This window comes from Conger conger, chromosome 9 (genome assembly GCF_963514075.1).
Source record: "Conger conger chromosome 9, fConCon1.1, whole genome shotgun sequence".
Lineage (NCBI taxonomy): Eukaryota > Metazoa > Chordata > Actinopteri > Anguilliformes > Congridae > Conger > Conger conger.
The window spans coordinates 27,170,838-27,242,926 of NC_083768.1; the positions used below are offsets into that span (position 1 = coordinate 27,170,838).

General features: G+C 40.1%; 1 protein-coding gene across 4 annotated transcripts; it reads right to left on the minus strand.

The window, feature by feature from the left end:
• Positions 1 to 25,636: 25,636 nt before the first annotated feature.
• Positions 25,637 to 59,124, minus strand: pcmtd1 (protein-L-isoaspartate (D-aspartate) O-methyltransferase domain containing 1). Of its 4 annotated transcripts, none has more exons than XM_061254752.1 (6): positions 59,030 to 59,124; positions 41,055 to 41,486; positions 34,587 to 34,689; positions 34,042 to 34,213; positions 32,944 to 33,067; positions 25,637 to 31,483 (listed from the first exon to the last, which is right to left on the minus strand). In XM_061254752.1, exons 2-6 carry the CDS (start codon positions 41,359 to 41,361, stop codon positions 31,110 to 31,112), a joined length of 1,080 nt encoding a protein of 359 aa, XP_061110736.1. In that variant the 5' UTR covers positions 41,362 to 41,486; positions 59,030 to 59,124; the 3' UTR covers positions 25,637 to 31,109. The 4 variants fall into 4 exon arrangements, with proteins under 4 accessions (XP_061110736.1, XP_061110734.1, XP_061110735.1 ...); XM_061254750.1 differs by having other exon boundaries at positions 41,055 to 41,410; positions 58,896 to 59,079; XM_061254751.1 differs by having other exon boundaries at positions 58,896 to 59,079.
• Between the last annotated feature and the right edge of the window lie 12,965 nt (positions 59,125 to 72,089).

A 72,089-nucleotide genomic window follows, 5' to 3' on the forward strand; every position in this document is an offset into this window, starting at 1 on the left:
AGACTCATATATCCGTTGCAAACCTTTTTATATTGATAACTTCTGAGGAACAGGAGTTACCTACAGTATTCACTTAGGCAGATGAGTGATGCCACTACTGGACAAACAGTATGTTATATTCCCAGTACATAACAATTATACCCATATCACACTGGTATTTGCAACTGTGAGCTTGTGGTGTATAAAAATTGCTGTAGCTTTTAATTAAACAATTACAGCATAGCCTATTGATTTGGAAGGTTGCAAAAATCTGAATTACATGTGAATTCTGAGAAATGTGTTTTCCACATCTGATCTAGCCCAAGCCCCGTGCCATTACTGAGTGTCTATGTAGGCCAGTGGTCTCCAAGGGAACTCAATGGTCCATGCTCTGCCCACACAATTCCTAGATGTGAAGTCAAGCAGCAAATCATAATGCCTAGAGAGTCTTAAAAACAGCATAGGCCCAGCTGATAATGACAACTATAGCCACAGTTCAAGAGATTGCAGATGAACATATGTTTCCGACATTCCTTTTCAATCTCCAGTCTCAGTGATCATGTAATTGTGTCAGAGGACTGCATAGCTGGTGCAGCCAGACTGCAGATATCCAATTGAGCAATGGAGCAGGTCATGTGCATTAACACAGGAACAACACCCACGCCACCCCCACCCCCCTCCTCCTCGTCACCTTGGGAAATGATGTGGCCAATTAACTTCATAACCAGCATTCCCACCCCCAAAGTCTGCTAAACAACATACTGACATTAAACAACAATTTAAACTTAAAAGCTGTGGAGAATTATGTGAATAACTTCCTCAAACTGATCAAACTCATCCGGGTTCACTTAAATCTGGTAATCCATTGTTGGAAATTATTATTTGTTCTAGATACATTTCAGTGTGGAACAGTGAGCGGCCCTTGTTGATGTTGATGTAGGCCTGTCGAGAATCAAATGAAGTGAAGATAAGGTGCAAACTCACAAGCTTACTGAGATGGATGAACAAAAATAAACACTGTCGCTCACTGGGGGGTGTTTTGCAAAGCTGGATTAATTAAATCAGGGATCACTTAAAATTATTCCCCTCGAAATATCTCAGCTCACATTGCCTGGTTATCCCTGTTTGACAGCACCTACTTAATGATTAAAAGGATCAAGCTAACTCCATCCAAGCTTGCCAAATGAAGCTAAGCGCATGTACATAGCAAGATTTGAAATATGCCTTGGTGCTATAGTCACCAACTGCGGAAAAAGATAGTCCAGAAGGAAGGATGGAACATTTTCAGGCTCCACAAGCAGCAAATGCTCATCAAATGATACGAGGAGCTATATAAACGCATAATAAATTGAAAAATAATAGTTGCAGCTGCTAACGCTGCAGAGGTAGTGTAGCAGAAAATGGCTGACTCTGAGAAGGCGTAAGCGTCAACTCCACAGCAATGCAATGTAACGGTGCGCGCACAATAATTTACTGTCTCTTATGTAATAATGATCAACTACTCAGAATTATTCCACACCCTTACCTACTCATACATTACGCTTGACAGAAGAAAAGTGGAAAAGATATAAAATTCAATGTGCGCACTTTAAGTCGAATGATAAATTATTGGCAAGGGTTCAGCATTTGTAATTGCTGGTGGATGGCTATCCCACAGCCTAGGGCAGTAGCTTGTAGAGGCAGTGTAATCCACTGAACTCAAAGTGACATTCAGCAGGCCAGAGGAATGTGGGTCACGGGCGTGTAAAACTGAAATGTGAATGGTTTTTTAAGTGATGAGAACTGTTTTAAAATCATTCCAACATGGTATAGGCGGGGATCTAGGGTTATGTATTGCCATTTTAGAAGAAAAGCATTACAGTTTGCTACTAGTTGGCATGCAGTATGTTGCACTTGCTTGGACATTCGCAATGTGTGACCACATTTTACTGCTATTGGCTACCAATGAAGATGGACATTCACAGCAAATCATTGTAGAAAATCTCATTTTGGGGGACAAGCCACACTGCTGCCCTAAATCACCTGCATGGCATTTAGCTGGAATCCATCAGAGGGGACGCAAAGCTGGCAGGGCATCAAGGTGAAGTGTAGCAACATGCATTATGGTCATGGTTTTTGAAAATGGCAAAGGCTGTAAAGTTTTGCTAAATGAATGCCATATTGATCTCCGCAGACAAGGAGGAGACCAATTTCAGGGATGCAGAGGAGCCGGCTCGTTCTCCACAGATGGAAACGGTTCTAAGAAGTGGCTCAACCTCTACAGGCTGTGATTTTCACTTTAACATAAGTTTTCACTGAGTCTACACTTTAAAATCAGCAAGTAATTTCGACTAACCAAAAAAATAATAGAAAAAAGGTAATGTAAGCTCACCATTTTAAATACAGATAATGAATAAAGTAACAACAATAACCAGCAATTTGTTTGTTTTTTGTTTCTGTGGTCTGCATCCACCGAATGGATACAGATATTTTAACACATCTGAAATAGGATGGTGGCTAAATTTTTATGTGAACATTGATTGGTTGTGAAAAGAACTGGATGTGTGGCTTGCTGATATTAAGTTATTAAACATGATTATGGTTTTGGTTTGATGATTATCTGAGGCTTTTATCTCCACAGTAGGACAGACGTGTGAGCCAGTGATGTATTCATTTAGCATGCTGCGTGGTCACTGCTGATATACTATAGTGTTCTTACTGTTGCGCATCAATAATCCCCCCTGTGAAATGGTGAATAACTGATTATATCATTTTCCAGTGTTTTCTATGCCTTAAAGATTAATGATATGAATTACAAATGTAATTCATACATTTGTACCAAAGAAAATATAACTGCAGATAGTGGCTCAATAGTAATGCGTTACTCTTTCAGGTGGAGAGCCAAAGATGGCTGTGTGGCAGGTGGACCTGAAGCTATAGCTATCTCCTTGAAGAGGAGGCACCCAGGACTGCTGCCAGTCACATGCATACGCACACACACACACACTCACACACACACACATTTTACATAATGTGACACAACCTCTAATATAATCAATATAATGAGTCCATATTTTGACTGGAATATATACCTGCTTTCCACACTATGACAGATCCAAATATTTTCAACAATTTGCATGAAAAAAACATGCTATATTTGTGTTCAAAGATGTCCACAAAGTAAAGTGTAAATAACACCATGAAAGAAAGAAAAGGAGTGAATTTGATTCAATTAGAATATCGCTCTTCTCTTTTTCAATGGACATTAGTTACAGTTTATTGGGTGGTGGTCTAAGAAAATCTCAATATTGCTGATGTTCCATTTTTTTGACCTAAATGTTGCCAGGAACAAACAGTCTATTAATGTGACCAGAATAATGAGCCATTGAGGCATTGCAGTGGCAACTTAAATATATATGCACGCATGTGTCATATATTCAAAAACAACACAGGTCTTTGTTCTTTATTGTAATGAGCAGGATTCCACTGTTGCCACAATATGCGTCATATGAATACCTAAGTCACATACTCACCCGGGCTAGTTTGACTCTACTGTGTTATGGTGATGAAGGGCAGATGACCTGCCAGATTCAAAGTACAATAATGTCAGCTCAAGCTTGTTCCAATTCACTAGCACCCTGACCTTGACGTCCTCAGTATTATCATACATAATTATATTCCAATATCCATCTTTGACTGGGATGTGCCCTACTGTTCATGTCACCCAGTTTTAATGGAAGAGTGAGATGACTGTCAATATGCACAGTAAACTTACTGTACCATGACTTCTCTTTGTAAATGTGAAACAAACTTTTTCCCATTCTATTTTATTCTACATATTTTGCCAGTTACTTTATCAGGATGTATGTACAATTCAATGTACTTTTATTTGTAATTATTGAACTGCAACTTTAATGAATTAACCAGCTTTCTGATTGTTTATTATGTTGACTGATTAAACATTAACTGATTAAAAATTAAATACGATCTCCTATTGCCTACACAAAGCCAGAACTGAAAAGCTCTGCTAATCTTAGATTCAGGAAGCCTGGGGCTACCTTTATTCTGTTTTTATGGGGGCTTACAGCAGTGGCATAACTGCTGAATGACATTAAAACTCTTAATAGCACAATAATCATATTTCTAATGCGTTTTTCATATTATTTTTTGTTATTACTATTTTTAATATTTTCCTACTGAAATCAAAGCTTATGGGAAGCAAATTATTGTATTAATTTTCCCCACCCTCAAGATCTGGCAACCCTCACCCATTTTAGCGTTCTACTTCAAGGCTTTATAACTCAAGAGATGAGCATCCAGAGACTTGAAAAATAGCTTAAACGAAGCAAGATACTTGTACCATTTGCACTACCATTTTTACATTTACATTTACATTTTACATTTTAGTCATTTGGCAGACGCTTTTAATCCAAAGCGACTTACAAGTGCATAGGTTCTACCATAAGTCAGAGCATCACATCCAGAAACTAGTTTACTGTTCTAAACATAGTTGTCATCAGAAGTGCATTTTTTTTTTTTTTTTGGGGGGGGGGGGGGGGGTTAGACAAGGATAGGGATATCAGAAGGAGGGGCAGGGGAAATCAGGAGGGAGGACTAAGGTAGAGTTTGAAAAGGTGGGTTTTGAGTTTGCGTCGAAATAGGGGGAGGTATTCTGCTGTTCTCACAGTGGTAGGCAAGTCATTCCACCACTGAGGAACCAGAACGGAAAACAGGCGTGAACGTGCAGCTCGACCGCCAGGTGCACGTAGAGAGGGAACCGTAAGACGACCAGAGCTGGCAGACCAAAGTGGTCTAGCTGGGGAGTAGGGAGTGATCAGGGATTGTATGTAAGGTGGGGCAGTCCCCTTAGCAGCCTGAAATGCCAACACTAGGGCCTTGAAACGGATGCGTGCGGCAATAGGAAGCCAGTGGAGGCCAATGAGAAGCGGGGTGACATGAGCCGACCTGGGCTGACTGGTGATCAGGCGGGCTGCAGCATTCTGGACCAGCTGGAGGGGCTTGATGGCACATGCTGGGAGACCGGCTAGGAGGGACTATTAACCCCTTAAGTATCACCCCTTTTCTTGACAACCTTAAATTAAGTGGTTACTATTTTTGAACCCTTTTGACTACAGGTATTGTCCTAGCCTATAATAATGTCTCTTCTGAAAGGTACACAAGTAATGTCTGACTCGATGATCTAGGGGAAAGCAGTGGTGCTTAGGAAACCCGTATTTTTAACCTTTTCCCTGTTTTGCTTAGTAATGAATTTGGAAGAAAAACTTTGATGCTTCCTTTCATTGTGTGGTGGAGCACTGAATGTCTGAGTCAAGCAGTCACGTGACACAGGCGTCATGGAACTAGGAACTAGAGTCCTTTTGTGTGAAGGGGTTAAGCCGGTTTTCTCCTAACTAGTCAAGCTCTAAAATCTTTTATGATTGATGAAGCCACTTTTTTCAGGACGTGGAATGTCGGATTTCACTGGTCAGAAAGATTAATTTGAGCACAGCTGGGTACATTTCAAGCGATCCATCTTTGATTCAAGTTTATTGATCCAGGATGAGCTGTCATGATACAGGTATTAATAATCCTCCATTTTTGTTTTACCAGTTTTTTCCTTGGTGATTAAAAGAATCTACTTGACACATGCTACAAATGACCTGATATTCAAATACTTAAAACCATTTGGCCTCCCAAGTATTAATAAAATGGGTTACATTAACGCTGGGCCAATGGGCGATAAACACATTTGCTTTGTAGGGGAAAAGCAGCTCATCTAAATGCAGCTAGCTAAATGTAGGGTTTCACTCTCTACGAAAACCTGAGTGCCAATTATGTGGGGATATGCTCCTACATGGTATGTGTAGAGTTGCGAGGATTGACAATTAAGATGTTTCCTTAATAATCCATACGTATGGTGCCAATTACGTGAGATAAATGGTTATAACATCCGTCTACAAATAGTGGCGTTAGGTAAAACATCAGTCTCAAAGTATTTTATAATAACCATAAATTGTCTACTTCAATCCATAATTAAATTAATAATTAAAATGATGCATGTATAGTTAGTTAACCTTAACTAAATCAAATACTACCCATTCGGTTGATACCAAACTAATATAAATGATTCAGCTTAGGTGAAGGCATTTTCGAGTTCTTTTAATTAGCAGAGGCTGATTTCATTCAACACAGGAGTAATATTAATACAAACAACCTTGGAAGTTTATTATACACAAAGTACCGAACTGGGCAAGGCACAATTCACTACAGTGTAAAACAAACTATGTGTGAGTGTGAATGCGTGTGTGTGTGTATGTGTATGCGTGTTAGCATTGGGCGCGCGTGCGCGCAGCCATGTGGGGGGGTTGTATGTTCTCCTGAACATGCATCGTGGACACGTGTTTCAAGGGGAACAAATAAACTAAGATGGAGGGAGGTTTGAATCTAGCTGGAGCTAGTGGGGAAACTGTGGCGCATGGAGTTGCCAAACAGATCAAGGGTAACCTTAAGGTTATCAGTGTGTGTCGAGATCAATAATGCCATGTTATGAGCGGTTAGTAATTAAAATAGACCACATGCAAGATCCTATCTATGCATAATGTATATTAAATCTAACGCAGCGCGGCGGATGGCTTGGAGCCAATCAAAATAAAATGCGTACAGTAACCATACAATACATGGAGCTTTGAAACAGTTACGTACATTCAATTACAGGAGTTATGGTAGCGTTTAAGCTAGCTATAGTATATGCCCGGAGTTACAAATTAACTTGAGTCCTTCAGTTTGATTTCCTCGTCCGATACGTTCTGGTTTCCAGGGCGAAATCTGGAGGAGTTGGGATACGAAAAAAGGGGAACGCGCTTGCCCTTCTTCGTTTCAAAACACGCAGCGTTGTCCTTATCGCAAGTCGCTTGCCTCCTGGGACTTACAGGGGTTGCTGTTCAGGCTGACTCCATGGAACACCGGCACTCGTGTACGCTCCGGACCTGTTCGCGGTTACCCGTGGCGGGTTGCTAGGATAGGCCTGTGCAAGCGTGCGTTGCTCGGTCTTGCGGCCTTCCCAGTGCTACATGCGAGACGCTGGTCCAGGGAAGGTTTCTTCCGAAGAGAGCGTTTGAGGACTCGTGTTCACAGAGGAGTGTTTTAGGAGAAATGCTTAAGTGAGTGAATTTGAGGAAGAAAGAAAATGGGGTATGCTTCACCTTTTTGCAATTGGAACGCCAACTACACCCATCCTTACCAAATTACACTAACAGGAAGTGGTAGCCAAGTGACTGTCCTACATCACGGGAGTTGGAGTTCTGTGGAATGCAGGGACTTGTGTTCCTACGTAGTCCTATTGTCCCTACATAAATAACAAGATGTTTGATGAAGCTCTCAAACCAGACATTGATATGATTGGTTAAAATTTAAAAATTTTACTTACTTTTTGAGCATAAGCCACAGTTATAGGCAATGGATTTTGATGTGTGTTCTGCTGTAAAGTCTCAGCCTCTTAGCAGAGGCAACCAAGGTTCCTCCAGAATATTGTGGAATTCATTATTCAATTGATATATTAATGCCTTAAATAATACCCCTGTAACACTGGCTACAAAACATCCCCAAATCATATCTCTTCTGCTGCCAAACATAGTGATGGCCAAAAAGTTCAAGTTTGGTCTCATCTGACCATAGCACTCTCCTCCAGTCCTCATCCAAATGACGTTTGCCAAACTCCAGATGTTTGTTTTTTTGTTCATTGCGCTCAGTAAGGGCTTTTTTCATGCAGCTCTTCCAAAGAGTTTGTTGCAATGGAGGTGCCATGGTATGGTTGTTTTTGAGACTTGGTAACCCCAAGATGCAAACAATGTCACCAATTCTTGAGCTCTGATCCTTGGGTTCTTTATTGTCTCCCTCAACATCTTCTCCACTGTCCGTGGGGACAATGTGCACTTGGATCCTCTTCCTGGCAAGTTTGCTACCATTTCATATCTTTCATATTTTTTTATTAATGACCTTAGCGTTTATATTTTAACCATTCTCTTGTACCCATTACCACAGTTGTGACTCACTTACTTACTCACAAATCACTTAAACCATAAACCAACAGTCACATTGTACACAGAAACAGCGATTGAAGTGATGAAGACACCAACATTTGAACTGACTATAAATACATACACATCAAAAATGCACAAATTTAATTGCATGTGTGATTACACTGACGTAGTGACCACAGTGATTTAAGTGATGATGACACCACCAGTGACACGGCCACACAAAGACCCAGTTACCTCGCCCGGAAAAGGGAAACCGGGGCCCCCTGCTGGAGCCAGACCCGGGAGGGGAGCGGGTGTGGGGATACTCACAAGCCACCGGCTGAGCGCCACTGTGTTGGAGTTCCACCCGGGGAACGAGAGGGTCGCCTCTCTGTGACTACGTGTCGCTGGGGGGAAGGCTCTGACTGTCATTTGTGCTTATGCACCAAATGGCAGTTCAGAGTATCCGGCCTTCTTGGAGTCACTGGGCGGCATCCTGGAAAGGGTGCCACCCGGAGACTCCATAGTTCTGCTGGGCGACTTCACCGCTCACGTGGGCAATGACGGAGAAACCTGGAGGGGGGTGATTGGGAGGAACGGCCTGCCTGATCTGAACCCAAGTGGTGTTTTGTTATTGGACTTCTGTGCTGGTCATGGATTGTCGATAACAAACACCATGTTCGAGCATAGGGTAGCTCATAAGTGTACTTGGTACCAGAGCACCTTAGGCCAAAGATCGATGATCGACTTTGTGGTCGTATCATCAGACCTGCGGCCGTATGTCTTGGACACTCGGGTGAAGAGAGGAGCAGAGCTGTCAACTGATCACCACCTGGTGGTGAGTTGGATCAAGTGGCCGGGGAGGCTGCCTGACAGACCCGGTGAACCCAAACGTGTAGTGAGGGTGAACTGGGAACGTCTGGCGGAGGCCCCTGTTCGCGAGGTCTTCAACTCCCACCTCCGGAAGAACTTCTCACGCATCCCGGGGGAAGCTGGGGACATGGAGTCCGAGTGGGCCATGTTCAAAGCCTCCATTGCAGAGGCGGCAAGCAGGAGCTGTGGCCAGAAGGTCATCGGTGCCTGTCGGGGCGGCAACCCAAGAACCCGCTGGTGGACACCAGCGGTGAGGGAGGCCGTCAAGCTGAAGAAGGAGGCCTTTCGGGCTTGGCTGGCCCGGGGGTCCCCTGAAGCAGCAGACAGGTACCGGGTGGCCAGAAGGGCTGCAGCTTCGGCAGTCGCTGAAGCAAAAACCCGGGTATGGGAGGAGTTCGGGGAGGCTATGGAGAAGGACTTTCGGTTGGCCTCGAGGAAGTTCTGGCAAACCATCCGACGACTCAGAAAGGGAAAGCAGGGCCTGTCTCCGGCTGTTTTCAGCAGGGGAGGAGAACTGCTGACCCGGACTGGGGATATTGTCGGGCGGTGGAAAGAGCACTTCGAGGAGCTCCTGAACCCGAACAACACGTCCTCTGTGGAAGAGGCAGAGCCTGAAGACTCGGGGGAATCTGCACCTATATCCCTGGCGGAAGTTGCTGAGGTAGTCAAAAAGCTCCTCAGTGGCAAGTCGCCGGGTGTAGATGAGATTCGCCCTGAGATGCTGAAGGCTCTGGACATTGTTGGGCTGTCTTGGCTGACACGCCTCTTCAGTGTTGCGTGGAGGTCGGGGACATTACCTGTAGAGTGGCAGACCGGGGTGGTGGTCCCCATTTTCAAGAAGGGGGACCAGAGGGTGTGCTCCAATTACCGGGGTATCACACTCCTCAGCCTCCCTGGGAAAGCTTACTCTAGGGTACTGGAAAGGAGGCTCCGACCGACGGTCGAACCTTCGGATGTGGCTTCCGTCCTGGCCGTGGAACAGTGGACCAGCTCTTTACCATGGCAGGGTTGCTGGCGGGGTCATGGGAGTTTGCCCATCCAGTCCACATGTGCTTTGTGGACTTGGAGAAGGCTTTCGACCGTGTCCCCCGGGGAACCCTGTGGGGTGTACTGCGGGAGTATGGGGTACCGGGGCCGTTGTTACGAGCCATCAGGTCCCTGTATAACCAAAGTGAGAGCTGTGTCCGCATTCTCGGCACAAAGTCAAGCACGTTTCCGGTGGGTGTTGGACTCCGCCAAGATTGCCCCTTGTCACCGGTCCTGTTTGTGGTATTCATGGACAGGATCTCAAGGCGCAGCCGAGGTGAGGAGAGTGTCCGGTTTGGTGACCTCAGAATCGCATCTCTGCTTTTTGTGGATGATGTGGTTCTGCTGGCTTCATCGGACCGTGACCTTCAGCACGCACTGGAGCGGTTTGCAGCCGAGTGTGAAGCGGCCGGGATGAGAGTCAGCACCTCCAAGTTCGAGGCCATGGTTCTCTGCCGGAAAACGGTGGATTGCTCCCTCCGGGTTGGGAACGAGTCTTTGCCCCAAGTGAAGGAGTTCAAGTATCTCGGGGTCTTGTTCACGAGTGAGGGTAGAAGGGAGCGTGAGATCGACAGGCGGATCGGTGCAGCGTCAGCAGTAATGCGGGCGTTGCACCGGACCGTTGTGGTGAAGAAGGAGCTGAGCCGGAAGGCGAAGCTCTCGATTTACTGGTCGATCTACGTCCCAACCCTCACCTATGGTCACAAGCTTTGGGTAGTGACCGAAAGAACGAGATCGCGTATACAAGCGGCCGAAATGAGCTTCCTCCGTAGGGTGGCCGGGCTCAGCCTTAGAGATAGGGTGAGGAGCTCGGACATCCGGAGGGAGCTCGGAGTAGAGCCACTGCTCCTTCGCGTGGAAAGGAGCCGATTGAGGTGGTTTGGGCATCTGATCAGGATGCCTCCCGGGCGCCTCCCGTTGGAGGTTTTCCGGGCTCGTCCAACTGGGCGGAGACCCCGAGGGAGACCCAGAGCCCGCTGGAGAGATTATATATCTCTCCTGGCCAGGGAACGCCTCGGGATCCCCCAGGAGGAGCTAGAATGCGTTGCTGGGGAGAGGGGCGCCTGGAATACCCGGCTTTGCCTACTGCCCCCGCGACCCGACTCCGGATAAGCGGGTGATGATGGATGGATGGATGGATGGACACCACCAGTTGAACTGACAATAAATACATACACATCAAGAAGGCACTAATTTAATTGCATGTGTGATTATACTGACTTAGTGACCACAGTAATATGAAAGAAAGCCATTGAATGGTTACATTGAAATAGTGAATGCAAAACACAAATTAACATGTACTGTCTAATTACAGCGCAACTGTTATTTGTCAGCAACTGATTTGTTTGATTATAATAGTAGCGAAGATAAATACACTTAAAAAAATGAATTGAAAGCAGATGAATGTTTTTCTAAGAGAGGTTCAGTTGTTATGCAGAGTGACCCTGGCCCTGGAGAGCTGTGGGGTCTGCTAATTTCCCTTGCAGCTCAATAATTATTGGCGCAATTAAAGCAGTTGCTTGCATAGTTAGCTCACCTGGTTATTTACTTCTCAATTGGTTGCTGACTTCAGGGTGAAAACAAAAACCAACAGGCCCTTTGGCTCTCCAGGACCATGGTGTCAGAGCCTACAACATAGTTACCCAAACCAAAAAAAGATGCAGCACGCCTAGGCATATCATTACTTTATGCCGCTTTTTATCTCTTCACCAGAAATTCATTTTATTTTTATGAACTTTTTTGTAGTGCCCTATCTGCAGCCGAGTGTGAAGCGGCCGGGATGAGAGTCAGCACCTCCAAGTTCGAGGCCATGGTTCTCTGCCGGAAAACGGTGGATTGCTCCCTCCGGGTTGGGAACGAGTCTTTGCCCCAAGTGAAGGAGTTCAAGTATCTCGGGGTCTTGTTCACGAGTGAGGGTAGAAGGGAGCGTGAGATCGACAGGCGGATCGGTGCAGCGTCAGCAGTAATGCGGGCGTTGCACCGGACCGTTGTGGTGAAGAAGGAGCTGAGCCGGAAGGCGAAGCTCTCGATTTACTGGTCGATCTACGTCCCAACCCTCACCTATGGTCACAAGCTTTGGGTAGTGACCGAAAGAACGAGATCGCGTATACAAGCGGCCGAAATGAGCTTCCTCCGTAGGGTGGCCGGGCTCAGCCTTAGAGATAGGGTGAGGAGCTCGGACATCCGGAGGGAGCTCGGAGTAGAGCCACTGCTCCTTCGCGTGGAAAGGAGCCGATTGAGGTGGTTTGGGCATCTGATCAGGATGCCTCCCGGGCGCCTCCCGTTGGAGGTTTTCCGGGCTCGTCCAACTGGGCGGAGACCCCGAGGGAGACCCAGAGCCCGCTGGAGAGATTATATATCTCTCCTGGCCAGGGAACGCCTCGGGATCCCCCAGGAGGAGCTAGAATGCGTTGCTGGGGAGAGGGGCGCCTGGAATACCCGGCTTTGCCTACTGCCCCCGCGACCCGACTCCGGATAAGCGGGTGATGATGGATGGATGGATGGATGGACACCACCAGTTGAACTGACAATAAATACATACACATCAAGAAGGCACTAATTTAATTGCATGTGTGATTATACTGACTTAGTGACCACAGTAATATGAAAGAAAGCCATTGAATGGTTACATTGAAATAGTGAATGCAAAACACAAATTAACATGTACTGTCTAATTACAGCGCAACTGTTATTTGTCAGCAACTGATTTGTTTGATTATAATAGTAGCGAAGATAAATACACTTAAAAAAATGAATTGAAAGCAGATGAATGTTTTTCTAAGAGAGGTTCAGTTGTTATGCAGAGTGACCCTGGCCCTGGAGAGCTGTGGGGTCTGCTAATTTCCCTTGCAGCTCAATAATTATTGGCGCAATTAAAGCAGTTGCTTGCATAGTTAGCTCACCTGGTTATTTACTTCTCAATTGGTTGCTGACTTCAGGGTGAAAACAAAAACCAACAGGCCCTTTGGCTCTCCAGGACCATGGTGTCAGAGCCTACAACATAGTTACCCAAACCAAAAAAAGATGCAGCACGCCTAGGCATATCATTACTTTATGCCGCTTTTTATCTCTTCACCAGAAATTCATTTTATTTTTATGAACTTTTTTGTAGTGCCCTATCTGTGTTGCTGCCTGGATGATTTATACCTTTCAAGATATAACATAATAAACTGAAGATACTGGAGTGTGTGAGGAAAACAACCAAACAATTTATTATGCATAAAAGGGCAGGATCTGCCAGAGGTTTCTTTCCCCATATTTCCTTTTATATATTTTGTATGAGCTTAGGCAGACTACCAAGACCCAGAGGAGGGTTTCAGTGCCATAGTGCCCGCACTGCCTTCATCCCTGCAGCAAAGTGTCGCTTTATCCTTTTATCAGGTACCCTGCAGTTCTCTGAATCAACCACCCACTGCTAGGGCACAGTGTTGTGATTGACTGGAGTTTACTCTTCTGCCAGGTTAAACCCCAGCAGAGTAAACCTCTTGGGGTTCCTGGGACTGTGTCAGAGATCTGAAGCTGCACGCTGTCTGCAGTTCATCCCCCAATTCCTTACTTACAGCGGTCTCCCCTGCGCCATTATTCTGCAGTTGCCCACAAGTCTCACAACATTCTGACCGCCCTGTACATCTGTGATGTGCTGCGCTTGTGCCAGGTCGCTGGCCAACTCCCATCCTTCCGTCACTCAATACGGACGTTCCTTTTTGAAAAAGGACTGAAAATCCCCCTCCCCATCACCATAGAGATGATCTCTCTTTTTTTTTTTGTTCTATTGTGGGCTGCATGTTGTGGGTGTTCTGTGTGTTGCTAGTGTCAGCAATTGCTTAACAGCCAAGACTGAAGCCCCTTGTTTGTCAGAATTTCAGCTGGGGATATACTTCCCCCAATAGGTAGATTTTTGGTACTGCAGAATTCATAAATGTTTGCGAATGCACCGGAGAACTGTGAGCAAAAGCTTAGCATCAATCAATGGATTTTCAGTGCATAACAGAAATTATTGTATTTATTCGTTCTGTCTTCAATCCCTTACTCACATACCTCAGAGCGAACTCGTCAAATTAGTTACTTCTTCCAAATCATCCACGTCTCCTTGAGCCTATACTCACAAAGTTATTAAAGGAGCATTTTTTGTCAACCAATTATTCACATAATAAATTCTTCACAGTCATCAGGTTATGTCCCTACACCCCTAAGATGGCAGAAATCAAACCATTACTCAAGAATCCAAATTTGGATCACACTGTCCCCGCCAATTATAGACCAATCCTCCCTTTTTAAAGATCCTTAAGAAATGCGTAGCTCATCGGCTTTCTTCTTTCCTACAGGCCAACAAGATATACGAGAAGTTTCAGTCTGGGGTCAGAAAGCACCATAGCACTGAAACAGCCCTCACCTTTGTATTGAACGATTTGTTTCTCTCCCTGGATTGTGGCTGTGTCTCTATACTTGTCCTACTTGATCAATGTGCTGCCTTTACCATAGACCACTCCTCTGTAGGCTGGAAAAAGAGTTGGCATAACTTGGCAAGCTTTCTTTCTGACAGATCTCAATTTGTTTGGGTGAACAGTCCTCTGAGCATTCCAGGGTACACTTTAAAGTACCTCAGGGATCAGTTTTGGGTTGCTTCCTCTCGGGAACATCATAGGCAGACATGGTGTTCAATACCATTGCTATGCAGATGATACACAACTTCATATATCTTTTAAGCCAGGTGAAGCTTTCCAGCTAGCCAAATCTTAAAGATGTTAAAGCTTGGATTACCCAAAATGTTCTTTTATTAAATTCAGATAAGACTGATATACTGATAATAGGTCCCAAATCACTTAGAGATACATTCCTGCAGTTTTCTTTGAAATTAGATGGTTTCTCTGTTTCTGCCAAAACAGTTAAAAACCTTGGTGTAACAATTGATTCAGAATTGTCTTTCCAGGCCCATATTAATAATATCACCATTTCCAAATTAAGGAAGATGTCGTCCCTCCAGAATGCTGAACAGATGGTGCATGCATTTGTTACCTCGCAGTTGGATTATTGTATTGTTTTACTGTCTGGTTGCACGAACTCAGCTCTGAGACGTATACAACTTGTACAGAATGCAGCCGCTAGGGTTCTCACTAGGACTAAGAAATGTGAGTCCTTCCTCAAACTCTTGGACCATTGGACCACTGCAACTGGACCCCTGCCCTGAGGTTCATCCCCCTCCTCTCTGAACTACATACTCTACATCCATCCATGTGGACTTACTAAATTAACTGCTAGCTCAATTCCTGAACTGTGACCATTTTCACCTATAGGCCAGATGGGCATCCCCTATAGCCGGGTTCCTCACCTTGAGATTTCTTCCCATCTAGGAGTTTTTTCTCACCACTGTTTGAGGGTTTTTCTCCTTCTAGGGAGTAGTTTGCCTCATATGCTATTTTGGGGCTGATATTTCCCATGTTTCTTCCCTTCTGTAAAGCATCTTTGTGACCGAAAGGTGCTATACAAATAATAACAGCCCACTTAATTGTTAAATTATCATGAAGGAGCTGAAATGTGCAGGTCATTCCAACTATTCCTTGGGAACTAGCGTTTCCTGTGGGGAGACTGGTATTATTATGGGTCAAAGGTTTCCAATATTCCTGGCAATAAACATTTACCATTATTAATTTCCACCCAGAGAAACATGTTCTGGTTTTCCTATAATTTGCCCCTGTGGCCAAAATATATTTTCATTATGACTGAAAGTTTTAATAAAGTATTATTTTATGCTGAACTTTGAATTTGATTTCTATCTAAAATCAACCTACAATAAACTACCAAAATTATAAATGGGAATTAATGGCTTCATAGAAATTAATTTAATTTAGGACTCTGAGCTTCTGCGCAGCAAATACTCTGCAGCAAATACTATGGGGATGAATGTACACATAATAAAATTGCCGTATAAAATAAGAAACAAACCCCAATTAATTTCACTCTTTTATCTTCAAGTAAAAATAACACAAAATATCATGTAATTGCACTCATATATAGACATATATAGACAGAATACCACTTACTGATCCTCTGATATTTTTGGAACTCCAAAGCGAGTGTAATAATCCCCCTCTGGTCTGATATTGGAACACACTGATTTATTTTGTGATCAAGAGAATACCTGGCTCTTTTTACAAGTGTGTTCTTGTTGGAGATCACAAATTCAGCTCTGCCAGTGAGAGCTATTATAGTTTAGAATGCATCCCTTGGGCTGAAACATGCTGCCTGCCCCCTCCACTATGATCAAATAAGATTTCAACATCCACTTAGGTGCTTCCATAATTTCCGCTTTGAACTGCTTAGAGTGGCAGTTTGTTAATGAAGGCTGAATACATATAGTTTGGAAGGGCGTGAAATTCCCATATGCACGTCTGATCTCTCCAGCTAATCTGAAGGAAAATTAATTGATGTAAACTGCCGACAAACCTTCCCTTATTGTTGTGTCTGTTTTTTTTTCTCCCATTCCCCAGCTCTTTTTCTCTACCCACCTACAAACCTCCCAGCCACATCTGAGAGTATGACATTGATAATACATCTTGTTTATCTAGGATTCAAACCTTCTGAAACAAAAGGTCCACAGTGACTGAGATGGCTAGAATTTGAAGTCAAGCCAAGCCAAAGATGTCCACTCGGCCTGCTGCGTGTTCTCACTTTTAGCATTTACTGTATGACTCTTTTTCTGTCAATTAAATGTTTTACTAATTGGACAAATTTACCAGTTATTAATGATACTAATTGCATATAATCTGCTTCTCAAGGAGTTTTCACATCACAGAACGCAGGACATCTCATCTTTCAGAGAACCCTTCAATGGTGACCAAGTCTTTGAATAAATACTAATTAGAAACAAAAAAATGCACTTTCTGCATAGAAAGCAGCCATTGTAAGCATTCTCAAATGCAGAACATGATGACATTAGGAATGAGTACTGTGTACCTTCAGTTTATCAAAACTCCAATTACCTTGTGAAAGGCATACCAATTCATCAAAGAAACACAATTAGGTTGGCAGAATGTCTATCCACGTTGAACAATATTCAGTGATTGAGATTAGCTTTTTTGTTCTGACGTGCATTTTACCAGGCCTATTATTTTTGTCTGCAGTGTCTTGAAAATAAATTTCACACAAATATTGATCTCAGAGAGAACACATTCACAGTTTCAGTTCCCCGCTCGTGGCAACCTTTTCAACCGCGACAGACGTCTCGGTGAACAGTCAGACGGAGCAGACACCTCTGGCTCGGGCAACTGCAATCACATGCGCACAGTCTCACAGGGAACAGGAAACAGGTGTACCACCCACTCACTAATTACCCATCATTACCTCGCTCTTCATCTACCCCCCACCACTCTGCTGTGACAACCATGACAATACCTGCTAAAATGAAGCATTAACATTGCTCACAAAAGTTTAATCATGAGACAATGCTAATGGATGTTGGGCCACATCATGATGTGGGCAGGATAGTTCATTCTGCCTAATATATGCAGGTTAGTTCATGCTATTGTACATGCATGCTGGTACATGCGTGGTTAATGCTGAGATGTGTGCATGCTGATGTATGCTATAATGAATGCAGACTCAGTCACACTAAAATGGATGCATGTTGGTTCATGTTATTGTGTATGCCTTCTGGATCACTCTACTTTGCATGTACTGTATGAGATATGGAAAGATGTAGCTGATTTTTGTTTTTTTCTTAATGTGTAGAAATTCTCAGCTGCGGTCTTGCCAATTATATACAATTCTGGATGTGTTATTTAGCTGACGCTTTTATCCAAAGAGTCTTAGAGTTGATTAGACTAAGCAAGGGACAATCCCCCCTGGAGCAACCCTGAAGGGCCTTGTCGTGGCTAGACCGGGGGTTGAACTACCGACTTTCTGGGTCCCCTGTACCTTAGCCGCTTAGGCTACAGGCTGCCCAGATTCTGCCCTGCTGAGCATACACAGGTCTTTGGAGGTCTTTCCTACTACAAAATCACGAAACCTTCAGTGTTGGAAGTTGAAAACAAACAGTCAGGCCAATAAACGGATTTTTGTGTGCACTTGTCCATTTGTCAAGAACATAGTGAAGGATGTTACATTTGCACAATGTCACGTTCCTCCTCTGCTCCGTAGTCTAATTCCTGTGCTCTTTGCACCACTGTACTGAGGTCATAAACTCAGTATTTTAGTCATATATTTTTAATCGAAGCAAATCTTTCCATTTTCACTTCATAGCACGCCAGATTGATGCATTTCATTGTTCAAATTGTCAACATTTTCTTTGTCTGCGTACAGCCCAGCTTGCAAACATGCTTTGAGAGGCATAGTGGGTAGTTTGTGCACTGCAACCTGACTATGAAATCCTGCTCCATAGAATTCTCAAAGGACTATTAAGCTCTCTCTTTGCACCTAGATTGAAATTTCTAGTCAATTTACATAGATGTTCTTATCTCTTTGGCCTTGCATTTCTAATTAATGCACAGAGATCACAATCCGTGAGTATATTTGATGTTTTTCCCTTGTTTTTACCATGCCGACAACACTTCAGACACCAGTCCTCATCCCAGCAGCAATTTGAGCTCTTTTCATCAGCAGAAATCCTGCCAAACATGCCCCAACAATTGCCCCTTCAATTGTTCAAAGTCACTGAGGTCCAAAACTAAATGATGCAGTATATGTTGAAAAACTACCTGGATGATTGTTGGAGACAGTCTTGCAGGTTCGACCGGTCTACTGCTGAGACGGGTTTGTCTGCTGTGAAACAGCGAAGCATATGTGTGTCCTTCAGCTGAGCGCTGATGCTGAACTGCAGGGGTATTCTGGCAGAGGAACCCCAGCAGTTAGAGAAAAGGACTTTTTTTGCACTTTTTTTTTACTGAAGCCAACTTTGAGTTAGGGATAAATTAGGCTCATTATAAAGGCATGTCCAAAAGCCTAAAAGTCCACTTTCCTGAAATAGGGTCTTTGTTTTATGATACGAGGCAGGATGTAAAAAAAAAAATCACGCCATGCTGAAAATCAGGGCTGCCCAACACCATTCCCAGAGATCTACCATCCTGTAGGTTTCCACTCCGGGACACCTCATTCAACACAACTCAAAGCACACCTCATTCAACAGCTAGCGGCCTTGCTGAGCTGCTAAATAGTAGAATCAGGTGTGCCAAATTGGGATTGAAATGAAAACCTATGATGGTAGGTCCTAGGAAGAGGGTTGGGCAGCCCCAAAATATAAAAATGCAATTCTGCAATGATGCCATGGGTAAAACAAAACAGGATATGAAGCCATAATGGATTTTAACATGCAAGGCAGTTTGTGAACCCTTCTTTCCAAGCTTGCTTTTTTAGGAACATGGGGAAATAGAGGACAGTGTGTGTAGCTTCTTCCAGAAAAGTAGTCAGATTCTGAAAAAGCATAATGTGTGTGGGTGGCACATATTTTTAGATATTCTGTGCAAAAGGTGCAATACTTGGTTGGAAGCTGAGAGGCACAGAGCACGGATGCACATGCAGGTGTCAGAGTGATTTAGGTTGCCAGCAATTGTCTGAAATTTTCTGTAATACAGTTGTGAGCAGACTGAGAATTCCTGTGGACTTGATCCTGGGGATTCAAGTCTGGATTGTGCATCATTCCGGCAAAAATGCTTTTGATTTTCAGACATGCAAATTAGGATTGGGCCAATATTCAGTAATAATTGATCTTTTTGCACTGCAAGCAACATTACGGGATAAAACCACTATTAATATAGTACAAGTGATAAAGGCTTTAGGGATAGACAGGGACAAGATGGAGGAGGACTATGGTTTGGCAGTTCTGGTTTGACAGTATAGGCTACCTTAAACCATGAGGTAACGAGACAATCTGTCTACCATGCTGAGAAATGGTGACAGAAAATTGAGGTAACAATTCAAACGCCCATGCTCCCTTGTTAGTTAATACCATTAGAATTGTATTATAGCTATTCTAGACAAGCAAAACTATGTTAGTGTTTAAAATAATTCAGTAACATAGACTGTGAAACAAAGGCCCTATTCCATTCCACTATATACTGCAAATTCATTCTGTTGCCCCACATTTGGTCTGTTTGAATGTGGTCTTTTCCTATTAACACTAGGGTCTACAAGACCCTTCAATTATCTCTGGCCTCATAATATTCTGTGTGAATATTAATAACAAACATGATTATGTTGTGTGCTGTGACTGATGCAGAGCAATACAGTTGCAATGTTGTAGCCAAAACATGATGCAGTTCCTCAGTGCAATGAAGAGATTGTGATCATAGGCACATCAAGTTTAGTAAGGTGCTAGGCAGAAAAGTGCATGCATGAAAGAAGGAAGCCCCTACATTGATATACTCCTTGCACACCTTTAATACAGACTGTTTGTGTGTGTAAGGAACATACCTTTAATACAGACTGTCTGTGTGTGTAAGTAACACACCTTTAATACAGACAGTGTGTGTAAGGAACACACATTTAATACAGACTCTCTGTATGTGTAAAGAACACACCTTTAAGATAGACAGTGCGTGTAAGGAACACTCCTTTAATACAGACTGTCTGTGTGTGTAAGGAACACTCCTTTAATACAGACTGTCTGTGTGTGTAAGGAACACTCCTTTAATACAGACTGTCTGTGTGTGTAAGGAACACTCCTTTAATACAGACTGTCTGTGTGTGTAAGGAACACTCCTTTAATACAGACTGTCTGTGTGTGTAAGGAACACTCCTTTAATACAGACTGTCTGTGTGTGTAAGGAACACTCCTTTAATACAGACTGTCTGTGTGTGTAAGGAGCCTATCAGTGTGCAGCGTTCCTTCCTTTAAATATAATGTAAGTTAATTTCAGGATTAATAGAAATGAAAGCACTTTGTATTCATAGCCCCCCCATTTCAGAGAGCCACGATATGTGGGATTAATGTTATGTAAATGAAAGTATTCATATTTAGTACTTTGTTGCATATCCATTGCATCCATCATTGCTGTGAGCCATTGACATCAGCAGGTGCTGAGTATCTTCTCTGGCCTGCACTGTTGCCATCTTCAGCCCCTGCTTGTTTTGGAGTTGCCTTAATTTTTCTTTTCAGCATATGCAACGGTTCAAGTTCAGTGGGATTCAGATGAGGTGAATGACTTGGCCAGTCAAGAAGTTTCCCGTTTTTGCCTTTGAAAACCACCTTTGTTGCTTTCATAGTATGTTTGGGGTTATTGCTCTTCACTGATTTGGAGGCACTTGCTTGAATTTGAGAAGATAAGATGCTTCTGTACACATCAAAATTCATTCTGCCGCTGCTATAAGCAGTTACGTCATCAGTTAAGACAAGTTAAGACAACCTCACGCTCACGACTACTGTCTGTTCTGGCTCCACGGTGGTGGAACAAACTCCCCGTTGAGGTCAGAACTGTAGAATATCTCCCCACCTTCAAGCACAAACTGAAGACGCACCTCTTCAAGCAGCACCTCTCCCCATCCCTCCCTACCTCCCTGTGAACCTTAATTGTTGTCTCTGACTTGCTTTGTGTATCGGTATTTTTAGTTGGCTAGGTAAGCAGTATTTGGATAGTTAAGTTTGGTCACTTTTGCTTTGTTGTTTGTTTGTTTATTTGTTTGTTTAAAAAAAAAAAAAAGATAGGCCCTGGTCCTTATCTTTGTTGTATGGGTAGCAATTGAAATTGTACTTCCCTCTAGGGTCTTTCAGCGCACTTATCCCTGGTTATGGGTATACACTTTGTTGTAAGTCGCTCTGGATAAGAGCGTCTGCCAAATGTCAATATGGAGCATAGAGTTTGTATTTAAGTTGGAGGGAGGTCAGTAAAAAAACAATTGTGCTGATATAAACTAAAATTTATATAAAAAAATAAGAAATCATGTAGAGATAAAATCCTCTGAAAAAGGTCCTGCTGTGCTATCATTCGCTCTCACCCCTATAAACTGTTGACACCGTGGCTTGTTTTTCTGTTTTTCATTTTCAGGCCTGTGACGGCCCTTTGAAGTTCAGTCCCAGATGAAGTGCTGTTGTCCAGCGGTGACTGAAGCAGAGGCCCAGGCCTTCTGTTAGGGGCGTGCGGAGGGAAAGCTGCAGAGAGAAACACACAGACTCAGCGATCCCTGCCAGTATGTGTCCGCACAGACTCTGCTGCAGCACTGGAGCAGTGTTAATGATGGCTCTCTCAGGTCGTGTTTAACACACAGTGTTGCACAGGGCCCCATTATACCGAAAGCTATATGACATTATCGCCAACAAATCCACACCTAAGATTACTCATGAGGTATGAACACTGACCTTTTTTTAAAATGTTATTTTCATCTCTGCTCTCGAACCTTCTGTAAAATATACTTCGGAATAATTTCAGTCTCCTGAAGCTCCAGTGGGCACCTGTTGAGTGTAGCAGATTGATGACTGTGTGTAAATTAATAACCAAATTGATGAACCAAAATAATTTTTCATGCAAATTTAATTTTCTATAAAAAAGGTATGATTAATTTAAATGAATTATTCTGTATGCACACTCTTGTTTTTATTGTCATGTTTGAAGGTTTAGTCATTTGTAATGGCAGACATGTTTAATGCCTTGCAAGCAGCGGAATTTCCCCTCGGATTTTGTACAATTAACTTTCATAGCCACATGCTTTAGAAATTCCCATTTGTACATCTTTCTCTTAGCTGAATACAGTAGTGTCATTTGTCAACAAGACAGTATTCAAGTGTCGCTTGCAGTCAAAGGCTTTAACTCTAGTGCCCTCTTGTGGTAATGTTTATTTATCCTAGTATCTTAAAAAGAGATGTTTCGCCTGCAGAAAGCAGTTACGCAGATTCACAATACTCACAAAAATACATAGTAGATTTAAATGAATTATTTGAACATTTTTATGTACAGCAATTTCCCTTTTAAATGCAATATCAAGCATTTGTTGCCACTCGAGGTATCAGACCACAGCACAGTATCTAGATATGGAGTCTTAGTGATAAGTGGAAATTAGTCACACCATGTGTCATATATTTCTACGATAATGATTTCGGTATTGTGAAGAGAGCACTAATTATGGATTTCTTTGACAGCACTGCAGTCATGAGTCATTCTATAATGACAGTCCAGAGAAAATTTCCCATTTCTGATATTGTCGCATGGATGAATTCACACTATGGATTCAGTTTCTCGATTTTCAGCACAAAAGCTAAAAAAAGGCAGTCCCTAATAATTAAAATAGAAAATAGTATGTATTGAGGAAATAATATGAACTTCAAAAAGAGTGAATAAGTATATAATCATATTGCCAGATCTCAACTCTTCTAAGATCTGATGAGATTGTTTACCAATATAACTGGAATAATATATTCACCTCAAAGTCTGCAGATACTGCAGAAAAGAAGCATGGTATATCAATACAATACCTCTTTTAGTTATTTAAATAAATTATTAATGTTGCAGTCTGAAAAAGCACACAATCTAGAATTAGTGACAACACAAGTGCATTACTGTATATTCATTTATTTTTTATAGTGAAAAATGTTCCCCAGTTGTCATTCGCAGAAGTATGAAACTTTTGTTTTTGACCTCTGTAAATCCAAGAAATACATGTGTATGAAATTGTCTATAAACTTCAAACAATGCAAAGTCGTCAACATTCTCAACACAAATAAACATCCAACTACAATTTAATACTCCGAATAGTTACACATATTGCAAATTGCTTATTGTACCTACCATATGAATGACCAAAAGACAACAGTGCATGACAGAACTTAAAGGATATCTGTACAAAAAAAGAAAAAGGGAGCCATAGAGTCAAACCAAGGAGAGAAAAACCCTGCAAAACAAAATTAAAATATTACCTATATGCTATGGCTCAAATATCAGCGCCAAGGGAAACCTTTCAGAGAAAATGATTCTGCTGCTGCTGTTTGGTAACGCTTTACATTCAGATTACCCTTCATAAAGCTAACGTAATGCCTTCATGAGAACAACAAAACAGCCGCACAAAGCATTCACAATGCCTTATAACACACTTGAAAAACTTGTTTAGCGCCATTAAGGTGAAGACTGCCATTTTAACAGGCTCAAAGAGCACATTTAAGCATGCACTGTGCAAAAATTAGACATCATCACTTATGTGCATACACTGAACATCATCGCTTATGTCCCATATTATGAAGGGGCAACCCTCATGGTCGAGCATACATATTAATAACCACTCCATATGAGCAAATTCAAAGCAACATTTTTATATCATTAAACATACTTTTTTAGGTTATGTTGATTACTGTTGATTAAGAGTCAAGTCAAATGTTGGACTTGGTCATGTTGGGAAATGCCCCCCCCCCCCCCTCCCATTTTATTTTAATAGTCAATGTTTTCTTAACCATACTATAAACTAGCATGTATATGAAGGGTTTCATTGTATGTAATGTAAAATGACATCAATTTCATCCCTCTTTTGATAGGTTCTTGAAGAGCAAAAGTTTGGGGAAAGGAAACAGAAAATAAATGTACTGAAACAAAAAAACAATCCTACTGTAGCTCGCAAACTAGGAAAGTGAAAGCAACATATTACCAGCCTCTCTCATCCACACCAAGGTCCCCACAAAAAGCATTCCATCATTATCTATAAATATAGCTATAGATCAAGGCCTCATTATTTGGAATGGATTATGAAATTTTATTCTTTTAGAATTTTCCATTGTCACTTTAGCTTTATGCCAGGACAGTAAATAAAATCACGCAGTGTTCCAATATCAAAACATAATGAGATCATCGTGGGCAAGGAGGACATCTACCACATCACACTGGACGTTCAAATGTGTGATATGGATGCATTACTCTGTAATACGTGCTAGTCAATGTAAGTGTAAAACAGGGAGAAAAATAAATCTAAAGAAAATGCTGCATTGCACATTAATAGTGCATTCTTTAGATGCATTTCTTATTTGGTTTGCTTCAACATTTTATTACTATAATTATGCTTATATATGAGTCACGTTGGTCAGTTGGTCGGCTGCCAAATGCACTGAAAGACTACTGGAAAGCTAGCCATATTGTCAGTTCACACAAATGAAGACATTATGCAATAACTAGCTATACCATTACCTACATTTGATTATCATTTTGGGGCTAGTCAACACCTGGTCAAAAGCTGAAAGCCATTTAGGCCTTAGGAGGTGAGAAGGCTGCTGGCACAGCTATCTGTTCAATACTACATTCACCATAATGCACAGCAGGGGTGGATGCATGGGTATGGGATTTAGGGATTAGGATACCAACACAAAGAGTTTACACAGCCCATCCCTATGGCCTTCAGAGGAAGGCAGATATACTAATAAACTTCTGAGAGAGCACACAAGATCTACAGCCGGGGCTATGTGCAAGTGGCTGAGTAAATCTTCTGGGATAGTTTGCAGCTTCTTCAATATTTATTCAATGAGCTACTTACAGCTAATGAGTTATTATGCCTGTTTGTTTGGCCCTGGAAGAACGGTGCAGATCTGTTACTATTTGAGGTCTGTTGAGTGCTAAATCCAAGAAAAGCTCTGAATGAACCACTGCTTAAAATTCCAGGGTCATTAGTTCATTAAAACACACTTATTGCCCGTTGATTGTTCACAAATGCCTTGGTTTAGCAATAGAAAACCATAAGGTGTATGGCAGTCCTATGAAATAATGAAATGGCGGAATCCTAGCATATTTACACGTGAATACAATGATTGGATGTGTGTTCTCCACACATAGGAAATACCTACATATGCAAACATTGTGCAAATGTTATCGTGGAGGGGAAAAATGTTTATTCAAACAAATATAAATCCCTAATCATAAAAAAATGTGGTGAGATGAGAAAACCAGCAAAATATAGCACAGAGCTATTTGTAAAAATAAAGCTTCCTGCTTGTGGCCGGATACACATAAACATAACAGAACTTTTTTGTGATGTACATACTGCGGGGGTGTTAACATATCTTCAAGCACACTAAAATGGCAAAAGTAAAGCCGCAAGGACTAAATTATTAATGTCTCATGAAGGTGTTACGTAGCAATTGACCTATAGCACACCATGATATCCTATAGCAAACCATAGTATCAGCTGTATATAGCAGTTATCTCCTTTTTATGTGTGTATGAAGGCAGTATTTATGTATATTTCGTTTCAACTTGGGCTTCCATAGTCAAAATTGAGAGGACATTATTAACTTCTCCTGCCTGAATCTTTCAACTAAAACTCCTCCAGACATGTTTTAGAATTCCTAAAATACCATAATAAATATCAAACTGACAGCCAATAGCACTGTTAAATTTGGACGCTAAATTTTGAAATTCAAATAACTGGTCAATCCTGATTCATTTAAGGCCATGTGAGAAGTAGGCATTTTAAATGTGGAGGAATTTGAAGAATGGAGGATGAGAGGAAAAAAACGACTTTATTAAATCTAAAGCCCCTGAATACTTATTCACTACATTGGTGACCTGCACACAACAAAAAGAACGTATCAAAAACAACAGAAAGCAGTAGTTGGAAGCAATTCTTAGGGGACAAAGCAAGCATAACATTAGCAAGTATTACAATCCAGTGAAACAGTATTTTACTGAGAGAAAAGACCCATGTTCTAATGTCAGCTTCCTCCAAGCAATTTTCATAGCAGTTACAACCAACCTCAATAAACTGTATGTTCATTTGTTTTTCACAGCATTTAATTTGGTAATTCAGAGCGCTGCACCACAAAGGTAACTGCAGTTGGAGAATCCAATAATGAATCAAAATATTTCCAATGCAGAATGCCTTATAGAATATGGTCACCATATTATGTAGCTTTTGATTTCATTTTAATTGGCTTTATTCATGAGCAGGACATTTACATATCAATATCAATATCAGCAGCCCATGATCTCACCATTAACCCATATTCTCTCCAGTCATAAACAATTGAAAACCAAATTTTACTGAAGTTACACATTTATAAATATAGCAACCTTCAAAACCTGTGGTGTTGTTTCATGTAATTCTCAGTGAACTTCTGGGCATTTCATGCATAATAAAAAAATGTATCTGAGAATGTGACCATTTAATGATTAGAAAACTTGGATAAAAGGGGACCGGTGCACAAATGTGTTATTATTCATGAAGGAACGTTGTCCAAATGTCACTCCTAAAACCAAAGGTTAACTTTGAATCACATTTTCACTCCTCCAAATCTAGGGCTGGGATCAATTCATTGCCATAAATTGTGTTCAGTAGAAAATATATACACGTATGGATATGAAAGCATGTTCTGATGGCGTTTGATTTACTTGAAAAGCCATCTCTATGAATCGAGGACCTAGAAAATGGTTCCAATATCCCATGCATATAAACAGCTGGCTACTAAGCAAAAGGCAGATGCACATAACTTTTTTTTATTTTCTTTTTTTTTTGGGTGTCTCAACTCAAGTGAAAAGCATTATTGATCAATGATAAAAAAGGTTTTTTGTCAGATATTGCTGATACATTTGAGCCAATAAACCTATTGTTTGTTACAATATGCAACATACATTTTTCACCATGGGCCTCATTTATCAACCAATTGTAATTCATTTGGCCTTCATTTCAAAATCCTAAACGCATATCCTCATAAGCAGTAGGCGATCGTATACTTCCTGATGATTCTTCTGCGATGTAATCAGCCTTCAGGTCTTTTTGGCATTGACCACATTCATTGAGAGCCTTTTGCTAGACCTATTACAACTACAGCTGACGTTACTATAAATACACAATCCGTAGCTCTGCTTAAGTATTAAGGAGAACGGGTTTAATTCAGATTTCTTGCCCCTTGACAGCATTTTAATATTCTTCACTATATGCCACTATAAGAAGTGCAGATGTGCCTGGATAAGCAGGGTGTGCAGGAACATGTTCGGTTAAAGGGAAGGGCTCGGTAGCAATTATGCCTGTCAGGAAGGGTGATGTCACTACGAGCAGTGTCACAGGAGGACAGTCTGTCTCTGCAAAACACGGCCTGAGGAAACGTCACAGTGCTGGGAGACAAGGTTTTGGTTCCTATATCAAGTAAACTCTTTCTTCCCCTTCCAAATCACCCACTTGCCACAGTAAATTTGCTAGACTGTACGTGATTGTGCTCCTTCCACTAAAGAGAACGTAATGTAGTTTAGGGGTTGCGATGTAGGTCGAACCAGGATATTACACTTTTCAGAGGTGAAGTAGTTGTTAGGTGACATGTCCCTCAAAAAGAAAAACCCTGGTCACAAATGGCTGCAGCTGTCCACAGGTTTGACACAATGTTGAATGTTGAGATAAATTAAAAAAAGATTAAAGTCTACAGTGGTCTGCCCTGCAGTCGAGAAATTTAATAAGTGAAGGAATCTCTGCTCATAAAAATAACTTGCTCTACGGGCGGGTCTGGGGCTCTGTCAGTGTGTTATTCTCCTTGACAATGGCCCTGATCACCCCATCCTATAAAGGAGGTTTTTTCCTAATGGTTCATTTCCTGAATGCTGAGGCCAACTGCAGATTGTTGCACGCAGTAAGATTAGCTAGTTAAAGCTCACGCTGCAAAATAGCACACTTTCATGTGTACAGCAATATACTCTACACAAGCAGCCACATAAACAGCCTCCTTTATAAACAGCCAATAGTCATTTAACTGGTGTTAATGTCAATGTGCTGTAATGTCTCACGCACAGGTATTTAGACGGTGTGGTTATAAATACTTGAGATTTTAACACTTGTGCGCTTTATGATTCAAATTTGGTGGTACAACCATTTGATAAATAAGGCCCAATATATGCTGTTTTGAGCTTTATTGCTTTTCCTTTGCTTTCGAGAAATAACACAACGTGTGGACGTGTCATCCGTTTGAAAAGCCGCAACGCACAGATGCTTCGAGCAGCCAAGCCATGCTACAGTGGGGGAGGGGAGGGAGCGCTACCAAGTAGGACGGGATTATTTCTTATTACATCATGGGTTTCATATCACCTCAAAATATACTATATAAAGAGATTGTCTTGCACATCCCTGCATGTTTTTATATTACGGTAGGTTTTATACATTTCAAATAGAGAGAGCAATTGGATCCCTAACCATTTCTCATGTCATGGAAGCAAGTCAGGCATCTCACATTACCATGGGGAACGATGCAAATGTCATGCATCTATGCCTCCAATGACATACCAAGTTATTCCATTTCAGTTCTTTAAAATACGCTTTTTAGGATGTTAAAGTGTGCAATTCTATACAACAAAAAGTGCACTCTACTTCACATGAAAGTAATCACACGAATGAGACGAGCAACCTCGATTTTGTCAACATTGGTCAGAAAATAACATTTGCACCTGCGTGTCATGCAAAATAACCTGATTCTCATGATTTATGTTATAATAGAGCAATACATATTTGTTGTCCCCATATGTGGATACATTAGTTTAAAGGTAAGCCAAAGGGGTTGGGCACTTGGGATCTGTGATAACTAAGTAGTAGAAGTCCATATTTAAAAATAAATCTATGAATTGTAAGCCGCAGTAGTTGGTTAGTGGAGTGCTTTTTGGGAAAAGTCACACATTTGAAAGCATCCTAGATTGCACACTGCACTTATCAAGGACATCCTTTCTTAATGCATGAGAATTTGTTCTGGGTTTTTTCCCATAACATGCTCTTTGGGAGGCTGTGGAATGGGATGTTATAGCACAAAGACCGGCAGCTCTTCAACTAGCCCTGTCTTTACAGTAACCACGCACGGATGAAAATGAACAGTGTCCTGGGATGGTACCACTATTAAAATACTGGACAATTCAGTAAAATACAAACATATGAATAACCCCATATAACTCTTAAATCCACACATTTTACGCTGCAAGATTAAAGGCCTGAGAAAAAAATAAAAATCAAGATGTTATGTTCCACTACATCGAAAGGGACAGACATTTAACACATCTACAACCCCAAAATCCCATTTGGTCAAGATACACACTATAAAGGCCCTGACATTACAGGTTCTACAGGCAAAAGAGAGACAATCAAAGCTGAAATCCAAAACGGCCTTAAACATGCTTTTGTCATGACTTGCTTCCCTCCTATCTTTGTATGTTCCACTGTATTTCCACATCAACACAAAAGCAGCATTCTCCTGCTGTAGTTCAGATCAGACATTTACAGATCCACCGCTAAGTTATGCAAACAAGCACTGTTGTGGGGGAGGAGCGTCACAGATGTGAGTGATGCGGATTTTCAAACTTCGCACACAAAGAAAACATGGTTATGTGTCAATGGCATGCTCTTTCGGAAGCATTTCACGAACGCACAGGGCAGCCCAGCCATTCGCTATACTCACCTCAGCAGACACCATTTCACCCACATCCCTACATCATAAACACAAAACGGAAGGTTTAATGACATACCTTCTCTTTAAACCCTGCCAAACAGCCCATTTTACAAGCTTTGTTCAGTACAGGAAGTTCACCGTACAAGGTCCCGCGAGTCCCCCCCCATAGCTTAATCCACCTACGGTTATTATTTGAAAATATATTGTTCATCACACTTAACTGCTGCTGACACCCCATCGTTGTCAACAACAACAGTTAAAGTAAATAAAAGTGCATTTGCAAAAAAAAAGAAATAAAAGTTTGAGCCCCAGAGTCTGCAGATATTTTGTAAAAGGCCAAAAATAAACTTCAAACTGATGATAGCAGTAATCTAAAAATGACATTGAAACGGCAAAATCCGTACACGTTTTGCCCAGCAGATAAATCTTAGGTGCAATCCTAACATAAAGCATCTCAAATATCCTTTTAAACCAAGAGAGTACAAATGTAGATATTTTTTTTTTGTTGTTGTTTTTTTTTTTTTTTTTTTTTTTTTTTGCAACATTTTTGGAAAGATTTTTAATTAGCAGATTTCAATACATTTTCACTGTGAAAAAGTCTCGGGATTGTGAAGCGTGAGGGAGGAAACGATCCTCAAAAACAGTCCCTTCCCATTCAACACCATCCATCGCCTTTCTCCGTTCACATTCGCCAACAACGACAGGAGTTTCAAAACCGAGCGGTCCTGCGGTATAGCCCCGCGCCACATCAAAAACCGACTCGGGTGTCTCTTCAGAAGCAGGCTCGCCTTCGAGAAAAACGAAACGGAAAAACAGGAAATAATGCTACATCTCGAAGAAATAAAGGAAACGAACGAGAGAGAGAGAAAACGACGTCTCAGCAGGAAGCTACGGCCTCTGAAAGTGGAATGTACGCGGCGGGGGGCCGGCTATTTCTCCCGGTAGTACAGCAGGTAGGCCTTGAGGGCCTCGGGCAGCGGCAGGGCCAGGATCCTGTCTCTCAGCAGGTTGAGCAGGGGCTCCTCGGGCTTCAGGGCCTCGCCCGCCTCCTTGTCCTCCTCGGCCTTGGCCTCCTCGTCCTCGATGCGCTCGTCCTCCTCGCTCTCGGCCGGCTGTGGGATCAGCTGGTTGCCCACGAACACGTAGGTGTTGATGCGGCGGCGTCTGCAGCGCCGTCTCTTGCGTTTCTGCGGGACCTTCTGCGGCGTGCCCCGGGCCTGGCTCTCCTCGCTGGTCAGGGTGCGCAGGGTGCGGCGGATGGAGATGCGGGACAGGTCCTGCAGGCTCCGCACCGCGATGGGGGCTGGAACCAGCACAGTCACAGATATTTAACCCGTATCGCACTTTATCGCTATTTAAATACATACTCAAATGCCTTTTTAACCGATCAAATGACTGCTATACAATTGGCTCAGGAGGGTTGCCTGTTCAATTTTGCCCTTAGTGTGTCGAAATGTCCCTGAGCAAGACACCCCAAATGCTCCTGATGAGCTGGTTGGTGTCTTGCATGGCAGCCATTCGCCATTGGTGTGTGAGTGTGTGTATGAATGGGTGAATGACAAGCATAAATTGTGAAGCGCTTTGGATAAAGGCGCAATATGAATTCCATTTACACTATTGTTTTCAGCACCTATCAAAACTTTCTCAACCAAAGCCCCTTGGAATTTGGGTGGAGCCACTTCATATTGGGCTTGGCACTGACAGGGCTAAGCTACTGTAGCATCAGCAGTTACTGTGTCTTGTCATAGCATTTCAATGGATTGCATTTACAAAGCGCCTCTCATTCACATCATTATGAAGCCATCAGCTAAGAATATTCACAGCACTGAAAGAATGCTCTGCTCAGAGAGGTGTGATATTTTAATATTCATATGTCCACGTGGTTCCAGGAAAAAATGTAAACCCCAGCTGACGGCTATATTTATTAACAGCCTGCTATTTCTCTTGATTAAACACTGTTCAGGGGATACATCACTATTGATATTAAGGATAACTTGAATCCAAACAACAGCTGTAGCAATAGCATACTATATTGATCTCTTTATACTTATTTATTTTATGATCCCTACTACATACTGCCACATTTTATCAAACACAAATAACAGCACTCAAACAAGTCATGATTAGCTATATGACTTGTTACCCGTGTTAGCCAAACCAAAACAATAACAACTGCTTCAGCCCCGAGGCCTGGATTCTTTTTATAGTTACTGTAACTAGCAGCCAAACCGAGTAAAACATTTCAATTTCATTCTTTATTTTAATTTTCAACCTGTATGTAAATGGGGGGGCGTGACTCTCCCATCGATCAAACCAATTGGAATGAGTCTCATGCTATTTGGATTCTTCATATCTCATCCATTAAAACCTACAAGAGCCTTGAGAGAATTTTGGAATCTTGTGTGAAGTTACTGATCCCCCCATCCTCTGACTCTAATCCTCTCACGTGCTACGGTGCTTGTCAATGGTATGAGACCCATGCTACACCCCCTCATTTTACACACAGCTTGAGAATTACAATGAAAAGGGAAAATTAACTAAAATGTTCCATTTCAATTTGAATTCTGGGATGAAGATTTCAACTAGACCAGCACAAATGATTACTCTTATACCACGAGTAATGCCACGAGTAAATGTACATTGCCATTATATGGCATTAAGATGGCAGAGGATATTAATTTCATAATGAAGAACCATTATTGTTCTGTCTGTCTGTGGACTTGATTAGTGTTAATGATGACGCAGAAATCTACAGGAACTCACGGAGTTTCACAGCGTCAGTCTTGCATCCGTCTCCCCGGTTCTGCTGGACGAGAGGTGCAAAGGAAACTGCCAGAATGTTCTTACTCTCCCAGTTACTCTGGCCAGTTCTGGTAATCTGGGTCAGCTGGAGAATAGTTAACATGTTATTATTGTGTCCTCGGTTGCTCTACTGGTTGTTCAGTAACTATATGTATGAGGCTCTACTATTCAAAATGGGTTCCAGGTCCTAAAAATCAACAGCATTTAAGAACCTCCCTGTCCATATGCTATCAGACGTACACGTATCTTTGAAGTTACAAGCTAAAACTATGATTTACAAAAGAGAAAAATGGATGTGAACTGTAAAAAAAGCTAATTAATACTTCAAGCCACCGGTCATTTCTATGGCAACCAGATATCAGGAACAAATATCAACTGAGTGCCAGAATTATATTTTATGCTACTCCACTAACAACTGGCCATTTACCAAAGCTCACAGAGAACATGTCATCTTCCCTCTTTATCATTGGTAGTTTAGTGGACTCAGCTTTTCACTGGCTTTAATACTTCCATTAATCAACAGAAGCTGATGCCCCCAGCATGATAATCACAATAATGAATAGAATATAAATATGTTTCCCAATAATGCATAATGCACCAGTATGGTAATACTGATGACAGAAACATAAGCATCTGCTGAATATTATTGTTGCCACTGTAGTTGCAGTTCCGATTCACACAAAATGAATTACTTTTAATTTTAATTAATAATGTTTGATTTGTATCAATTAAGAATAATGTATATTACCATTATACGAATGTATATTGTGTTAACCAAGATGATGCCAATGACATGATGTATAAATATCATGGCCAAATGCATTACATTTCCAAAATAATGATTAATACTAGGGATGGGCATTTTCAGTATTTTTGTGTTTAGGTTAACTGGAGAAATTTACCAATGAAAAGAATATTCTTAAATCTCTCATAATAAGCTGTACACGCATGCTCCAATAGGCTCCAATAGGCTGGACCTGTTCTGATTTCTTATGAAAACAGATGCATACTGCACATCGGAGGGCATTTTGAAGTAAAGAGAGAAGGCAGTAAACTCACCTGGTCCTCTATTGGCATGACGAGAATCCCTCCCACTTTCAACAGGATTTTCATATAGTTTTCATGGTCCTTTTGTACTCCCGCCCCACAGTAAATGCGATCATACTGATGGCTGTCAGAAGAGATTTCTAAACAATTTCCCACCACAAAGCTGGGTTCACAGAACTCAAACCTGTAATGCAAATGACCAAGAGACAAGAGAGGGCGGGTGAGCGGAGCAGTAGCACTATAGACAGCATGGATTTTACATTCACTATATTCCTGCATGAACAATAAGTACCAAATGCAACAATGGTCAACACCAGCATGCAGTGGATTTTATCTTTCAAAATATTTTTCTCTTTAATTATACCTGATTTGGTAATAAACATCCAAACTTCAGCACGATCTGCACGATATTACTGGAATGTTTTGTAAATGTTATGACATTGCTACTGCATTACAGCTATATTATGAAAATATTTTGTGTAAGCTGGGGTCGCATTTGATAATAACTGTCAGCCCTCTTTAATGTTTTCTCTTAGGAACATTTCTAATCTACTCACTTATCAAAGCTATCACTGTTCTTGATGAAGTCGTCCAGTTTCTCCCTGGCGTACTCGACAACATCTGTGTGAAGCTCCACTCCGTGGTTCACTCCGAACGGCCCTGGAAAGCAACAAGAAACAACAATGTGAATGCAGCAATGCACACTGGCCAAACGGAGACTGATATGTGGGGAAAACTAACCTACTGACCATGAACTTTATGGGACTCTTCTAATCACAACATCCTGCCTATTATGTCCGTTAAGCAAAATGCAAGCGAGCAGAAAAAACAAGCAGCAAAAACTACACAAGCAGAACTCTTTAAGTTAGACCACTCCATAACTGCGGAAAGAGTTACCTCTGCAATAACACACCCCGAGTATATACATTTAGTGTGAATTTAAAGGTCAAAATGAAAATAAGTGACATTTGTCCTTTAAAGCTATATTCAACGGATATCTAAAAAAAGAAGTCTGCCTTTAACGGTAATGTTTTTTTTTAACAAACACAAAGCAATTGTGAAACATAACAACATTGCAAAAGGAAATGACAAATTAATTAGCAGAAGTGTGAATCTTTTCAATTCTGGCCACATTTTCTATGCCAAACCACTTAAACAAAAGTTACATTCTGCAATATAATACAGTAAGAAAGACTGAAAAAATAGCACCCATAATTTTACATCTATTTGCAACTCAACATATGGATAACAGTATGAGAAGCTGTTAATTGAATTAAGTGCGGTCATGAGTACTTGAACCTAAAAAGCATTAGCATGCAAAGACACTGCTCGATTGTTTTGAATATTCAATTTAAATGGGTTTCAAATTATGCAAGTGATTGTAAAGATTCACTTTCTAAGAGCTCTAACATGGACACACAACATTACACTTAACATGTACAGTAAAGTGGGCTGTTTTGGCAGTTTCTTTCTTTTTTTTGAGAGGGTGTGAAAGAGCAAAAGTTAATTCCCTAAACTCTGTGAGGATTCAGTCTCAAGGACTGAAACAAAGTCTACCGTGTTAATATTTTAAGAGAAATAAAATAGCCATGCAGACACTAGCCTGACACAAAAGCACCTCCTCATTGTATCATCATGTGCATTGAGAATGAAAAAAAGAAAAGGTACAAAAACAGTCCTGAATCGAGAGGAAACTTACAGCACTGTATTTGCAAGCAAAAACACAGTGACCAACTCGACCCCAGACATCTATCGTGCTCATGGAAAAAGACGTGCAACTGAACATTGCTAAAGATGAGCGTTTTTTTCTTTATGTTCCTTTGCCCTGTCATGTCATTTGCTCCCATTGAGGTCAAAATGGTCTGAATGTTTGTATCGTAAGCATTCAATGGGAGTATTTTAATGAGATCGCCCCTGTTAGCCCAGGCACAGACAGACAGATCTAGACCAGGAGTAGGCAACCCTGTTCCTGGAGTGCACAACTCAGTTTTTGCTCCATCCAACCCTATAATTATGTCAACTGACTCAATTAATCAGGTTCATGACTGCAGGTGACCATGTGCTGGAGGCTCTCAGCATTTCACCATTCAGACTTGAACATCCATTAAACTCTTGTGATGAGATGGATCCAGAAATGTCACTGGCACTCCAGGGCCAGGGTTGCCCACCCCAGGTCCAGACAAACCTCAGACGAGCAGTAAAACTTTTATGCAAAACCATACAAACCCTTTTACCAGTACAAGATGCACCAAAGCTCACAGGTACATTGACTTTTAGTGGAGATTAAGTTGTCTGGACTTTTCCTACACTTTTATTTACCGCTGTAATTGCATGGAATATCTGCATTCACAAAACCTAAGCTTAAATGACTAATGTTAGCGCAGATATCATGGTGCCCCTGTTATAAAAGTAACTTATTAAGTAGCTCAGTAGCATATTTGGTATTTATGAGCTAACTTCGCTCCAAAGGCATGTCACCTTGCATTATCAAATTAACATGCTAGCATTGCTAACAGATTGATTTGGCTATCGCAATAAAGTGCTAGTGCAATTCCAAAGTCGACCACGAGCACTTCAACAGATTCCCTTCATGTTATCATTACAACACCTTACACGCATGGACTACTGGTTTTCAGTCAACGGTTAACATGTTTTCAATTGAAATAGACTAAAGTTTCATTTATGCTGTTTCATGTGCCTCTTTTGCATTTTTTGATGAAAAAAACACACCCAATGAACATGATGAAAACAGCAGACTGATTTCATTAGGAGGCTTGTTCAATGTACACCATATTCAAACAGAATGCAGTCCTCACAGCTGCCATATTCAGTGAGTTTTAGTCCAGGAGTAATAATAATGACAATAATATAAATAATCACAATCATCTAGTACACCATCAAGCTAGTACACCATCATGCAAAGAACACATTTTAAAAATCACTAAAAAAAAAAAAGTGTGGAAGATTTTTGAGTAAAAATAACTTACAATAAGTAATAAATAGAAGGCAGTTTGTGCATGGAATTTCACAGACAACAGGCAAATCTCACCTCACCTCACCCACTGAGTAACACATCCAACTGTTTGTGCTTGGCAGCTGGTATTTCAAGCTGCTTTGTGTTGTAGTACCTTTATTAACTCTATTCAAAGCACTATGCTGAATGAACATTGGTATAGTTAATGTTCCATGGTCATCCAGCGAAGGAATTTGTTAATTATCTCATTCAAGAAACCTTTGACTACACCCTTTATCTAAAGGTCAATAATTTCTGAATGGGAGCAATCCACCATCCATGAGAATATACTCCCGTTACCCATCAGGAATATTATTATTGCTTTTGTCCATACAATATGCCATTACTTATTCCTTATATACCTTATTTATTGAATTTTTGCATGATTCTTCAACCATTTTAACTATTTTCTTTGCAATAATTTATGGAAACTTAAGTTAAAAGTTCAGTGAGCACTTTATTAGGTATTTTAGTGTAGATATCAGTTACAGCATATTAATCCGTTAGCAGATGTAGGCTTATGACGGGATGTAGATTTGTTAGCTGGTTTGTTTGTGATTGTAGATGTGTAAGTTTGTTTGTGCTTGTAGATGTGTAAGGTTTGTTTGTGCTTGTAGATGTGTAAGGTTTGTTTGTGCTTGTAGATGTGTAAGGTTTGTTAGTGCTTGTAGATCTGTAAGGTTTGTTAGTGCGTGTAGATGTGTAAGGTTTGTTTGTGCTTGTAGATGTATAAGGTTTGTTAGTGCGTGTAGATGTATAAGGTTTGTTAGTGCGTGTAGATGTGTAAGGTTTGTTTGTGCTTGTAGATGTATAAGGTTTGTTAGTGTGTGTAGATGTATAAGGTTTGTTAGTGCGTGTAGATGTGTAAGGTTTGTTTGTGCTTGTAGATGTATAAGGTTTGTTAGTGTGTGTAGATGTGTAAAGTTTGTTAGTGCATGTAGATGTGTAAGGTTTGTTAGTGCATGTAGATGTGTAAGGTTTGTTAGTGCGTGTAGATGTGTAAGGTGTGTTTGTGCTTGTAGATGTGTAAGGTTTGTTTGTGCTTGTAGATGTGTAAGGTTTGTTTGTGATTGTAGATGTGTAAGGTTTGTTAGTGCGTGTAGATGTGTAAGTTTGTGTTTGTAGATGTGTAAGGTTTGTTTGTGCTTGTAGATGTATAAGGTTTGTTAGTGCGTGTAGATGTGTAAGGTTTGTTTGTGCTTGCAGATGTATAAGGTTTGTTTGTGCTTGTAGATGTGTAAGGTTTGTTAGTGCGTGTAGATGTGTAAGGTTTGTTAGTGCGTGTAGATGTGTAAGGTTTGTTAGTGCGTGTAGATGTGTAAGGTTTGTTTGTGCTTGTAGATGTGTAAGGTTTGTTAGTGCGTGTAGATGTGTAAGGTTTGTTAGTGCGTGTAGATGTGTAAGGTTTGTTAGTGCGTGTAGATGTGTAAGGTGTGTTTGTGCTTGTAGATGTGTAAGATTTGTTTGTGATTGTAGATGTGTAAGGTTTGTTTGTGATTGTAGATGTGTAAGGTTTGTTTGTGATTGTAGATGTGTAAGGTTTGTTAGTGCGTGTAGTGTGTAAGGTTTGTTTGTGCGTGTAGATGTGTAAGGTTTGTTTGTGCTTGTAGATGTGTAAGGTTTGTTAGTGCGTGTAGATGTGTAAGGTTTGTTTGTGCTTGTAGATGTATAAGGTTTGTTAGTGCGTGTAGATGTATAAGGTTTGTTAGTGCGTGTAGATGTGTAAGGTTTGTTTGTGCTTGTAGATGTATAAGGTTTGTTAGTGTGTGTAGATGTGTAAGGTTTGTTAGTGCATGTAGATGTGTAAGGTTTGTTAGTGCGTGTAGATGTGTAAGGTGTGTTTGTGCTTGTAGATGTGTAAGGTTTGTTTGTGCTTGTAGATGTGTAAGGTTTGTTTGTGATTGTAGATGTGTAAGGTTTGTTAGTGCGTGTAGATGTGTAAGTTTGTGTTTGTAGATGTGTAAGGTTTGTTTGTGCTTGCAGATGTATAAGGTTTGTTTGTGCTTGTAGATGTGTAAGGTTTGTTAGTGCGTGTAGATGTGTAAGGTTTGTTTGTGCTTGTAGATGTGTAAGGTTTGTTAGTGCGTGTAGATGTGTAAGGTTTGTTTGTGCTTGTAGATGTATAAGGTTTGTTAGTGCGTGTAGATGTATAAGGTTTGTTAGTGCGTGTAGATGTGTAAGGTTTGTTTGTGCTTGTAGATGTATAAGGTTTGTTAGTGTGTGTAGATGTGTAAGGTTTGTTAGTGCATGTAGATGTGTAAGGTTTGTTAGTGCGTGTAGATGTGTAAGGTGTGTTTGTGCTTGTAGATGTGTAAGGTTTGTTTGTGCTTGTAGATGTGTAAGGTTTGTTTGTGATTGTAGATGTATAAGGTTTGTTAGTGCGTGTAGATGTGTAAGTTTGTGTTTGTAGATGTGTAAGGTTTGTTTGTGCTTGTAGATGTATAAGGTTTGTTTGTGCTTGTAGATGTGTAAGGTTTGTTAGTGCGTGTAGATGTGTAAGGTTTGTTAGTGCATGTAGATGTGTAAGGTTTGTTAGTGCGTGTAGATGTGTAAGGTTTGTTTGTGCTTGTAGATGTGTAAGGTTTGATTGTGCTTGTAGATGTATAAGGTTTGTTAGTGCGTGTAGATGTGTAAGGTTTGTTAGTGCGTGTAGATGTGTAAGGTTTGTTAGTGCGTGTAGATGTGTAAGGTGTGTTTGTGCTTGTAGATGTGTAAGATTTGTTTGTGATTGTAGATGTGTAAGGTTTGTTTGTGATTGTAGATGTGTAAGGTTTGTTTGTGATTGTAGATGTGTAAGGTTTGTTAGTGCGTGTAGTGTGTAAGGTTTGTTTGTGCGTGTAGATGTGTAAGGTTTGTTTGTGCTTGTAGATGTGTAAGGTTTGTTTGTGCTTGTAGATGTATAAGGTTTGTTAGTGCGTGTAGATGTGTAAGGTTTGTCAATCCGTTAGCAGATGTAGGCTTATGACGGGATGTTGATTTGTTAGCTGGTTTGTTTGTGTTTGTAGATGTGTACGGTTTGTTTGTGATTGTAGATGTGTAAGGTTTGTTTGTGATTGTAGATGTGTAAGTTTGTGTTTGTAGATGTGTAAGGTTTGTTTGTGCTTGTAGATGTGTAAGTTTGTGTTTGTAGATGTGTAAGGTTTGTTTGTGCTTGTAGATGTATAAGGTTTGTTAGTGCGTGTAGATGTGTAAGGTTTGTTTCTGATTGTAGATGTGTACGGTTTGTTTGTGCTTGTAGATGTATAAGGTTTGTTAGTGCGTGTAGATGTGTAAGGTTTGTTAGTGCGTGTAGATGTGTAAGGTTTGTTTGTGCTTGTAGATGTATAAGGTTTGTTTGTGCTTGTAGATGTATAAGGTTTGTTAGTGTGTGTAGATGTGTAAGGTTTGTTAATCCGTTAGCAGATGTAGGCTTATGACGGGATGTTGATTTGTTAGCTGGTTTGTTTGTGATTGTAGATGTGTAAGTTTGTTTGTGTTTGTAGATGTGTAAGGTTTGTTTGTGATTGTAGATGTGTAAGGTTTGTTTGTGATTGTAGATGTATAAGGTTTGTTAGTGCGTGTAGATGTGTAAGGTTTGTTTCTGATTGTAGATGTGTACGGTTTGTTTGTGCTTGTAGATGTATAAGGTTTGTTAGTGCGTGTAGATGTGTAAGGTTTGTGCTTGTAGATGTATAAGGTTTTTTAGTGCGTTTAGATGTGTAAGGTTTGTTTGTGATTGTAGATGTGTAAGGTTTGTTAGTGCGTGTAGATATATAAGGTTTGTTAGTGCGTGTAGATGTGTAAGGTTTGTTTGTGCTTGTAGATGTGTAAGGTTTGTTTGTGCTTGTAGATGTGTACGGTTTGTTTGTGCTTGTAGATGTGTACGGTTTGTTTGTGCTTGTAGATGTGTAAGGATTGTTTGTGCTTGTACATGTGTAAGGTTTGTTTGTGCTTGTAGATGTGTAAGGTTTGTTTGTGCTTGTAGATGTGTAAGGTCTGTTTGTGCTTGTAGATGTGTAAGGTCTGACATTACCTATGATTAGGCCCACCATGGTGCTCAGGTAGCCCGTCCCACTGCCCAGATTGAGGAAGGAGAGCCCCTGCTGCAGCTTCAGAGCCTCCATAACCTCGGAGTAGATGCACGGAGCCGACAGGTGGATGTTCCCGTGCTTCCAGGCCAGGTCCTTGTAGGCGTTGTCCCTGTAGCCCTCCAGGTAGTAATCGCCCCGGTCGATGGCGCGGAACGCCTGCTCCACCCTCTCCGTGCGGATGTACTGGGCCTCCTTCAGGTTGTCGATCAGGTCGTCGTTGTCTTCGCCCGCGCTGACGGCACCTCCCATGGCCGACGGAGATCTGGCCGCGCTCGGAACTCTGGGGGCTGGCCTAGGGCTGTCACACACACGGAAAGGGGTCACCTGGGGGGGGCTTTTCCTCACAGGATCAGATCATCTCTGCCAGGACGCCTCTGTGGAAAGGGCAGAGGGAAGAATCAGGCACATGAGGTAAGGGTGGAGAGCTATCCCACGCTGCCGCAGGGCCCCAAACAAAGCAGAGCAAACGGAGGGCACGCACAAAGCTGACGCTGCCCATTTGCAGATCACTGCATGCCACCCCACCAACTACACAATCTGGCTCTGCAGGCCATGGCGACAAGGGAAGAAATGTATAATAAAAAAAACTATGCGGAAAGCAGGCAGAACATTGGCCATAGCACTTTGCGCTCAGCCAATAAGAACTTTAGAAATGGACCGAAGGAACGGAGGAATTCCTGACTAATTTATGCCGGCCTTGTTCGGGGTCCGGGCTCCTGTGACACGGAAGGCAACTATAGCAACTACAGCAAGTTAGAGAGAAGCCTCAGAGCATGGCAAATGAACTGCTAATGCACACACTGCAAACCAGTTTGTTAAGTGGCAATGTTTTTTTTACGGTGTCTTTGAAGGCAAACTTTTCCTATCTGTGAAGTCACAGCTAAGAACAGAGTTGGACTGGAGTCACTAAACTGCATTTGCATTGCACTGATAAAAACACTCAAATTGGAAGTAACACTCCAGGCCAGTTTTTCTGGCATCATCTGCCATGTTGTAAAAAAATAAGCATTCTGTTCAGGCTCTACATTACAATTACAACAGTTGTACATTTTGATCTGAATTTCTCAAATAATACTGTGAAAGTTCAAGCTTAAAAAATGACCAAACTACAAACTACACTCAACTGAACTTCATTTCATCTGCTGCAGCCATAAACTGATCAACATTTTAAGGTTTTCTGCCACTGTATTACACAACCCTTAACCCTTCTTTGAATATTGATATTTTAAGACTTCAGTCTCCTTGTTGGTCCAGAAGTTAGGGCTACGTACTTGCCACAATATTTTTACAGTAAACTAGCAGGCTGACTAGCACCCAACCAACACTACATTATAATCGGCCAATGCAACCTGCGTTAATTGGATTTCGTACAATAAGGGCATAACCAGGTATTGCTGTATCGTAACCAGAATATCTGAGTATTCGTAATCAAATCAGAATAAAGATGTGCATGTAAATGTGCTCAATGTCATTAAAGTAACCACTTGGACTGACTGCAGATAGCCAAAATGCCATTACAAATTTGTCCTCTGTCATTATTAGAAATGTGAAGACCGGTGAACAGTAGTGATACCACAGCATGAATTATACAGCGGTCATATGCTGTACCACGAAGCATTCCCCTCCACCATACACATGCTCTATACAGCTACATCCAAGCACATAGGAAAGAAATCCTTGACTTAAGCTTTCCCAGTCCTGTTGTGAGTTTTCAGATGTTTTTATTTTACCTGCTAGCCCCATAGATATATTTACTTATGCTGATAAATAACAATCTACTCTTGTTTACAACTTTGAGTCGCTTTGTCAGTGACCAATACTGTAAGTGTTAGCAACCTAACTATCAAGCTAACATTACTGTTACGTTAGGTGACTAGCTCATTTCACAAACCCAGAACAACAATATCATAACAGGGATGACATAGGTTTGGAAAACAGATGAAAAAGGAAAAAACAGGAAACATGACACGCCAAAGGAATGAACTAAATCACAATTAAAGGCAGCTACAGAGGCTAATTAAGGGCAGTTAGCAATTAGCAGCATGTGTGAGTGATAAAAGAGGTCTGACAACCAGAATTTTCATATGTGTGTTCCCAAAATACCAAGAGTTCAAAAGAGGCCAAATAGCCAGTGTCCAATTACAGGTGCAGAGGTCACAAGAAACTGCAAAATGATTGAAGGTAGCAAGGAGACCAGTATTGAAAAAAACGAAGGCAAGATAGGTCAAACACAAACCATATCAGCAAAAGGGAACTTTTCCTACTAACTTTAAAAATAACAGTTTATTTCTTGAAATATGCAGTCACCCACAAAGATTCTGAGTACTTAGCACTTCCTGACATATTTTTGGCCTTGGTGCCCTGTAATATTTTGGCTTTGCCAAGGCTAAAATGGCCTCGCTCTAAAAATGATGAAATAAGGCCTGTGACAGGAGCAAACTTCTCAATGGCAAAACACTTTCAAAGAGCTCTGATGCCCAAGGCATGATAAATTAAATTGCCATATGGTCACCTATATTCAAAAAGCAAGGATGAGGCATGACTATTTCATCCCAGACAGAAGTGCAAGGGCAAAACTATTACTGGGCATTTCTACCATTTATGGATGTGACATTTGTGACATTTCACGTTTCAGGATGTTTTTATTAAACAGACAGGAAAGAACATTACCTTTAAAAGGTGACACTGTAGACCTTTGTAATACTTTTACATTTTTGAATGACCAGAGAGACCATGGAGTCTGAACTGTGGCATTTAGTAATCTTAAATGAAGCCCAATTTCTTATGGAAGGGTTCAATAATAATAATAATACATTTTATTTAAAGCGCCTTTCACGTCACCCAAGGACACTGTACAGTAGTGGCAAGTGGCAGTCATAAAACAACATATAGGGACAGACACTGTACACTTATTAAAAGACACTATACAAAAATGTAGACAATAAAATAAAGTATATAAAACAACAAACAACAATAGGATGGTACATGGCGAGAGTGAGATGGAGGGGTCAGTTAGGAGTAGGGAGGAAAAGCAAGAGTGAAAAGGTGAGTTTTGAGCTTGGATTTGAAGGTGGACAGTGAGGTGATTTTCCGTAGTGAACTTGAACTTTTAGTTGAGTAATATAGCTAAACAAATTTTGGTACACAGCCATTTGCAACACTGGGCAAGTGACAATTGTGGGGCATTTGCCATTCAGTCTGTTAAAATATGCATTAGCACAGAAGCTGAGTTACATGTATGAGTGAGAAGAAACTCCACGTTAGCTCATGTATAATGAGGTTTTTGTCATATGTATTTCTGCCAGACTCCATAAAAATACCACTTGAACTGAATTCTATGGGAAAAGCTAGTTAGCTAGATTGATTAGATAACAAGGGAGCAAGCTAAGGTCAATACATTTCCATTAAGCAGTAAGGGTTCCTTAACGGTCACTTCTATAGTATTAAAAAATAAGAGCAAACCAGACACCAATTACAAGTCACACATCACCGCAGTGCAAGTTAATATCTTACTGAAAACATGCCTTCTTCAGAGACCTTCAGATGAGCAATCCCAGTCAGGATCTCATCTACTCTATACAACAGTAGAATATTGAAATGTGACCCATTTAAATTCAATTCATACTGCTGCAGCAACCCCCAGCTGTGTGCGAGTTAAAAACAAGTTCTATGAGTCATGTCCATAAGTCATTAAATCTGGTTGTCTGAAAAGCCTTATTTGCATCCTACTTAGTAATGGTAATAAAAATGACTAATAGTCGATATCACTGGCTTGCATGGATGCCATTTCAGAAATACAGCGGTCATCTTGAATATTGGCAGCAAAATATACACCTAAAGTGTAAAGTGTAAAATAAGTTTAACAGGCAAATAAGTAATAGTATTGTTATGCTCCAGTTGACATTACAGTGCTATGGAATTTTCCTAGTGTCAAATTTTCCTAATTATGAAACATACAGTGTACATAAAATGTATGCACACCCATATTGAACCTGCAGGATTTGTGAAGCCTGAAATCAAGGTAAATCATGTCAGACAGTTCTCCCCTTCAATGTTACCTTTAAGCATCAAAGAAACTGCTGATTTTCACACACCCTCTAGAATTAAAACAAAAACAAAAACATACAGCGAGTGGCAGTTCTTTGGCTTCGTCAATGAGAGAGATCAGAGGAGAATGCCCGAAGCCACAGGAAAGCAGCAGTACCTCAAGTAACCATACAGTGGTATGCAGAAGAACATATCTGAACACAGAAAATATTGAACCTTGAAGTAGATGGGCTACAGCAGCAGAACATACATCTAAAAAAAGTTGTTTAATAGATACCTAATAAAGTGTATGCGTATATAAAATATGCATGTTTAGGTCAAAAAAAATCCTCCAAATCACTAGATTCTTCCTACATGATTAATCATCAAAACTGCAATGACTCATACAATTTTATGCCGTGGCAATGAACCATTTTGCTTCTGTGACAGCAGTCAAGTGCTGGTGCAGTGCATAACTTTTTATTTTTGGCTGAACAGAATGTGATCTGAAATTGAAAAAGTCCCGTTTTTTGCCAATGTTCTTTTAAAAAGGTCTTTGGCTGTAAAGCACGCTGAGAAAACAGGATTACATGCTATCGTGCATTTTTCAAGACACTATTCCACGCACCCTATCCACACTCATTTATTGAATGTACAATTAGTATAAGGAATATGGGGCAATTTTTAAGGGTCACAGTAGTGAAAAATGCAAAGAAAAAAAGTTGCATTTATATTATATAAAAAAATGCACTCTTTCATCTGCTACAAGGTACAAGTCACTGGCCCAATGATTTCAGTTGGAGGGCATCCCCTGCCTCATTACTCATTAGCGACACCTATGGTCGAATGAGCAACTGCAGTCTTCTAGCAGCGTATGTGACCATTAGCTGAACAAATGTACACATTTCAGAAGAATCTAAGGGGCATGTTGCAGCAAAGCAGGGCCTTCCCCGTCATTTCAGAGGGCTTAGGTGCTGTGGCACTGTCATTACCATATGTGTGAAAAAAGGACATTGCACTTTGATAAACAATATGATTTATTTCAATAAATTGTATGTGGCCTATAATATGAACAAAATGTATTGATAACGGAGAGTGAGCTATGCAAACTCTATATAGAAGTGCTTGCCAATCAGCCCAAAATGTACCCAATTTAAACTATCCCTAGTCACAAACGCAGATGACTCGCAGAAACAAAACATATACAACTGTCCTGATAGTCATTATGTAAAGTTAACTAGTAGGCTAGTTGATTTTATTTATTTTTTTAATGCCGCTCCAGCTCAACTCGATACAAGCCCAGGGCGTGGTATAGAGTTGCCGCTTCAAGGATATGAAGTTGCCAGGACTGGCACATGTCTGGTAAACAGATACCCTGTTGCAAGCCATCTACTGCCAGCTGCACATCAGCAGACTGTCAGACACTATACCAGATACAGGCAAAACATTTTTCTGAGGTATATTTTTTTAAATCATATTACCCGTTCATTCGGCTAGGGGGCTGGGCAAAAACAATTAGGCGTGGCACCTTAGTCTTATAATGGCAGGAAAACCCTGCAATGGGACCATTCATTACAACCATATTCTAAATTAGGGAGGAAAACACAAAAAGAATCACAATCTATATCAATCATATTTGATGTTGAAGTGTTGATGATTTACAACAATATGCAAAGGTGTTTTTCAGAAATAGGTTTTTAATCTCAGTAACATTAAAATGTGATTAACGGCTCAATAAAAGCAGCTCTGCAAAACATTTCCAAAGTACTCATTTTCTTTGCTATTTATATCATTATCTCGATAAGTCAAGGATAATAAAATAAAATATATAATTTCTTCGGATAAAATAGTTGATTCGACTAAGCAGTGGACAATCCTCTCGAGTAATTTGGGGGTTAAGGGCCTTGCTCAAGGGCCCAACAGCTGTGCGGATCTCTCTGTGGCTACACCAGTGTTTGAACCACAAACCGGCAATGCCGGTAAAGCAGTTGCATCGTATAGTCAATGCTATACAAGTATAACTTCTACTCAGCATACAACCGGCTAGCAGTAGGGTACTATGGTGATGACTGAGTAGCATTTTAGCTAATACTAAAGGTGTGTAGTTTGTTAGGCTTGCATAAAAGAACACACATTTTGTTCGCCTGCGTAAACAAAAGTACGTTTTTCAGTACACATACTTGTGTTTTGTGGTTATGCAAAGTTTCAAATTACTGTGCTCAAGACTTAAAATGGAAAAAATGCAGAAAAAGCTGAAAATCACAGGGGAAAAAAAGGCTTGGCACACCAAACAAAAATAATATGGACCAAAATTGTACATCATGTCAACGACCCATGCAATATTTTTAGATCCTCGGAAATATCTTTTTTAATTCTCACATGGTACGTGGGTGTTGTTCAACACCGCTGTACTGAAATGCATTCTGCCTGGAGACATCAATAGGCGTACTCCAAACATCTTATCACACTCCTCCAATCAGAGATTGACATGGACGAGAATGATGCCAAACAGTCACCTCACGATCACAGATAACGTGTACGAACAACAAACCAGGATAAGAGAATACAAATAAAGAATGCTCAGACGCCCAGATCCCTGTTAAGCATTGCAGAAGCCCCGAAACAATGTGGAAAAGGCAAGAAATCCAGCCCATCCATTTGCAGGGGATCCCACAGGGCTTGTTTTGGACTTCACGGTTGCTAGAGGTTACCCATCTTTTATGCCATGGGCACCAAAGTAGGTCACCACTCATCTGTTCAAAAATCATTTCATAGCAGGACTGCTGCAGTTTCTGTCATCAAAATAAGTACTTACTGAAATATAATAAAACCAACTTGTTTGGTACTATATTATGTAACTGCAATGTATATAGGAAACACTTAACTGTATGTGTACCCCCCCCCCCCCCACCACTTCATATTGCAATACAGCAAAAACGGAGAACATTACTGGAGTTGTTTTCCTTGCTTCAAGCTCGGATTTTTTACTGCAGAGTCTTTGTCTTCGACGTGTTGTTGAAACGCCTGCTAGGAGTTGAATTACAGTGCCACATGCAAAGACCGGTTTTGCAAAGCAGAACAAGGTATGTACCATAGTGTATGTACCAATCGAGCATTTGACAAAATGAAAATGTATTTTAAGGACAGAATGTGCATTGAATGAAAATGTAAATGACCTACTTATTCAGCTAAGCTTAAAGCAGCCAGGCGAGTCTCAGTCTGAGAGTGAGCAGACAGGGACATAAATCTTCATCTTCAGGAGAGACGATCTTCAGGGACACATGATGGCTAGCTTGTCTGGCAGGTCAAGGACACCGTCTTTGTGAAGCCAAACATCCCATTTACTCCTTGTGTTAAACGTCAGAAAGCAGAAAATAGTGTGCAATTGCATGGGGGGCTGACTGGACACTGTGCACTGTCCAAGGCCCATAATCCGTTAGCAACACCACAGGTTTTGAAGTTGGCGTTTCGCCAAAGCTCGCAAACTAATTCATTCTGACAGTCTTCACTCACAGATACACCGAGCGTGCCCACAGCAGACTGGAAGTAGGCCTAAATAACGCGTGGACTCGGTTACAGCGAAAAGAAAACCTGGCACTGTCTCAAATATGCGCTCTTAAAAAAACTGTGGCAGAGCGCAGTATATGACGCGGTGAGAATATCACGGCCCAAGAATATCCTGCTCCTAAGAGAACCATCAACATAAAATTGACAAATCCGCGTTTAAATATAAAAGTGCAAACAACGGCGTGGTTGGAAACACAAATTCTTCTTGCCTTTCAGGTCATTTGGAAATGTTGTTGAAGTCTATTCAGTGAAATCCAAGGAACAGGAATAGCAGTGTTTTTCACACTTTTGCAGGAAGAGCTTACAGTTCTGTATAGGATTAACAGCTGGTCCAAGAAGCTTATCAAAAATGATAGCAGCAGACGCTCATTACAGAGTTAAATGACATGAGCCAAAGGCAAGTGAGAGAGAGGAGAAAGAGACCGAAATCTGCAGTGCTCTCCGTGCTATCAGCACCTCCACATCTGTTCCAGGCGCTACAGTTTTAATAATGGAGACATCCCTTGTTTTAACGGACAACAATGTGGCTAGTTCAGTTTTTACATTCGGTTTGCTTCACGCAGGCCAAGAAACTATAATCCGATTCCCAGCGTTACTAGTTCTGCAGCACTCTTTGTCCTATTTTTCTTTTGCTTACCAGCACAGCACTGGAGTCCTTGGAGTTTTCGGCAGTAAAAAAATGCTTCGAAAATAGGTCAAGCAATGTTATTTTAATTGAACATGAGTGTGCAGTACACTGCTTTGGCAGCAACGCTGAAAAAATATCACCACACTTGATAATTCAGCAACTTTCCTCACACCTGTAAAATATTGAGCCAAGATATTTAAATAAAGAAATAGAAGCAGTGCATAATTTACTGAAGTTATACCCTACACAGTTCCAAGGAAGGCATTACATTTTTCTTTTGCCATTTTTGCATATGGCCAGAAATGATCGATGCTGCAACTGCAATTATTTAAATAGAGGAACTCAGTTCTGTTACTCTCCTATGAGCAAGTCGGTCACAGAAGCAGCAAGCAAATAAACAGGCATTTGATTGTTCAGTTGTTATCGCTACTAGATGGCTGTTAACACTTGTGATTTATTTTAAATAATCCTTCTCATGTATCTGTTGTTGAATATTTCATTGAATTGCCAAGCCCTATATAATGCACACACTCAAGGGAATCGTAAAACATTTTTACAAACAAGCATTGAAATATCTGAGAAATCCATTAAAAAAAATAAAAAGAATAATAATAATAATATTTACATAATTTTCCTGTTACAACAAACCCTTTCTTGTGGATAACCTGCATTTTTCTAACCAACAGAAGTTTTAAAAGCATCTTTTATCCCCCTCATTTTTCTTTTGCATGCCAATTTTGAATTCCTGTTTGTACAAATTCCCAGTTACCCCCCCCCATTTTTGTCACAAAACAAATAGCTCATTGTACTGTTGGTCTGTGTTGCACACAACTGATCACATTCACAACATTAGGGCCCCATGAGTTCTGGGGTCCCCGGCCCACAAGTCTTAAAAAGACCACAATCTCAAAGACCCGGATCACACTGAGCCAGGGCAAAAACACATCTCCATCACCACCTGTGGTAAAAGGGAAACACTGAACCAGTCTTTGAAAGCAAGCAGCGTGAATGTGCGCAGTAAGCTATGTTTAGTCGGCTATACTTTCATTCACCCTCAATTATCCAAGAAAAGAAGTGGTGGGGTGTGCAATCAGTGTAACTAAAGCTCAGAGTATTCTAGAATCTTGGAGAGGAAAGAAAAAAATAAAAATAAAAATAAAAAAATGTCCTAAACAAAAAAAAATTTAAACGGGTACATTTGTAAGAGACATTATTCAAGTATTGACTCTGACCTTGTTGAAAAACCACTGTGGCCACACAGTTAAGTTTTGCTTCGCAACCCTTATGCTGATTAGTTTAAAAATATAAATTGTGTTTTAGGCTTTTGAAAATTGACTTAACAATGCGAGGATAAAGGATGGGATTAAATTGAACATGCTTCTTCTCTTTAAGGATGAGGGTTCCCAAACTGTGGGTTGCAAGGTTTTGAGGTGGACATAGTTTCTTAAACAAGAATATAAAAACATTGCTAGCATTGCTTGTGAAATTGAAAGTTTCGGTTGCAACCTAGCATCATTTTAATATCAATGAATTGGCACAAAGACATATTTTTTGGAATTGTTTTTACAGAAGTAGTCAAAATATTATAGCTCTTTCTATGTGTGTAAATTAGCTTTTATCTTTACAATGAAAACATATTTGCTATTTGTTATTTTTGCACACATTAAAAGCTAGGATAGTAACTGTCTTAACTGTATTAATTTCAGAAGTATAGACAACTGAGGGACTGCAAATCCGGACATTGCTGGTGTGTCACCCATGCTATGGAAGGGTTTAGTCGCCATGATCCATGTTCATCGCCAGCTAGCAAGCCTTGTGCTGCGATAAGAAGAAGCAGTGGACAATGTGTTTTGGAGGAGAACCGTGGATGTCTACACCCTCCTGAATTGGCAGTGGGCTGTGGCTGCAGATGATTTTTGTCATTCCAAATTTGGGTGGACATTGGAAATGCTTAGCCCCACATTGGGCGGCATGTCTTTTACAACAGGACAAGAACCGTCCCTAGCTCGCTTTGAACTCCCTGCTCACCCATAGCCTCCAGCCAGCACTTTCCCAGGTCAATAGCTTTTGGGTTCCCTGCAGCTGGATATGCTACACTATTTATGCAATATTATAATGCTTTAAACAAATTCCACCTTCTGAAAATGTAGTTAATAGCATTGATTTAAGGCCGAAATACCCCTTTGGGGGGGGGGGGGGGGGCGGGACTCCAGTTAAGATCAAAAGGACCCCAATCCCAGGTGCAAAATGTGACAACACAGTTAATCCCAGCCAATTGCTGAAAAAAGGTCTAGCCCAAAGACTTAAATTTACATGTATGTGTGAATTACTCCACTCCACCAAAGGAACAGTATCACACAATGGTGTCAATGCATGACATTCTTGTGAGAGGAACAACAGACATCTCTTTGATGAAGCTGGCCACTTGGTTTGGAACAGACAGCCCAGTTAATGCTCATACACAGTGACACACTGCAATGTAAGGTACAACATATTGAAATGGAAGGTCCAGTGACATTTCCTTCTTTTATTTTATAATCCAGTCTGTAGTTTATTCATTTATAAATAATAAATGTTTAGTTTGGGGAAATGGCTGTCCACACATATATTATATATTGGGGTTGGGGTGGGGAGACGGTTGGTAAGGCAACAGCAGGCATTTCAGCCAAATTCGTCAATTGCCAATTCTGAAATAGGAATAAATTTAGAATTTTCAGTCTAAGAAATTATGCTTCATAAAGGCTATTTTTCACACACCCTAAAAACCCGTTTTGGCATCCCTCATCCTCTATATATTCTGCTAGAAACAGGCAAAATGTATGCTGAGTGACTCACATGTTGGATACTGTGATGGCCATATAAAATGTGATGAGACAAATATTTAAGTGTACCATTTCAAGTGCCACAAATGGAAGCCTATGTCTGATGTGAAATTAAATTACAATGAAATTGTTATTTTTAAAGGATTTATTGATCGACTGAACGACCATAGGTATCGGCACAATTTTCTGTTGGTTATTTTATTAAAAAAGAGCATGAGTGCAATCACTTTCACAGTGGTAGAATCCCACTCTGATTCTAATGATCTCTGACAATCATCATACAGTTCAGGGATGGGAACCTGGGAAGAATACGTTCATGACTGGCTACTGTTTAACTTATTTAATGGGCTCACAAAGCCTTCTTTGCCAACAGTATAAATTTGCACCATATCCTTAGCCTAGCACTGTGTAGTCCTATGGCGAAGGCCTGCAGAGATGGTTCTGTTGTCTCTATGGTAACGAGACACCAAACTCCTGATAATTTGTGAAAACACCTTGGCTCCCTGTGAAATTATTGAGAGGAAAGGAAAAATTTTGAATCTATTTTGTGTATTAAAAAAATGTGAATGGGAGGAAAAAAGGTGATCTGTCCTGCCCATTAGACAAATGAGGTTTCTAGTTAAGCCAATGGATGAAATTCGGGATAGATTTCATATCTTTTAGGAAAGGGGGGACCAATATGTGAATTTAATTTAATTTAATTTAATTCTCATTGTTCTCTCGTCCCTACGGATTCACTCCTGAGGTAAAATGTGGCCAATCAGCTGCCATTTAGAATTTTGTTCTATTAACCATGCCGATTCATGATATACACACGACAAGTGGTATGGTCACGTTATGCATGCGTCTAATATTACATTACATTACATTATTGGCATTTGGCAGACGCTCTTATCCAGAGCGACGTACAGACTAAGCAGGAGACAATCCTCCCCTGGAGCAATGCGGGGTTAAGGGCCTTGCTCAAGGGCCCAACGGCTGTGCGGATCTTAATGTGGCTACACCGGGATGCATATGCATATTATTAATGCATATTACATGTCAGTAACACGATAACTTTGCCAATGCATTTTATATGAGACTGAGTCAAAACCTCAGCTGCTCTATCTCAACCTGGTCCATTTTAGGCTTCTTTTCTTTCCTCAAGATTTTACTTTCACGCTAATACAGGTACACTTTACTTGATTTTGGAAATGGTTCAATTTCACACACACTACTGGAAAATGCAGTGAAGCTAACTTATTTACCACAACTACACTTAAAAAATAAAAATGTTGAATGCTGGTCACACCCAATATTAAGCAGACTCAAAAAAGAGTTTCCATTTACTTAAGAAGGCTATATGTGACATCTTCAACTTAATCAGAATGCCCTGGACAGTATCTTTAAATTACATTTAAATTAAACAATTTCATGATTCCCAAATCTCCCAGTACTCTGTTACTGTAGTCATATTACTTGAGTATATTTAATATGGCTAAGCTTCTGCTTTAGCCCCTCAGGTGCAGTGTTACTGGAGCCAGTAGCCTTTTGTTAATTTGAATATTCCACACCAAGGCACCTGTCTGACATTAAAATGCATCAATGATTATAAAATGCATTAATTTTCCAACTGTCTATTTGAAGTAGACAAGCAATATGATTATTTGACTCATAATAAATATTGGTAAAGGAAACAGGACCCATCAAGTCAAATTCTTTGGTATACTACCCCTTGGAGGGAAGCTCTTTTCCCTTTTCACTGTAGAAGAATGGCCCTGATTCAGACAGCCATTAGACGAGTCAGAGGGACAACCCTGGTACTAGAAATATTTCAGATGTCAACCACTCAAAGTATGGCTCAGCAAGCTATAAAATTCTAAGTAGACTGGTTTATCCTTCATTCTCCAACATTTGTTTATTTTCACAGCATCAGCCTATTTTGTGACTACATTTTCAGAACTCTAGAAACATTTTTATTTGTCTACCCATCCTGTATTTAGCTCAGAGACCTCATCCCAACCTAGACACACAGATATGAGATGTAGCACATAGACCGTGGTACTTCACTTCAGCTCCGTTTAAGCTTAATGTCATGGATACTTCCTGATAATAACCAACATAAGGGGTTCAAGCCTTCATTCAGTGAAGCACATTACCAAACAACATTAATGTTCTCTCCAAATGTTCTAGTGTTGTAGATTCTGCCAATGCAATGACATGCTGGTGCACAGGCATACAAAGCAATGCAATACAAAGTAAGCCTAGTTACCGAATTCGTCAAAGCAGACTCATCTCACGTTTATTTTGACCCATATACAGCTTATGTATATAAACACACGGCCCTTTCCTGAGAAGTAATGCAATACAAGGTCGTACCCTATTCTACTTGCCTTACAATCGGCAAGTTTGTATTCGTAATTTTTTTTCTGGATTCCAAGATTTGCAAACAATGCCAGCCCTGTTTGGTCACTCATGATGCAACATGTGTCTTTCCATCTCTACCATTTCCAGGCTAACCTCTAGGCACCAACCAGCCAAACAAACAATGTAATTGTACAGTACATTATACATAGTCCACCCTATTTCAGGCACCATAATATTTGGGACACATGGCTACATGGGCGTTTGTAATCGCTCAGGTGTGTTTAATGGCCTCCTAAATGCAGGTATAAGAGAGCTCTCAGCACCTAGTCTTTCCTCTAGTCTTTTGATTACTTTTGCTGTTACATTATTGCTGTTGATCAACGTGTTTATTAAAGCCACTGAATTTCAAAGAAGCCATCATGAGATTGAGAAACAACAATACAATAAAATGGTTAGAGGCATTGGCCAAATCTTAGGCTATACCAAAATCAACTGTTTGGAACATAATTAAGAAGAAACACAGTACTGGTGTGGATACTAATCACAAAGGGACTAGCAGGACAAGGAAGACCTCTACAGCTGATGACAGAAGAATTCTCTCCATAATAAAAAAAATTCCGACACATCACAAACCCTATTGAGGAGTCAGGTGTGGATTTGTCAATGACCAATGTCCACAGAAGTCTTCATGAACAGAAACAGGCTACACTGCACAATGCAAACCACTGGTTAGCTGCAAAAACAGGATGGCCAGGTTAGTTTGCCAAGAAGTACTTATAAGAGCAACCACAGTTCTGGAAAAAGGCCAAGATGAACAGAGCAAAGTATGGAGGATAGAAAGAACTGCCCAAGATCCAAAGTATACCACCTCATCTGTGAAACATGGTGGGGGTGTTATGGCCTGGGCTTACATGGCTGCCAAAGGTACTGGCTCACTTATCTTTATTGATGATACACAGTCACCTCAGGCATAGCAAGGTCAATGGCTTTGTTTTTGCTACACATTGAAGACAATTGAGTTTGAGGTCAAAAGATGTACATGAGATGACAGATCTGAATTTGTTAAACAACATATCACCTTTTGCATCAGACCACACAATTTTTAGGTGATCAAATGTATTGGAACATATGACTGACAGGTGTTTCTTGTTGCCCAGATGTGTCCTGTTAAATTGATTGGTTAAAAAATAAATAGTTTGGAATGTCTAATCTTGGTCTTAGCCTTGGGTTTTGCCTGTGAATACTGCATTTGTTAGAAAAGGTGAACCAACATGGAGACCAGACAGCTGTCTTTGGGGGGAAAGCAAGTCATTTTGAAGCTTATACAAGAGGGGAAATCCATTGCACAAGCATTGAGGAAAGCTTGTATAACAACTTGAGAAATGTCCTGAAAAAAAAAAAAAAAAAAACGTGCCTACTGAGCAACAGACATTGAACAAATCGACCAAGGAAAACAAAAGCAGAAACACTGTGGGAGCTGTGAAGAAAAACCACAAAACATCAGCCAGTGCCATCACAAACAATGTACACAGGGCAGAGGTGAAGGTATCTCAATAAACTGTTTGAAGAAGCCTTCAGAGCAGCAATATAGAGGCTATACCCGAAGATGCAAACCTCTCATCAGTAGTAAGAATCAGAAGACGAGATTACAATCGAGATTACAAAGATGTACAGAGGTGAGGCACAAAGGTTCTGGAACAGAGTTTTCTGGATTGATGAGACCATGATTAACCTCTACCAAAGTGATGGAAAGGCCAAAGTGCGGAGGAAGAAAGGATCTGCTCATGATCCAAAATACAAGCTCATCTGTGAAGCATGGAGGAGGAAGTGTCATGGCTTGGGTTTAGATGGCTGCCTCTGGAGAGGGCTCACTAATCTTTCTTGATGATGTAACTCATGATGGTATTTGTCATCCAGCTGCTACACACATCTAATTTTCAGGTGAATAATCTCACAGGATTGACACAACTGTATGACATAATGGCAGTGTACTTAGGCCTTGATGTTGGGAAATGTAGTTCAGGATGGTACGTACACTGTATCCTGATAGCAAAACATTCTTCGCATTTAAATGAAGTGAAACCAGACATATTTTTCACACCTCATGTTGCACCTAAGTAGTACATCAGAAGGCGATAAGATAGAATTCAAATGCCACATGTGAAAGCACTTAACACATTTTGGACAGAACAATATCTACAGTGAGATGTGTTGAAAAGGTGACATTTACTGCTCAAATATTCTAATGCATAGCCTCGGCTATATTATAATGATTCATATTTTTTAACAGTGTTTCAAAGTTGCTGCAAGTAACAAAATGTATTTGGTTAATTTAATATGCACTAAAGTGATTCTGTCTGACTCAATTTCAATCTTCTGCAGGAAATGGAGAAATGTACTATCACAACTCAAGAATTTTAAAATTGTTTATATATATATATATATATATATATATATATATATACACTAATATGCTGCTCTTCAAGGGTCATTTCATAAAAGGTAATACACTGACAACAGTAACTGCAGCATAATTGCGGTAGTGAGATAAGAAAATAAGCCTAAAAATAAGCCTACATCCACCATGCTATAAAGAAGTACCCCAGAACAAGTACCTCAAATATAACTGTTATAACATTATAACATTCTGAAAAGTAATTACTTTTTTGTGATTAAAAGTATGAATTGTTTGGCATGTGAGTGTCAACAAGAGAGAACCTCACTTTCACACCCGTCAAAACTGAACATGAAAGCGAGTTACTGCAGTGGCCACATGTCAAGAGAGTAAGCCAATTAAAGGCCAGGGACAATACGTGTGATGTCAAAGTTCTGAGGCTGGTTTCAAAAGAACGTGAGGGATCAAACCATGCAGCATCCTCTCTTTCCGGAACACAAGATGCAACAAATCACCATACCTAAAACTACTGCCACGTGCACTTGGACATAACAGCTCTTGCCAATTTTATTGACAAGTCTATGCTACAGCCTTCAAACAGGCCTACAAGCTCCACATAAATCAAAATACGAAGACGTACTCCAACTTTGGCTTTCCATGGACTCTCGTTATTCTTGCATTTTGGATTAGATGGTTGGCAAATAGTCAATATGATATAGGACATTGCCGCAAACAACTTGATGGATGAGAATCTAGATCAACTGCATTCACCACTACTTAAATGCATTTAATTTTTATTTATGAAGTGTATTACTACATTTGTATTTTCTGAAATTAACGTATTGTTATTACGAATGCACAACATTACATCGGTTGCCATGCACACCGCAATTTTCTTTGTATAATTTTGCCGATTAGGAAACACGAGCTATTGGGTTGAGAGTTAAGGAACTGCAGGCAAATTATACATTTTACAGATATGACTACTGATTCAGATTTGAAAGCCATTTTGATTATGCTGAATTTTTAAACCCTTCTAAAAACTACAACGGGAATTAACTACTAGCAAATGCTACAGCGTGAAATGCATAACGTAAACATACAAAAGACTGCAAACGCTAGGTTCACTTTGCTATCGTTCGCCTGCTTTGCAACGTTCGGTAGTTAGCATTAGCTTGCCAAAATGCCTGCTAATTCGAACACATTCGAAATCGCACAACATATTGCTGCCTAGCTAGCCCCAAAGTTCTAAGAAGGCTAACAGAACTAACATAATAGTTACATTTCCATTTGTGTTCCGATTGAAGAAACACATGCCGATTTGTTTTGATATCCATCATGGCGCGCTAAATAGCTTGGAACTAGCAAAACAACTTAGTTCCAGCAACGTTAACGGTGCAATATGCAACGGGCCCGTTTCAGTGACATAGCTAGACGCGCGAGCTAACTTCCTATTCTAAAATGAGCTAGTTCGAAGTATTGCACGTAGGCTAACTGAAATTGAGATTTTTAGAGGCCTTCGTTTTACACTTGCAGCAACTCTGCAGAGTGCAACTAGATAAATCGATATAAAATGGAGCATGACGACAACACGCAACCATGTAGCTGGCTAGCTAGTCTACAATACCAACTACAAAACTACACAATATCAATAGATACACATGATATTACGAATTATTTAGTTTGACATGTCATTATTTTAACAAGTTGGTTAAGGTTATCTTTATAACCAGATACTTTTGTTACATAAGAGTCAAGATTCGTGTAATAATTGGACCAAACAATTTAACGGCTTAAACCATTGTAGGTATTTTTAAACAGCGCGACAACGTCAAATTATGATTATCCCTAGATAGCAAATATATATTTTTTAATTGTTTAATCCGGGCGCCAAGTCAACCTGACCCCGTTGCGTCAGACAACGAGGTAGCTAGCAAGCTACTTTCTGACAAAAACAACAAAATGTCGACATCTGTTTCATTTTTAAAAAAGCACTCACCTAGATTGCCGTTTCGCATGGATCATCGAAACATTTAAGAGAAAGCTGATGGAATAGAAAGGGACTCTCACAATATCGCGCTAATTTCGCAAAATACGGCATCCATTTAATTGTTTTTAAAGAGAGTTGAGCACCTTTGTCTTTTCTTCTCCACGCAGAAGAAACAGCTGAGAGGATGTAAACATATGTCACGTGGTAACTAGCAAATGGAGTTGCAGACCGTGTTTGCGTGCCTCAACCGCAACAGAACCACGGTCCTGAGACAAAATTGAATTCCAGCTGAACTTAGGTGGTTTTCTTTTTAGTTTTACTAATCAGTCCTGATTACTACAACCTCTCCACTAATTATGCTACCAAAAATAGGCTCCCCCCCCCCCCCCAGTTTAGGCTGTGAGTACTATTCATATCAGTACTTCCTTATCATTCTGTGGTGGACATATACATATACAGGAAAATGGCTCGTCAAATGTCCTTGCTGAACATTTCAATTAGGAAATACGATAAAAAATAAACTTCACATGACTTGATATTATGTCTGTTCAATGATAACATATGGCTTGGACTTTTATAATTGAATGATTCAGAATATTTAAGATACATTGGTAAGACTTCAGGTAAATTTTAAAAGTACTTCAGCCTTCTTACTTGAAATTATGGCCTGGCAGTGCTTTCCAACACACTGCTTAGGTTTTTAAAGGGAGGCATGGCTCTATATCAAATTCACATGCAGGCCTATATTTAAGGGTGTGCATTATAGAGAAACTTAAATGTCTGGATCTCAAAGCATTAATTTACTATTCGGTTGCCATTGCAATGCAGTTGAACTACGCCTGCATTACAACATGCATTACAACATTACAAGGTATTTAGCAGACACTCTTATACAGAGCAGCGTACAATGCAGTGTGGGAAATGCAATGTGTGCTTTACTGAAAAAAAAAAAAGAATAGTACAACATTGCTCTCCCTATCAACAGTTCTAACAGTAGACAAAATCTAATAAATGTAACTTGTATTGCGTTTTTTTTTAACAGAGCACTGTATTGTCACAAAGACACTTTGCAGAGTAGCAGAAAACAAAATATAGCAAAAAAAACAGGCCCAAACCCCAAAGTAGCACGCACATGAGGTAAAAGACTCCCCAGTGGCAAGAAAAAAAACTCCCGGATGGAAAGAAACCCTAACCCTAACCCAGCTATAGAGAGGGAGCCCATTTTCTACTGGCCGCTTGGTGGCCTTGTGTAAAGTAGGGTGATGCATCTGGAGCTTCAGGCTGCGTCAAGGCATGGGCACAACTATACTGTACTACACAATACACACTTGTATTCTAGCTTTTATAGCAAACTATATTGCCTTAAGATCAAAGGGAAATTTTGTAAGTAGCTAGCTAACGCAACATAATTGAGATAGCCTTTATCTGCATCTCTACATGTTTGACTTAATCAGTCAATTGCTTTTGCTAATGCCAACTGGCAAAATGATCATTTAAATAAAGATTATTTTGTGCTTTCCTGGCATTTAGCTGATACCTTTCCCCAGAGCAATTTACACAATCTTTGCTCAAGGCAGTACAGCAACAGTGTCCTACCTGGGAATCAAACCAGTAACCTTTAGGTTATGAGCCCAGTTTCTTGCCCATTATTTTACACTGCTGTCCTCATGTCATTGTTAAGCAAGCTGTGAAAACAAAAGTAAATTCAATAGCTTCTGTTTTTCCCTGATGGGGACTGTTGCTGTGGCAAACTATTGTATGTAGCAAGATGTGCTTAGTGGTTCTTAATTGTATTTTATTCAGCATGATACATTAGGGCAGTAGGATCTCTTTGGTCGCCTGCACAACTCTACTTGTTGGAAAAGGTCCATGGAGCAGCCCACATGACATGACTACTTTTAGGTTTAGAGGGCCCCTGTTTGGGTGTGAGGATGTGTGGTCCAGTCTGCAGGGTGCAATCCCCTTGGGCAATGCTGCTGCCAGATATGCAGTAGACGCCACCAAAATTCTTTCAACTAATTTTGAACTCAATTGAAAAAATATTCAGGAGAAACTATTATTGTAGTATCAACTGCATATCTCACAGCAACACAGTTGATTGAGGCTCATTTAATACCTTGGACCCTTGATGACTTGAAACCATTTAGCCACAAATGTGTTCCATACTGTATCAGCATCATTTGCAGCTGAATCTAGTCCCATCCCCCAATTCCTATAGAGATCCATTCAAATGCAAAGAGTTTTAGTATTGCTTTGTTGGACAACATGAAAATGAGATATCCAGACTCTGATGATGTTAATAGGTCACAGACTTCAGGAAGCCATGACATGCAAATGATATGCAACCAAATACAAAACATGACTCTTTTATATCACATTATGTTAATTAGTCTCAAACATTGAAATGGGGGACTACATATAAAAAGTGCTGTAATTACTACATGGTGAAAGCAAAATGTATAGAAATATCCTTTAATAAAAGTTCTGAGTCTGTGCTTTGAGCACATGTGAATAGTTTGATTTAAAACACAGAAAATCAAACATTAAATCAGAAAAAGCTGAAAAATTCAAGGTAATTCCAAACTTTTGAATGGCAGTGTATGTATAGGTAGGATGAGTAGACTGCTTATTTTCCTTTAGAAAAGAGAGATCCACTATCTGGGCAATCTTGAACTCCACATACATAACTATCATTGCTGATGGGTTGCTCTTGTTACAGATTCGTAAACAGATCCTGTTGATCCGACCAGGAAAAGCCAGAAAGCTCTGACACTGAGAGTGTTAGGGAAGAATCAATCATGCGTTTAAGCAGCATGATGGCCATCTCCTTGAAGACTATTCAGAGAAATCAGCTGGCTTGAGATTGAGACATGCTTAAGAACTGTGTTGACTATCTCTAACTGGATTCTAGCATAAGAACAGGGGTCTACTCTTTTCAAAGAATCAATGAGTTCTTGAAAGTCTGCTTCGGAGTAAACTGGTTCTCTACACTTAACAAATGAATACTGCCAAGCAAAAATGCCTGATAAAGACAACACTAAGACAGAATTCTGTACACCCTTTGGTTTGTTAAGTTTAAAGTGTCCCTTTCAGATTACGCAATGCCACAGTGCATTCCAACATCTCATGCAATGCATGTTCAGGAGGTTGTTAGCAAGCTGTTCTTTTGAAGCTGAGTTTAAACAGTCACTTTTCTGTTTTTTGGAGGGTTACATATATTTATACCTATAAACTTTGCCCCCTTGTGGTTGAGTCGTTGATGTCCAAAATTATTGTTGCATTTATATTTGTATAATACAAAAAACTGTGATGTAATAAAACATTATTATATCATTAAAGTTCATTTCTCCATTTTTGAGAAAACAATATATTTTCTGGGATTAATTTCAATCAATTTCATCTTGAACTACTTCTTATTGTTGCACGAATGCATTGCAAACAAAGTCATTTCAATACATTACATGACATTACAGGCATTTCGTAGACACTCTTATCCAGAGTGACGTACAGTTGATTAGACTAAGCAGGAGACAATCCTCCCCTGGAGCATTGTAAGGTTTCATAACGCCTTGCTCAAGGGCCCAACGGCTGTGCAGATCTTATTATGGCAACACTGGGGATCGAACCACCGACCATGCATGTTCCAGTCATGTACCTGAACCACTACACTACAGGCTCAGTACTGAACTAATGTAAAACATGGTAAACATACATACAATATACATACATACGTAACCTAACCTATCCTATGAGCGTTTACATCTTTGACATAAATCATGGCAGAATACACTAAGCTTTCACCACAGGGATGGGCTATATCACTGTAAAATGTTTTTAGCTTATCCTGGGGGTATTTATCTGGCTGTTGTGCATAAATTACTGAAGGATATGTCAATATAAGTTTTTTTTGTGTGCATGGATTGAAGTTTGGTGGCACAACAGACATCACAGAGCTTTCAGTCTGTGTATATTCTGAGATGGTACTTTATGGTACTAGTTTTATGTTCCTAAAATGCCTCCTAAAATTCAATCCCACATCCATGTCATATCAGGTGAGAACACACAATAACAGGATTTGGACTTATATAAACCAGTAATTGTACTGGCTAACAGGACTCTGGTTCACCTAATGTTGAAATAAAGTTCAATTTTAAACATGATGCAGTTTGGTTAGAAAGCAGTTTGGCTTTTCTGGTCATTCATGTGTCTGGACAAAATGTGTATTGTGTTGTATTTGACATCTGGATGCAGTATTGGGAATTTGAATGTTTGTCGAGATCTTAGTCAGTACACAAGTTGACATGAAGTTTTCAGCGCTAAACTATAATAAAATAAGGCAGTTTGTAATTGTTTTGTATTTTAATGTATCTTTTGTGTACACTGTTCTGATATAAATTTGTTCTGTCTTCAACCGTGTGTGCTGTAAATAGTTTTTGTATTGTAAATACGCTTTTATAGGACTAGTACAAAATAGGTGGAAATTGCCCTTTAGGGGGGCAATGTGGATAGAGTTATAAAATAATGAATGTGTAATATGTGTTTGCTTTACATTTATTTATTCAAATGAATGGCCTTCTGTCTAGCTATTTGCAACTGTTTATTTAATATCTGTGAAATTAAGACATTTACTTGTCATCAGTTGGGCAATGTTCAAGCTTTATATAGAGGCCTTTCATGGTCAGTGGTTTCACACTGAAGAAAGCTTGATGCTGAAACATCTGTGATTAGCTCTCAATTAAAAAGATATCATTAATGCAAATTCAAGGCATATTGTAATTTGCTTACTCCTGAAATGTATCCAGTGTGCACTGGTTTTGAAATAACGCTGTAGAATGTGCCTTTGTCTTCTAGCTCTGGGTGGGGCTGTGTGAGGTGAACCCTCATTCATACTTCTTTTGTAAAGAACAGTGCCCAAAAAACATGGAAAATTATTACAATACATACTCAACATATTGGAGCCCATGTACTGTATGCAATAGCCTCATGTTGCTTTTACCCCGACACAGTCATTCCCAAATATTACAAAGACGCAAAGCTGAAAGTCACAAAATCACTGAGCACAGCAAAAAGGGTTTCACTTACATGCAGTCCTGTCCAATTGAGTCTTATATGACTATAACTGCACATCACTTCAAGCAGGATTGGAAAATGCTGTCTCTCATACTCCAAAATAGGTTGATGCATGAGAGCCATACAAGAGCAAACACAGCAGAGCTTCTGCAAAATTCAGCAGAAGAATGGGGGATTGCAGACAAAGACCTTGTAATCGTGACAGATAATGCATCTAATATGGTTGTTGCTGTTCAGTTGGCAAACTACCTCCATGTGAAGTGTTTTATTCACACACTGAACCTGATGTAACAGTATGTGCTGAAGCTGCCTGCTGTCGCAAGCCTCCTGGGGAGAGTGAGGCGTATTACAGCCTTCTTTCATAGAAGCTCCTTGGTAAATCATGCTTTTGAGGAAAACAAAAGCTGTTGGAGTTCCCGAACCACAAGGCACAAGACCAACATCAGCACAAGATGAAACAGTGCTTATAAAATGGCCGACTAACAGCAGCCACCCCACCCACACCCTTGTCTCCTGACGTGGGTAAGAGTGGAACTGATAGTCTTAACAGGGTTGAATGTGATGAATGTTGAAGTTCTCTAGGTCTGAAAGTCAACGCAAGTGGCAACCAACATTATGTCAGAAGAGAAGAATCCCACACTGTTGGTCATAGCTGGGCTGCATGCCACATCTGTTGCATGCCACGCATGGCAGAATCATGGAGAACACTCTGATTGTCAGGAAGAGAAAAAACACTATCAATGAAGATCTGCAAAAGAGACATGCCAGTGTAATGAAACTGAACACCCTGCATCGCCCAGGTGAGTGCTACATATTGGTGGTGCTTGAAGAGAGTTCACTGTAAAGGGCTGAAGCGATTGAGATAATAATAATAATAATAATAATAATAATAATAATAATAATAATCTTTCATATAAGTGTATTATTTATATATGTATATTTTAGGTTTTTAGATGGTACATTTCCTACTAGGCTCCATTATGGACCCAGAAAAACTGGCGGCTGTGACAGATTGAAAGACCCCTACCAAACTGGCTAAACTGTGTTCATTTCTGGAATTCACCACTGTTACTAGCACATTTAGATGGCTAATCCCCTTCAATGGTTGGTGGCAGAGCAGAACACTCAAGGTAAAGCCAAGAAAGCACTGGCATCAATTAAAACCGCAGAATATGAGGGATGCTTTTACCAGCTCCAAGTATTGATTTAGGCTTTTATGTTCGAAAATGATAATAGCCATGGGGATCCAGGAGAATTATAGCACGATGAAACCTGAGAGTCTTACCCTCAAGTAGGCTATCGGAGAAGAGTTTAGAGAGCAGTTTTTGGAGTCTCCTTAGTCCTTATATATTATACAATGATACCAGCCACCTTTTGAAATTTGAACAGCGCCAATGTGGTGTACTAAAGCACCTAACCTAGGACTCCTAACTAACCAGTCTAACTAAGTGTCATCCTGGATCTAAGAAATGCAGATGCCCGATCGTGTACATGGGGCCAAGTGTGCCTGAGGAGGGGGTATCCAGTGGAAGTGAGAAAAGCTGATGCTAAGCTTGAAATATCGGCACTCCCTGGTGGCAACTTGATTATGTTTCAGTTGCTGGATGCAGTCATGAGATTATTCCTTGCATATTGTCCTATCCAAATATACAGTATGCTCCTGATGGCGGTAAGGAGACTTACCAGCTTCTATTACCCAAATGCCTGAGACCCAACACCTTGTCTAGTCTCCATGACGACCAAAAGAACCCAGCTGTGGAACGGACCTTGCAACTGGTATGGACCTGCTGTTATTAGCTGAGCTTGTCCAAATATATGGAGAAAAGATGCCAGGACTGTGAGCAGTGTGTTTGTGCTGAGGCAGCACAGCTGAAAGTAAAACAGTTCATGAGCAGTTTTCAGGCCTCTGGCCACCATCAATTCTAATCTATAGATTTAACAGTGTTAGAACCTGCACTATATAGAAAGAAGGGCAAATGTTTTTTCTAAGTATGTACTGGCTGTGTTCACAAAGAATCAGAGAGGCAGATCTGGGGTAAAAAAAAAAATGCCAGTGAGACAGTTTCCATCTGTCCAGTCACCCCTGCTACATCCTGATGAATTTTGATTTGACAAATATGCATGTACAACTTCCAGAAGAGTCATAGTATACCCCGCAACTCTGAGGAAAACAGTCAGTTAAATGATTTACTGAACTCAAAACGATTTGCTGTGCACATCATGTCTGCAGTCTGTTCTAGCCCCTTGGGGTTGGAATGAGCTTCCCACAGCAATCAGAACAGCAGAAGCATGAACCATCTTCCAACTCAGACTGAAGTCCAACTCTTCAGCTCTTCTACCCTGACCCCCACTAGCACTTATCTAGCCCTGACATTTTTTGGTTGAGGACCTCTTTCAAGGGGCATTGTATACAATCAGTTGGCAGGAGGTCTTGACAGGTGTACTCAACAGTGTACTTCATTGTAATGTGTGTATATGTGTTATGTGTGGCCAGTGGCACACAAGGGTAGTGTTCAGTGTGATATTAAAGCATGTTAATTTTGTGTTACAAAACTGCTCAGGAGAATATTGGGGACAATACACTGCATGAGAAGTCTAGCATCATGGCTTCATGTGAATGTTGTTTTGGGGCAAACAACATTCCTTACTCCACACCACTCCAAAGAGGTAAAACGAACTGTGGAAAGTTAGATGGAAAGTGTCGCAGGGCAGTTTTTAAGGACACACAGATTCACTAAGATTTAAGTCTGTACCGTAGCTGGGTCATTCCAGAATAATCACTTTCTTTTTTAAAGTCATTACCAGGTGCTTTGGTCATTGTTCTGTTGGAATACAAACCTTCATCCTAAATGCAATCTCTTGCAGACATGAAACATGTTCTCCCCAAGGATTTGCGTTCATTTGGCTCCATCAGTCTTGGCCTTGATGGCAACCAGCTTCCCAGTCCATCCTGCTAAAAGGCAACCCGATAACACGATGCTGCCACCACCAAGCTTGACAGTAGGGATAGTGTTACCTGGGTCATGGACTGTGTTTGGTTTGTGCTAATAATAGCACTTTGCTTTCAGGCCAAAGAGCTCAACTTTAGTCTCATCAGACCACAACATTTTCTTCCAGATGGTCTGAGGATCTGTCACATAGTTTCTGGCAATTTCAAGGCGTTACTTAATGTTGGCCTTTCTCAGAAGTGGCTTCCATCTAGTCACTCTCTCAAGGAGTCTAAATATGTGAAGTGTTGAAGAGATTGTTGATCTCTGGAGAGTTTCTCCCATTTCAGTCAATAAGCTCTGCAATTCTGTCAGTGTTGTAGTTGGCCTCTTGATCACTTCTCTGACAATTGCCCTTCTTGTCCAGTTGCTCAATTTGGTAGGACTGCTCGATCTTGGTCATGTTTGTGTTGTACTATATTTTTCCCACTTTGTTACATTGGACTTAACAGTACTCACAGGAAGGCTCAAAATGTTTTATAACCTCCAGCTTTCTAACCTTTCTGCCTTCTAACAACGTCATCTAGAAGTTCTATAGGCAGTCTTCATGACCTGGTTTAAATATGCTCTACCACACTGTACATTTTTACCATACATTTTCACAATAGTTTCACTGTCTATGTGTAAAATATGTATCTTCCGAAATAACACCTAAATATGGTTCTCTTAAACAGATCAGGCACTTCAGATCACCATGAAGAGTGCCTTTACAGTCGCTTGGAATGTAGCATTGAGCAGATAAACTTACCATTTTGATGTGTCAATCTCTCTACTCTTCATCATCCCTGCATCAACTTGTACACCAGTAGTTTTTGTTTGAAATCTCCTATATCTAGCTGTTTGATATGTACACAACTTGTTCAACTGAACAAGCTGGCCTCTACTAAACAATGGTAATCTTAAACAGGTGTCAATAAACAGAAGGAGAAAGGCTTATCTCTGTGTGTTAATTAATTGAAGCAAGATTACTTAAAGTAAGCCTGAATTTGCCAAAACAGCATCATAAAAGAGCCTGCCAGGATGTAAATTTAAAACCTTTTGTTTTTAGGATCCATCATCTGTGTTAGCGGGTACGAAATTAGCGTTAATGTGTCATGAGGTGTGAGATTGGCAATGCAAAGTATAAGACACACACCCAAAGATGGAAAGCTCTAGGCCTTTCTATCAGCTCATGTCCATTTTTCCCACTGGTAACCATGCATTGATATCATTTGTATTGTGAAATCTGCGTAGTCAGGTGACATAGTGAGGCAGCGACACCCTGTGCTCTATTGTCATCCAATAGAGAACTTGGAATATGTCTGTGTGATGGATTACACTTTCCACTGTAGGTGGCATTTAGTATATTAACAAAAACAGTTTATTCTATGCAGAAAGGGCATTGTGACAATGGATATTGATGAATAATCAGACAATTTCATGATTTTATTATCGTTTGATTTGGACTGTGTTTGGTGTATATTTGGTTATTCTGTATGTCTGTGATCAGTGCTGCTTATCGTAAAGCTATGTGCATATACATTTTTTGTATGGCTAGTATGTGACAAATAAACCAGTGTGTTAATATGGAAAGACTTTCCTCTTGATTAATGACCACTGCTGCATAAATCCTCAGCAAAACGGCAGGCTGCTAGGCTCTAATATTCCGGATTCAGACCAAACATGCTGCAAAGCTGGGAACTGAATAGAACAAATATTTATATGAATGTAACATAAACAGATGCACGCATGTATAGAAACCTCCCTTGCAATATGGAATATGCAATCATATTATTGTGCTAGTCAATACCGGTCTGCATCCAATACAAATTTAAGATCCTGTGCAATTAGAATTAGATCATTTCCAATGCTTATATCATAAAGACCGAACACAAAATAAAAGCAGTGGTATGAGGCACTTGTTTTTCTGTTGAGGGTTTGGACTTTATTTATATTCTGAGAGCAAGGAAGCTCTTATATTGCACACTGCTGAAGGATTTGGCATTTGGTCGTGGGGGCTTAATTTTTGTTTTTTGGTCATCATCAACGTGATTTACATAAAATGTATTTTTCACCAATCGGCGCAGATGGCGATCAGCCCACTATACAAATATGTTAATATGGCGTCTTTGACACTTCACAAGCTCTGCCCCTTCCATGGGAACTGTCAAAAATGAATGTAAATGCATGTAGGAATGCACTGACCAGATCGTTAATCAGACAGAAAAACTACGGTAGCTAAGCAGCTAAGATGGATAATGCAGGCTGTGTCAGTAGCTGGGAGGGAGAGCGGGGAAATAATGTGATGTTGGTTGGTTTCAGTGTGATGGATGTAAGAATGGGTGTTGTTTTCAAACTTGTGAAGATAGAACAGGCTTCTCAGGCCTTCAGGAATAGGCTTGACATTGTTTTAATGTCCTCGTAAGACCTGGCAGTTCATCTTTGTCCCCAGCAGGGGACATGATCTCTGGTCTTAATCTCAAGAGCCATATTTTTCTACTCTGCTGAAACCTACACTACAAAAGACATTCAATAAAAATACGATAAATGCTATTTGTGAAAATATTTTTCACTGCAACATGTTTTTTGTCATCCAAGACACTGGTTATAGCAAAAAGAATACTGAAACTTGTTTTTGTCAAGTCTCACAAGGTTATATGGCTCATTGACCAATGCCACTTGGTAGTACCTTATTAAAAAGAAAACAATAAATGTAAAAATCATGTACTGATCCCTGCCTGTGCCATAGGTTGCATTTAAAACAGTACAACCTATCCCATCCTTATTTCAAATAATGAGGTTCAGCAATGTGTTTCTGGAGTACAGTTTTTATGTCTTATTGGTCTGAAATTAACATTAATAATAATAGCATTTAGAATGCCTCTGTGATGGACCGATATCTCCCCTCATGCCCAATAATCCATAGTTTAATTTGTTTTAAAAATCAAGCCACTTATTAACCTCTTTTTAAATATGCATAGACAGATTCCGGGCAAATGACACAAAAATAACAATTAAAACTCAATATGACATCTGAATAAAGTACATTAGCATATTCATTAATGATATTTCCTGACAAAACATATTTAATTGTCTGCAGTTCAAATTCAAATGATTTTCCAAATGGACCAGGCTTTTTTATTCTAGTTCTGTAAAGTATTCATGTTAGGTACAAATCATATGCTAATCTCTAAATGCTTGGTTACATTTTAGGCCATGCTATGACTCCCACTCTTTGCACTATATAGCTACATGTACTTGTTATTTACAGAGAATTCACACAACCATTTAAAAAGTTTATTTCTACCATACACAAACTGTACAACACAGCGCATATCTGTCTTTTTCAAATAGTAAAAGTATAAGGAAACTTCAATATATAAACTACTTGAAATGAAAAAAGCAGAACTTTTTAATTAAAAAGAAAGAAACTAATTTACAATACAGATTCATAGTACCAATATCGTTCGACACAAAATCCAGGTCACGTTACAAAACACATCAAGTACAAACAGGGAAAAAATAAATATTCTTCACAAAACTTCCTGAGCAAACAATGCGTGGCATATAAATTAAATATTAACAATTACAAATAAATAAGCAGAATTATAAAGTTATACAGTGAATTTCAACAAAATGGTTAAGTTTAATTTATTTATTAAAATTACAGTTTATGAGTTGATTCTTTTTGTATAAAATAAAAATGCTTCGTTGCAAATGTTCATTCTGTTGGCAGGTTTAATATTTCTGATTCACTGTTTAATTCCAACTGCACAAAATGAGTAGCCCTAGTCTAATTTAAAGCATAGCAATCATCAATGAGAATACTAGCCAATACAAACCTGAAAATGTAAAATAAAACTGAAACATGATTCATAAACTCTAACATCAAGGGCTCTGGACTTGGAAAAAACAAAGGAATTTCTTGAAGTATTCCCCTTTTTCTTGGTATTTGTCACTTAATATTTACAAAACTTTAAAATAAATATTTGTGCAAAAAAGATACAATCAAGGTACTGGAACACTTGTGAACAGTACGTTAGGAATATATTTCACTTCAGTGGGAGCTGAATAACAATTTAATGTCCTTCCAATGTCTGTAAAATATCCCTTCAGACGCAACAGGGTACAATAATACTTATGCATTTACTTTGGCTGATCTGAAACAATGTTTTGACTAATTGTGCAGCAGCATTAGTTGTTATTGCTTAAACATTTGTTATTGTATGAGAAATAATTCCAGACAGAAATATTACTTGGTAAGAATCGATTAAAATAGTAACATGAAAGTTATATTGGCATTCTGTAACCGCAGGGCCCTCAAAAGTAAGCAACCAGTTGTTGTGGGAACAATAGCACAGGTATATACATTATAAACAGACTAAAAGTTTAAACTGAAAAAAAAACAAACATTGTACAGCTAGTTATGTCCTATTGTCTGGCTGGCCAACTTGTCATTTAGTGAGGGGAAAAGTAAGGAATTCTATATTCAGCATTTGAACTGTAGTAAAACCAAGGACCAAAAAAAAAATCTAACTTTGGTAGTTGCCTTTCCATGAAGAGAGCCTTTGATGTGATAATGAAAAAAGAGTGGGGCATTGGTACTACAGGATGTTACTTTCAAGAGCCAATTAATATGAATGTAATTTCATTGTCTTGCAGGCCCTTCCTCCAGTACAGTATCAGCCCATAGCTGAAAGCACAGGGTCAATCCATTTTCAATACATACCGTATATCCACTTCGAACTCATTTGAGGTAGTATTACTTTCTGTCAAGTAATCTGGGATTTTTTTTTAGGTTGTGTGACGAAAAAAGTAATGCTGCCATAAATTCGTTTTTGAGTGTGACTTATTGCGCAGGTTTTCCCCACAGCGCATAAAATGAACTGACCCTGATGCCAGCAGTACTTCCGCTGTGCTTACATACGTGAAATGGTTTATAAACAGTAGCGCACCCAAGCTAGAAAAAACATCGCTCACTACTTATTTCTTTAAAAATAATTGTACTGTATAATAAATTAGACACAATTTCACATAATACTATTGTACCACAAAACGGTGAAAACTATATTTCATGTACACATTTACACTTAGGCACATATATGCACACACAGTAGTGTGCACACAAAAGGCAGTTCATATCAATACAGTTTAGGAAATGAACACA

Excerpts from the sequence above, each read along its gene's own strand:
- pcmtd1 (XM_061254750.1), bottom strand. The coding sequence starts at position 58,921 with ATGATCCATGCGAAACGGCAATCTAG. Across the intron at positions 41,411-58,895 it reads CATGCGAAACGGCAATCTAG|CCCTAGGCCAGCCCCCAGAG; the intron begins GTGAGTGCTTTT and ends TGTGTGTGACAG. Across the intron at positions 34,214-34,586 it reads AACAGTGATAGCTTTGATAA|GTTTGAGTTCTGTGAACCCA; the intron begins GTGAGTAGATTA and ends TTTGCATTACAG.